At 44.8% G+C, this 60,948-nt stretch overlaps 1 protein-coding gene across 1 annotated transcript; it reads left to right on the top strand.

The window, feature by feature from the left end:
- The first annotated feature begins 623 nt into the window (after nt 1-623).
- SYPL1 (synaptophysin like 1) lies at nt 624-47,690 on the top strand. The gene is made up of 5 exons (XM_033958966.1): nt 624-812; nt 17,456-17,586; nt 32,236-32,437; nt 39,697-39,882; nt 46,141-47,690. The coding sequence occupies exons 1-5, from the start codon at nt 744-746 to the stop codon at nt 46,264-46,266; spliced, it is 714 nt and encodes a 237-aa protein (XP_033814857.1). The 5' UTR covers nt 624-743; the 3' UTR covers nt 46,267-47,690.
- Nucleotides 47,691-60,948: the final 13,258 nt, after the last annotated feature.

Genomic DNA, 60,948 nt, shown 5'->3' with positions numbered 1-60,948 from the left:
AATATCCTTAAAAAACCAAGATAATGGCTAACAGCAAGATCAGCCAAACCGCATAGAACTGAAAGTTAAATAAATACCTTCCACATATCAGTTCTGCATTGCTAAGAAGTTTTCTATCGGGCAAAATAATTTAACAAATGGTTGGGGAACAAGAATTAAAAAGTCAACGCTGGCATCTGTAAGGATTCTAAATATGCTTTTCGTGTGACTGGCTTGGATCTACGATTGCATGTGTATTTTAGCATTTTAAACGTTTTGAGAAAAGCCCTAAATTTACTCTCTCAGGGGGGAGGGGGGGGCTCATGTGCACCTCGGCTGAAGATCGCCGGAGCCCCTCTAAGCGATGGCTCCTCCCCAACACCGCCCCCTTCCGGCAGAGTCTCAGAACGTTGGGGAGGAGTCACCCGAGGTATGACAGTTCAGCCCTCGAGCGGAGGGAGGAGCTAATCGTGGGTCACCGGAGACGTCTCCGGAGGGGCAGGAACTTCCAGAATTAGAGGCGGGGCTTTCCCAGAGGGAGACAGCCCCAGTCCGAGGAAGAGGGGGGGGGAGGAGGAGCTGCGGACCCGGGGGCGGGGTTTTCCCGAGCGACACAGCCTATCCTCGGCGCCGTGGGCGGAGTTTCCCGTGTTTCGCCCTGTTCGCGCAGGTACGGTGGGGAGGGGCTCGTGGAGCGTCGCCACCGCCGCGTTCTGTCAGCCCGCCTCGGCCTTTCGTCGTCGTGTCTCCCTTCAGTGCAGAGAATGACGGGCCTGCAGCTGAACTTCACCCCGCTCAAGGAGCCGCTGGCCTTCATCAAAGTGCTGCAGTGGGTGAGTGAGAGAGAGAGGCGCGCGCTGTCGCCGGGTTTGGTGGCAGGAGGAGGACGAGGGGGCGAGTAGACCTGTGGGAAGGCACCGACGCTCGGGGTGGGGGAGGGGAGGGTGTGAAGACTTTGGTGGGGGGAGGGGGGTAGAGGGCCGCGAGATGCAGCGGGAGGTTTGGTTCCGAGACTGGGGCCTACTCGGAGTGGCTGGGCTGGTGGATCACGAGCTCCGGCGGGCGGAAGGTGGGAGCGGCTCTTGCTGCCGTCGTCACCTCGAGGCCGACCCAGAACGATCCCGGGTGGGAGAGGCTAGTCCGGTCTTCTATTCCTGTCACTGCCGTATCCCTGCTTAGGTGTCGGTAGTCTCGGTTCTGGCTCTTTCGTGGATGAGTTGGAAAGGGGCGTTACTACTCAAGAAGTTTTGTTAATTCAAATATTTATATATATTTTTTAAACTTCTTTTAAGCTGCTGTTTACATGGCTCTCGCTTGCAAGCATATATATATATTTTTAATTCTTTATTGATTTTCCAAACTGCAATAGTGCAACATATAGCTATATAAGGTACAATTAATCAACAAAAGCATATTCAACTTACAAATACTGTATACATAACCAAATCATTTTCTCCCACCCACCCACCGATTACTCAATAAAACACAGAAACATAGATTTTCCCAATAGCCTTACCCTACACAAATTAATAATGCCCTTCCATCCACCCCAAATGTAAATACTCGAAGGTCAAAATTAGGACAAAAATAAACAAAAACTGACTCATAATCAAAGACCTACTATAGTGAAGTAATATATAGAAACATAAAGTATGACGGCAGAAAAGGGCCGTCGGCCCAACAAGTCTGCCCACTCAAATAACCCACCTCCATAAGCACTTCCTCGAAGTGAACCCACATGTTTATCCCATTTATTGTTAAAATCGAGCATGTTGTTGGCCTCTACTACCTGAAGTGGAAGATCATTCCAATGATCGACCACCCTTTCGGTGAAGAAATACTTCCTAGTGTCACCATGAAATATTTTTAGCGAATGCCCTCTTGTCACCGTAGGTCCTGTAAGGAAAAAGATGTTTTCTTCCACCTCCATACGGCCAGCAACATATTTGAACGTCTCTATCATGTCTCCCCTCTCTCTGCGTTCCTCGAGAGAGTATAGCTGTAACTTACCTAGACGTTCTTCATATGGGAGATCCTTGAGTCCTGAGACCATCCTAGTGGTCAATCTCTGAACTGACTATTCTCAGCACATCCTTTTGATAATGTGGTCTCCAAAATTGAACACAGTATTCCAGATGTGGTCTCGCCAAGGACTTGTAAAGCGGCATTACCACTTAGGGCTTTCGGCTGACGAAACTTCTCCGGATGCAACCCAGCATTTGACTAGTCTTTGATGAAGCTTTCTCCACTTGATTGGCAGCCTTCATATCTTCACTAGTGATTACTCCCAGGTCCCGTTCTGTAACAGTTCTAGTTAAGGTCTCACCGTTCAGAGTATAGGATCTGCAAGGGTTTCCGCTACCAAGGTGCATAACTTTACACTTCTTGGCATTAAAGCTCAGCTGCCAAATAGTAGACCATTGCTCCAGTCAACAGGCCCCCAAACCAATTTAAATAAATTACTGTGCCCCAAACTATTGGCATTCATTTTTTCATATCTATAGCTGGAGCACAAATTTGCCCACCAGAATACTCGGTGTGTTATCTGCTTATTCTGTGTTTTCGTTACACGCCCAACAAAGGAATTGTAGAACATCTCATGTTCATGTTTTGTTATTTAGATTTTCTCGGGCAAAATTGAATCGCACTTTTTAAACTCAGAGGTGGGAGAAAACATTGTAAGCTTCTATACCGCTACTGATGACAATTCAGTGCGGTTCACATGTGCTTCTGTAAAGGTGTTGGGTGTTAAAATATAGAGTTAGGGTGTTGCTGTGATGGTTTCCTCACATGATCTTACTTCTAGTTATCTGTACTATATTTATTATATCCTTAACATTTTAACATAAGTTAAAATGTTTAGTAAATGATTCAAAATCTTGATCAACAATGATTCTTCTGCACTAGAAGGATCTATCTTTTATACAACTTGATGATTGTAATCAAGAACCCTAGTTTCTAATAGCATTTTCCTTATTGTTTTCATCAGACCAGTCCAGAACTTGTGGGTATTGTTGTCTCCTTTGCTGGTGGACAGACAAAAAAAATCAACTAGTTCCATGTGGTTTACATTCGGGTACTCAAGCATTTTGCCCTTTCTGGCCCAGTGGGCTCACACTCTGTCTTATGTACTTGGGGCAGTGGAGGATTAAGTGACTTGCCCAGGATCACAGTTTGCCCATTAAGGGCACTCTAGTCAAGAGATTCAGTGGTTTTCTGTCCCCATTAGATGGTGACTGCACTTTGCAGGTACTGGTGTGATTAGACCTTTCAGGCTTCTAAACCAGTTTGCTGCTGTCAAGTTGAGCTAATCTTCCTCTCAGCATTTTCAAAGTAGAAAATGACACAGGAACAAAATTTGTCTCTGCCCCATGCCCCGTCCCCCACATGCTCTGTAAAACTGTTTGTAAATCACAAATAGAGCCTTCCATTTTGATCTGTATTTCTCAAAAAAGTCACTACTTATAAAAAAATATAATAAGCATAGATTTCAACTCAATATTAATCATTTTGCATATCCAAATGGAACTCTGCTCAGAGAGCCATTTTGATCTGGCTTTTGTATAACCTTCCCAAAGATTTGGTTGCCTGTGTTTTTAAATAATTTGGGAAGATAATTGGATTGTCTTTCAGATTTGGGTGTAGAAGAGAACCAATGTTATGTAGTGGAGGAACAGAAAAATAAGTGTCTATTAAATGATGGAAATGCTCTTTGATGCCAGCAATGATGGATGAAGCTGTTGCAGTAACATTAAGATGCTTGAGCAGCTGGGCATGTGATGGAAGGATGTTGCAAGTGGTAAGAGTCTGACCAGATCCTTGTTGCCATATCAAAGGCAGACAAGTCAAAAATAATGTCTTTTAAATCCAAAAGTAGCTTCTGCAGTTTTTCAGCTGCCAGTTCTCTAAGATGTGTTAAGTTTTTACATATTGATACTAGCATTTTATAGATGCTGTTCCATCTAGTTGGAACAGCCTGTTTAAGGCTAGTTTCAAGCTAATGACACGGGGTCACAGTGTGTTCCCGTTCCCATCCTGCGGTTATCCATGGGTACCCATTCCCGTGTCGTTCTCTGTTTCAAAGGCTGAAGCAGAATAATAGTCTGGGAAATGCTTGGATGGAGCCAAAGCCCCTTTTTCATTCTCCCTTTTCCTGTGAGGGGCTACCTGAGGTTGATGTGCATCTTAAGGATGGACATTGGATTATCTGAAGCTGGCTCTTGGTCATTTGTGAAATGGGTCCAGTTAAGCACGGGGGAGTTCTAGCTGAGAAACTTATTAACAGGAATACAGAGCAGTTTGATTTCCTTGCACTTTGAAGCTTCTATAAAATTTACCCACTGCAAAAAATAAATATATCTATGTAAGATTTATTTTCTGCATATAACCTGTGTGGTATAGTTACAAGGGAGACCTTCTCTTCAGACAGCTTCCCCTATGGAGCTCAAAACAATTGCTTCCTGAGTGCCAGAAGAGGCATGCTAGTTTCTTTAGTGGCTACTACTGTTGTTATCCCAGGACAAGCAGGCATGATATTCTCACATGTGGGTGACGTCATCTACGGAGCCCCAGCGCGGACAGCTTTTCAAGCAAACTTGATTGAAGTTTCAAGTTTGCTATGATGCACCACGCATGTGCATGCCTTCTTGCCCACTAGAGGGCGCATCCCCACCTCGTGGTCCTCAGTTCAGTCTTTTCCGCGGAGCCAGAAGCCCTGTGGAATTTGTGCTCTTCTATTTTAGCCTTCTGACACCGCGGCTGAGTGTTTCTTTCTCGGTTGCTGTGCTTACTTTGCTTTTTTCTTTGTTTTTGTTTAAGTTTTCGTCGGGGAAAAAAAAAAAAGGATTTTTTGTTCGGCTCCGGGGGCTCCTGGTAGCCGCGGCCGCGGGACCTCGTTCGTTCCCGGCCGGTTTTTGTGTCCATGTCCCGTCCCTTGACGGGCTTTAAAAAGTGCACCCGGTGCGATCGACTTCTTTCGATCACCGATCCTCACCGGTGGTGCTTACTTTGTCTGGGTCCTGAGCACCCGACCGACTCCTGCGCTCGGTGCTCTACTTTTCAGAAAAGGGCCCTCCGCCGACGTCGCGCTCGTATGGCGGAGCTCTTTGCTGTGGACCCCGTGGCCGGGAAGGCCTCGACGTCGGCCTCGGCTTCGGCCACGGCCTTGACCTCGGCCTTGTCTCCCTCGACCTCGCCCCGACAGCCCGCTTCGTTGAAGCCTGTGTCCTCGACCCCGAAGTCGACGAAGGGTAAGTCCTCACTTCCTTCTTCTGTTCCAGCCTCGAAGAAGCCATCCTCGGGCTCATCGACGGAGGCGGGTGGGTCGTCCTTGGCCCCGCCCCGAGCGTCGAAGTCGGGTGCCCCGCGGGAATACTCGAGACTGAGGTCGCCCTTGAGGGAGCACCCGCCGGCCCCGGATTTACCTGCCATGATGGGGGTGCCGGCCTTTCAGGACTTGCTCCGTGCGCTCATTACCTCGGAGCTGTCCAGTGCCCTCGAGCACCTCCTGCCGCCCTCGGCTGCCCTGACGTCGGCTGCCTCGGTCTCGGTACCCTCGACTTTGGCCCCCGGGGGGGCTTCGGCCTCGGCCCCGACCATGCTCTCGACCTTGGTCGACCAGCCTGAGTGGAGCGTGCGGCCTCGGGACAAGGTGCGGAGGGTTCGGAGGATCTCTTCGTCCTCGTCGAGGTCCTCCCGGGGTTACTCGCCCTCGGGTCGGCCTCGGGCGAAGCGTCGGTCGAGGAAGCCCAAACGTCAACGGGTCTCTCCTCGACGACGCGGTCGCTCCTCGCCGACTGGGGCAGAGACCCTACGGGTCTCCGAGCTCCGCCTCGATAATCCGAGGCTACTCCGTTCCTCCGAGGTTGAGTACTCGAGGGACTCCTCGCCGAGACGGAGGGGGCGTGCCTCGGTGCCCCATACCCCGGGAACTTCCCGCAAGGGTTCCTCGGGGCATGGGCGGTCCCCGACCCCGTCGAGGTCGCTTGGTGCGGCTTCTTGGGGCTCGGGGTCTGGCACGGGTAAGGAACCTCGTTACTCCCGTGAGGCCTCCCCTTCTTTCTTGGCGACGAGGGCTTCTCGGTCTCCCTCTCCACCTTCGAAGCCCTCCTCCTTTTCGAGATTTGTGCTTGATATGGGGAGGGCTTTGGACCTTGATCTGGCGTCTGGGTCGCAATACACGAAAGAATTTTTGGAGGAGCAGGATTTGCCCTCTCCCCCCAGTTAGTCTCCTCGGCTGCCTCTCAACAAGGTTCTCCACCAGACCTTCCTGAAGAACTTGGACTCCCCTCTTACAGTCACAGCGGTTCCATCAAAGATGGAGTCGAAGTACCGCACAGTCCCTTGCAAGGGCTTCGATAAAGCGCAGCTGTCCCACCAGTCATTGCTGGTGGAGTCGGCGTTGAAGAAGTCCCAACCTTCTAGGGTCTTGGCGGCGGTCCCCCCCGGGCGGGAGGGACGGACCCTGGACAAGTTTGGTCGTCGCCTCTATTCAAACTCCATGATGGCGGCCAGGGTCCTTAATTACGCATTCACCTTCTCATCCTATTTAAGGCAGATGGTGAAGGCGTTGCCCAGGTATTATGGGGTCATGCCGGATTCCCATAAGGGGGATTTTGGTACCTTTATGGCCAACTTGTCTCAGCTGCGTCTCTATCTTTTTCACGCAGTTTACGATGCGTTTGAGTTGGCCTCGCGTGTTTCCGCCTTTGCGGTGGCGATGCGCCGTCTTGCATGGCTTCGGACCCTGGATATGGACCCGAACTTGCAAGAACGTCTGGCCAATCTTCCATGTGGCGTCTAAACCGGCTCCGTCTTTTTGACGTGATGCGCGGTTGGGGGCGGGCCCCCTCCGCACTGTCAAAGGACCCCCTTCCTATCGGGGGCCGATTGCAAGCCTTTCTTCCAGCCTGGACCGAGATCACGTCGGACGCTTGGGTGCTCCGGATCATCTCCGAGGGTTACTCATTAAACTTCTTAGCCATGCCGCCAGAACATCCGCTGGGGGCTTCTCTTGGCTGTCGAGCCCAGCTTCCTCTTCTCCTGTCGGAAGCCAGGTCCTTGTTGAGCCTTCAGGCGGTGGAGCCTGTGCCCCCGAACCAAAGGGGACGGGGGTTTTACTCCCGTTACTTTTTGGTCCCGAAGAAGACAGGGGACTTACGCCCCATTCTGGACCTCCGGGGGCTCAACAAGTTCCTTGTCCGGGAGAAGTTTCGTATGTTGTCCCTTCCAGTCCTGTACCCTCTGTTAGACTCGGGGGACTGGATGTGCTCCCTGGACCTGAAGGAAGCATATACTCATGTTCCGGTGCATCCCGCCTTCCGCAAGTTCCTCAGGTTCCAGGTGGGGGAGTTGCACCTCCAGTATCGGGTCCTCCCCTTTGGACTGGCTTCGTCCCCTCGAGTCTTCACGAAGTGTATGGTGGTGGTTGCGGCAGCCCTGAGATCTCAGGGGCTGCAGGTGTTTCCCTACCTGGACGATTGGCTGATCAAGGCGTCCTCCAAGGAAGGGGTTATTTCAGCGACCCGACAGACTATCATCTTCCTTTAACGTCTGGGGTTCGAAGTAAACTTCCCCAAGTCTCAGTTGTGCCCGACTCAATCCCTTCAGTTTATCGGGGCCGTGCTGGACACGGTTCACCTCCGTTCGTTCCTCCCCCACCACGGTTGGAGGTCCTGCTTCGCTTGAGTCGCCAGGTTTCGTTGCTGCCCTCAGTTTCGGCGCAGCACATGATGGTTCTGCTGGGCCACATGGCGTCGACAGTCCATATCACTCCGTTCGCCCGTTTGCATCTGAGGCTTCCTCAGTGGACCTTGGCCTCCCAGTGGCGTCAGGATCGGGACCCTGTCTCCTCCCCTATCACTGTGACTCCTTCTTTGAGACGCTCGCTCCTTTGGTGGACCAACTCGTCCAATCTTTCCGGGGGTTTGCTCTTTCTCATTCCTCCGCATCGCAAGGTCCTGACCACGGACTCTTCGGAGTACGCGTGGGGAGCTCATCTGGACGGTCTGCGGACTCGGGGTATATGGTCGGCAGAGGACCGGAGTTGTCACATCAATGTTTTAGAACTTCGTGCCATTTTTCTGGCGGCTCGAGCGTTCTGCCACCTGCTGTACGATTAGGTGGTCCTTGTGCAGACGGACAACCAGGTGGCCATGTATTATGTGAACAAGCAAGGAGGAATGGGCTCTTGGTCCCTGTGCCGGGAAGCCCTGCGCCTTTGGGAATGGGCGGTCTCCCAGAACATCTTCCTGCGGGCGGTTTACATTCAGGGAGAGAAGAATTGTTTGGCCGACAAACTCAGTCGTCTTCTCCAGCCGCACGAGTGGGCGCTAAACTCCCGAGTTCTCCGCGAGGTCTTCGACCGCTGGGGGACTCCTCAGGTGGATCTGTTTGCCTCCCCGGAGACTCGCAAACTGCCCCTCTATTGTTCTCGGATGTACTCCCCGGACCGTCTTGAGGCCGACGCCTTTCTTCTCGACTGGGGAGGGAGGTTCCTTTATGCGTTTCCTCCTTTCCCTCTGATCTTGAGAACGTTGGTTCATCTCAAGGCGTCCAGAGCCACTATGATTCTCATTGCGCCTCGTTGGCCTCGTCAGCACTGGTTCTCCCTGCTCCTTCAACTCAGTGCCAGGGAGCCTCTACTTCTGCCTGTTTTTCCCTCTCTGCTGTCTCAGAGTCGGGGTTTGCTGTTGCATCCCAATCTTCAGTCATTACATCTGACGGCTTGGTTTCTTTCCCCCTGACTTCGGTTTCTGTTTCTCAGTCGGTCAGGGAGGTGTTGGAAGCCTCGCGCAAGGTCTCGACTCGGCTTTGTTATTCCCAGAAGTGGACCAGATTTTCATCCTGGTGTTCCTCGCACCATCTGGATCCGAGTTCGGTTCCGGTGTCCTCGGTGCTGGAATATTTGTTGCATTTGTCCAAGTCTGGGCTAAAGACGACTTCCATTCGGGTGCATCTCAGTGCTATTGCTGCTTTCCATCGGCATCTCGAGGGATGTTCTCTCTCTCTTCATCCTCTGGTGGTTCGTTTCATGAGGGGTTTAGTGAATGTTAATCCTCCTGTGGTTTGGGATCTTAATGTGGTCTTGGCTCAGCTGATGAAACCTCCTTTTGAGCCTATTGACAAGTCTCTTCTTAAGTTTCTCACTTGGAAGGTGATCTTTTTACTTGCGCTCACGTCTGCTCGTCGGATTAGTGAGCTGCAGGCTTTGGTTGCGGACCCGCCCTTTACTGTGTTCCATCATGACAAGGTGGTTCTTCGCACCCATCCTAAATTTTTGCCAATTGTTCTTCTGGTGTTTTTTCCGAAGCCCCACGCTCATCCTGGGGAGGCGGCGCTTCACACGCTTGACTGTAAGAGGGCGTTGGCTTTTTATCTTCAACGCACCAAGTCTCATCGGAAGGTTCCTCAATTGTTTTTGTCCTTTGATCCTAATCGGTTGGGACGTCCTGTTTCCAAGCGCACCTTGTCCAACTGGTTGGCTGCTTGTATTTCTTTTTGCTACGCTCAGGCTGGTCTCGCGCTTCATGGTCGGGTCACGGGACATAAGGTCCGAGCGATGGCAGCTTCTGTGGCGTTCCTCCGGTCTACTCCGGTGGAGGATATCTGCAAGGCTGCCACTTGGTCTTCGGTTCATACTTTCACCTCCCACTACTGTCTGGATACGTTATCCAGGAGTGACGGCCGGTTTGGCCAGTCAGTTTTGCGAAATCTGTTTTCCTAAATTGCCATCCTCCTACCTGCCCTTTTTTGGTTGGCTTGGAGGTCACCCACATGTGAGAATATCATGCCTGCTTGTCCTGGGATAAAGCACAGTTACTTACCGTAACAGGTGTTATCCAGGGACAGCAGGCATATATTCTCACAACCCGCCCTCCTCCCCGGGGATGGCTTCTTTGCTGGCTATGGAACTGAGGACCACGAGGTGGGGATGCGCCCTCTAGTGGGCAAGAAGGCATGCACATGCGTGGTGCAGCATAGCAAACTTGAAACTTCAATCAAGTTTGCTTGAAAAGCTGTCCGCGCTGGGGCTCCGTAGATGACGTCACCCACATGTGAGAATATATGCCTGCTGTCCCTGGATAACACCTGTTACGGTAAGTAACTGTGCTTTACAGACTGGGCCATTTTTGATAATTTTCTTTCAGAGGAGTTTTGAGAGAAGTGCTCAAACTTTCAGATAAGTTCTCAAGTCAGCACCCAAGAAAAAGATCTGGGTGTCATTGTAGACGCTTAATGAAATTACATGAAAATACTTTTAAAACAAATGGGATGAAATATTTTTTTGCTCATAGAATAGTTAAGCTCTGGAATTCGTTGCCAGTGGATATTGTTACAGCGGTTAGCATAGCTGGGTTTAAGAAAGGTTTGGACAAGTTCCTGGAGGAAAAGTCCATAGTTTGCTATTGAGACAGATATAGGAGAAGCCATTGCTTGCCCTGAATTGGTAGAATGGAAAGTTGCCACTCTGTGTTTCTGCCAGGTACTGTGGCCTGGATTGGCCACTGTTGAAAACAGAAAACTAGGCTAGATGGACCATTGGTCTGACCCAGTATGGCTGTTCTTATATTCTTAGACTATGCAACCTGTTTGACTACAGTGGAAGAGCAGCAGCGCATGCTAATATAATCTTTGGGGGCAGTAGCTCTACCTGTGAAATAAAATACAGTAGAGCCTCAGTTAACCAGGACTCTCACACAACCGGCAAAAAAAAATCACCGGTGTAAAAAAAAAATGTCCCCCAAAGCATCAGCAGCAGCATCCTGAGCCATAAATCCCCCCTCCCTTAAGCCACCAAGCAGCTACAAACCCCCCTCCCTCCTGCCCCGAAGCACCAGCGTGGCAGTGGTCCTGAGCTGCAAAGCCCTCCTTCTTCAAGCCCCGGTGGCAGAAGCACATAGTGGGCCTGAGCCGTGAACTTATGTCTTTCTCTTTGTGTTGAAGGCTGTATGTCTTAGCTATCCCTCAGAAGGGTGGATCAGATGCTTAGTGTTTTTCTGAAAAACCCCCCCATGATTCTTCTGTTATTTTCTGCTATTTCAGTTCTTGGAGCAATAAATTTCTGTCAATCATTTCATGGTTCCTCCCTTGTTCTAAAGTGCTTTGCTATATCTCACAAATTCTGTACTGGTCTAGTAAAGATAAGTTAGGAAAAATAATCTTTACCTACTAATTTTCTTCCCTTTTAGTTTCATCAAATTAGTTCAGAAACCTAACCTTGGCACATCTCCAGATTGTCAACTATTTTAACCTTCTAGCCTTTACCTCTTTCTTTCTTTCTACTGATCTGTTCTTATTCTTTTGGCTAGATACAAATTTGATCTGCCAGGTTGTTCTTCATTCATTTGTTTGTAGAATATTGATTTTTCTACAACAGGGTGACCATTCATTCATTTCACTGTTGTATTCTAGCTTTGCTACATATTTTTAGTCAACAAGTGCACTTCTCCCTCCGTATTCGCGGTTTCAGCAATTGCGGTTTCGATTATTCACGGTTTTTAGCTTGCTGGTTCCCCCCCTCCCCCCCAAATGACGTCAGCTTGCATAGAGAAATTGCTGATCGAAGCGTTTACAGAGAAAATCGCTGATTCCCAGCACTTTCTTCACCGTGGTTTGCCTCTCCTTCAGGAACAGGCCAGGTCTCCCACCATGTTGTTCGCGGTTTCACCATATTCATGATGGTTTGTAATAAAAAACAGCGAATAACATATAAAAAAATTATTTGCGGGTCTATCACAGTGAATACAGAGGGAGAAGTGTATGCCTTAGCCTCCTCTTACTTCACTGTAATATACCAACTTCCTACCTGGCCTTTGGCCAACACTTTAACATTTTTATAATCTTTTTGTCTTAATAGATTAGTTTTGTTAATTTTTTTCAGCTGTTATCTTCTTCAATCCTTTGCTACATTAGACAACAAATGGTCTTTCTGCAGTTTCTTTTACTATATTTAACAACTCAACCAAAAGTAATGATGTACTTTAACAGCTGATATACAATTATCTCTACATGTACAGTGCCCTTAAGGGATGAATTACGTGGAACTATTGTGATTTCTGTCTCCATCAGCAGTGGGTGGACACAACACCCACAAGTTCTAGACCAATCTGGTGAGACTAAAATTAGCAAGAAGGATACACCTTTTCCTTCATAGGTTCTGTAGTAATACAGCAAACTTAAACTGACTGGAGTAACTGAAGAAGAGATTTTGTATATAGGATGAGCCAGAACTAAGTTCCAATCTAAACCACATTGCAATCTTGATGCAAGACTTAAGGTGAGCTATTTATTCAAAAGATGCCCTCAAATGTTGAAGTTGAAATGTGATAGAATAGGTCAAAATTTCTGATGGGCATATTTGACTGAAAAGAAATTATAAGAAATTTGAAGTTGGAAATTTATGGTTGCTCCATTAGGAGGCTACTTGCTTCTGAATAAAGAATTTACATTTTTACATCTCTCTAGCAGTGGGGCCTGTGAGACAGTGAACATTCAGGGTAAATTTCCTATTAAACTAGAAATCAGTACTAAGGTCTATGAGTTCACACTAACTTATTGACTGCTCCCTCTGTAACTGCCATCACCTTTCTGCTTTGAGTAAGGGAGAAGGAAGTAGATTGAGAGAGGGGGCGATGAACTATTTTGTTTTAATCATCTGGGGGCCCTCTGAATTATAGTTACTGAAATGTTAAAGGGTGCTTGTATTCTGGCAACTCTCTAATAAAAGGTTCAAAGCAGATCACAAAAAAAGAAAAAAGGATCACTGTTGAAAATATTATATTAACTTAGATGTTTTCTAAACAAGTACTTCTTAAAAGATTTACAGAAGAATTCAAAGCTCTCAAATAGGTAAAGAGTTCCAAAACTGGATTGACTTATAGTTAGGGAAAGGGAATGGGGATTTGTAAACTGCCTTTTTGTCACTTTGGCATTTCAAAGTAGTGGGCACTGGAGGATTAAGTGACTTGCCCAGGGTCACAAGGAGCAGCACCGAGATTTGATCTCACAGTGAGAATGTGTTGGTATATTCTTACAGCGAACACCATGTACTGAATGGTAATATAAATTATATAATAAATGAGAAATCAAGGTGTGTGAAGACCTACAAACTCCTGGAAATGAGAATTAAACTAATCAGATATTTGGGACAAGAACCATCAAATATTTTAAAAATAATGGAAGCTAATTTAAACAGAATTCAAGAATGAATTGGAAGCTAGTGTAAACGAATCGGAGGTGTGGCATGGTTATACAAAGAGGTTTGAGAAGCTGATGGAAAAGATGCCATGTTTCTGAAAATCTGGTTCACAACATCTGGGTAATCCAGATTGAATGAAAATTTTAGAAACTGGCTTACATTAAATCCCTGATGTAATAGGTGCTACTCAATGCTAAACTTTAGCATAGTTTTGTGTGGAATTTATGTACATCAGAGGAATCATAGTGCTGCTGATTCGTGCGCTAAACCAGATGTAAACATCTGTTAGTCTTAACATAAGAACTACCATACTAGGTTGGACATAACATAAAAATTTATTTGTATACCACAGGACCTCGCAATTCGATGCGGTTAACAAGTTAAAAGAAACTGTACAGGCACAGTAGAATAGAGAGTTGCACGGGGACAGAAATCCCACCCATCCCCGCCCGTCCCCGCCAGGATCCTCTCTGTCCCCACCCGTCCCCGCCAGGATCCTCTCTGTCCCCACCCGTCCCCGCCAGGATCCTCTCTGTCCCCACCCGTCCCCGCCAGGATCCTCTCTGTCCCCACCCGTCCCCGCCAGGATCCTCTCTGTCCCCACCCGTCCCCGCCAGGATCCTCTCTGTCCCCACCCGTCCCCGCCAGGATCCTCTCTGTCCCCACCCGTCCCCGCCAGGATCCTCTCTGTCCCCACCCGTCCCCGCCAGGATCCTCTCTGTCCCCACCCGTCCCCGCCAGGATCCTCTCCATCCCCACCCATCCCCGCAAGGAATCACCTCCATCCCTGCCCGTCCCCATAAAAAGCAGCAATTACTTCTGACAGGATCATCAATTCCACAGTTTCTTTTGTGTTTGCGCTGCTGTTTTCCTTGTGGAATCTTTGGTGGAACCCTTTTTTTGTTTTCTGTTCAGGTAATTAACTTATAAACCCCCCTCTTTTACTAAGGCTGACGTGTCCATTATATTATATGGACGAACCCTGCTTCCAAAGCCTTCCATCCCCATGGGAGTCCTGTTGGCTAGAGGGGGGTCCCTGTGGGAGTCCCGTGGGCCAGACAGGGGTCCCTTTGGGAGTCCCGTGGGTTAGGGGGGATTTCTGCGGGGACTCGCGGGATTCCCGCGATCCTCGTTCCCGTGCAGACCTCTACAGTAGAATGATAAATTCTTGTAAACTTAATTTTGTAAATAAGTTTTTAATAGTTTTCAAAATTTCTGAAATTCTTATCCCATACTCCGGCCTGGAAGGATAGCAACCCATTCAAATATCTTTTATATACACAACCTTTTACTGAAGGGAAGGCAAAAAAGTTAAATTTCTTAATGATCGCCAAGTTTCTGCAAATATAAAATGGTCAACAAGATAGCTAGGTGAAAGACTGTGTGCATTGCTTTATAGCATACACTTCCAAATTTAAATACTGTATCACTCTTGCTTCCAGTAGAAGCTAATGTAATTTCCAGTAATATGGTGACACGTGATCAGCCTTTTTAAAATTGAAAATTAATTGAGCAGCTGTATTTTGAATAATATGCATCGTACTGAGATTCTTTCGAAGACCAGCTAAGTAAATTATATTACAGTAATCTAAAAGAAGTAAAATCAAAGTAAGATTTGATCACAATTTCCACAACATGGAAAAACGTTTAACTAGCCCATTAGTGACAAATTTTGGTCTAAATTTACTCCTAAGATTTTAATAGTTGAATTAATTAGATATAGAATTCCATTCAATGTTAAAGACTCTTTGATCTTCTTGGAAGGAGTAGCTAAGAAGAATTTTGTTTTGTCTGGATTGAGCTTCATCTTAAATTCTGTCATCCATTGCTCTACAGTGGAAATTGCTGAAGATATAAAATGTATAGATTATGATAGTAAAGAAGAAATAGGAATTATAATGGTTGTGTCATCCGCATATCTATAAAGTTTAATTTCCAAGGTAGCTAGGCTGGATCATAAAGATGCTAGGTAGATATTAAACAACAAAAGGGAAAGAGGGGAACCCTGTGGACCACCAAATGGATTATTCCATTTACTTGAATATTTATCTTCAAATCGAATCTGATAAGTACAGTTTTGTAAACCATTGAAATACTGGACCTGATATTCCAATTGCATCCAGACAGCTAAGTAATATTTTGTGGTCTTCAAGATCAAATGCACTGTTTAGATCAAATTGAAGTACTAAGGCCTATATTAAACAGGTTGTACAAATCATCTAGCAATAAGGCAAGTACTGTTTCAGTGCTATAAATTGGACAAAATCCTGATTGAGATGTATGATCCAAATGGTCCATTAACTTTAAATGAACTAAACCTTCCATCAGCTTAACAAAAAAGGAATTGCTGCTATTGGTCTATAGTTGGAGACAACCGATATAGTTAGAATGAAAACAAATTCAGAATACCAGGACTGAGGTTAAGAGTAGGTTTTCTACAGAGGAAGAGCATCTGACATACACACTGGGGAAGGGGGGGGGGGAGGGAAGAGAGATTTGGATCTCTGCTGGCCACTTGCTAACGTCCAGACTCGGAAACAACCTGCAGTCTTAACTTAAGAGATATGGCAACGAGGGCTGAAGCCTGAAACACAAGCAATGGCTGCTGGCAGATGGATTGAGGTGGTTGTGTGCATGTCCAGTGAGGCAGATTGTGACTTTAGGAAGGCTGGGTGCCCAGCAGTCTCTCGATGGCTGTATTGATGTCTCTACCGGTGGCTATCAGGGCCTGCAGGTAGCCTCCTGGTTGATAAAGCCCATGGCGTTCAGATGCTCCAGCTGCTGTTGGAAGCACACTTCTGGATTTTGCACCTGAGAATCACTATTAGCCAGCATCCAAATTATCTGCTGCATGAGTTGCTGCTGCTGCCCCCGAGGTGGAAGATGATGGACTCTCAGGGTTTGTGCTTCCTCCGGTGGAGGGGGCATTCTAGGCAACCCAAATGAACTGAGGCTGGGAACCAGCCCTGGCGCCTCTGTTTGCAGTATCTGAAGTCCCTGCTGTAAAAATTTTCAGTTTTTCAGATTCAAAATATTTTTTGGATGGTTATATCTTCAGCTTCACTTGACTGTAAAAGCTCATATTACAAATCTTGGAAGTTCCTCAAGGTATATGTCTGCTGGTAAAGTTGTACCATTAGCTGACTTGCCAACCAGTAGCAGTATGGAGCCAGACTGTGCCAAAAATTTTAATTTGTGAATTTTTTTGCCTACTTTACTGACCTGTAGAAATGGAAGCACGTTTGCAAAAGATTTCAAACTTGGCACAGAAACTTGCCCCAAGGTGTTGTACCAAACTGCAAAATTTCAGACTCCTAGGTAGTTTCCTTCTGCCGTAGTGCTTAAGCAAAGTTGGCGTTTTAGGTCACACGAGGCATGCAAGTGGATTGATTGCTTTTGTTCAACCACACCTAGCTCCTGACCAAAAATTATGCAGAGTTTCATTTGAGACCCTAGACAACACCCCTGTAAAATTTGGTTGTATTTCAAGGGGGTTGAGTGTGGGCTCCTGGTCCACTTGACATGGAATGACCCATAGACATGTCTAAACAACATCATTAATCATCCCTGTTATAAACGGAGATAGAGCACAAATTCAATCAATTCAGAAATACAAGCAAGCTTTAAATCATACATTGTTGTCAGAAAAATTCTAAAAGGCGATTATCAATTGAAATATACCTTAACATAAGAAGGCATTGGCAAATAATTGAGTTTTTAGCATTTTCTTAAAATTCATCCTCCCCATACAAAACCGCAGGATACCAGGCAAGGCATTCCATAGTTCTATGCCAGCCACGGATATCATTGATGCTCTGATCCTAGCCTGCATAATCGACATTCTACCTGCTAAACTTAATTTCATCCCATTTATATCTCTAAGCTCTCTTCTCGGTTTATAGATCTCAAAGAATTCTTGTAAGATCTTTGGGGAAGCAAGATATAATGTCTGATGTATAATCGCATCAATCTTAAAACTGCATTCTTTGTTGCATAGGTAACCAGTGTGGTTTCTACAGTCAAGATTTGCTGCTATGTATATGTTCATCCTGATACTGTAGTGTCTCATCCAACTTTTGTAGCTCTTTGATTTTTTATGTATTATGGTTCCCATTTTCTTTTGTTGAAAAGGAAATAATTAATTATAATTAGAGGAAAGGGGATGTATGCCTGTAGCTTGGCAATTTAAATTCATTGACAGATCTAAGTTCTACATATTATAAAATGTGTGGTTTTTTTTTTTTTTTTACACTGTATATCTGTGTTGTCTTTTAATAGATTTTTTCCATATTTGCATTTGCCACCTGTGGAGGTTATAGTGGCCACACTACGATATATATTGGATGCCAAAATAGAACAGTGATGAGTAGCAATGTTACTCTTACAGCAACCTTTGGATACCCATTTAGGTGAGTGTTCTCTGCTTTTTATAATGTAAGTATGTGAGTTTCTAGAGGCAGACTAAACCCGAATCTATGGCCAAAATTTTCCATTCAGTTTCAGCTGGGAGCTAAGCTGAAACCAAAATCGTCCTGTCTGCCTGCAGAAAACAGATCTGCTGCTGCTTCTGCCACAGCATCCCCCTCCCTTGGGCTGCCTGACTATCCGTAGGCCTTCCCCAGGCTCACCTTAACATGCATTGATGGTCTGGTGGCCTCTTCAAGGGGCAAGATCGAAGCCCACTCTTTCAGCCACCATTTCCACTGAGCAGAGACACCGGGGCATGGGCTTCATTCCTGCCCCCTGAAGAGACCACTAAACCACCAGGGCTGCTTAAGGTAAGCTTGGGGGGGGGGGGGAGGTGTCTACTTCTGTGGGCAACCTGAGGGGGTTATGGGGGATGTTTTTAGATTGCAAGCTGCCCTGAAGGCAACCCCCTAGGTACGGGATAATAAACTTTTAATAAACTTGGAAACTTAGTTTTCAGCAGAAACCCAAATCGGGGCTGGTCTTGGTGCCAAAACTGAAATTCGGTTGGCCTCTAGTTTCTAGAGTTTATATGATGCCTAAATTGAGAGGTGCCAATTTTGACGCTGTCTTACAAAGACATCTAGGTGCCAATACTAGTCTGATAGAAATCAAGCTTGAATACAGGAGCTGATATTTATGCCTACTTGAGTGGGTGTAAATGTTTGTGTGTAAAGTTGGTAAGTACATGTGCACATCAGTTTATAATAGTCTCCAAATTCATGGAGAAGTATAGGCAAAGTTGGTCTAGGCTGCTGGATATAGCTTTGCAGATAATAATTTATTCTATTTTATGTTCAACCACCCCTATCTGTATTCCCCTCACATGTGGATTAGTGGATAGGCTCCAAACAGGGGAGAGAGGCAACATCTGTCTTGTCCTCGCCCAATCCAAAAAGGGGGCTGTGTAGGACCCTTTTACGTGGATACTAGCCTCAGGGTGCCTCATACATAGCTTTTATACCAGTACAGAACTTCTCCCCCAAGCTGACTGGCTCCAACATCTGCCACAGGAAGACCCAGCACACCCTATTAAAAGCTTTTTCCATGTCTATAGAAAGTAAAATAGTATTCAGCTGGGTGTCCTGAACCTCCCAAAGCAAATGGAAGGTGTTGACGGATGTTATCCCCCACCTGTCTCCTATGTATAAATCCCGATTGATCAGCATGAACAAGTCCTGGTAATACTGTGGACAATCTGTCTGCCAAAATTTTAGCAAAAATGTTAGTCTACATTTAGCAGTGAAATGGGATGATAGGAGCTACAGACTGGAGTCCTTTACTGATTTTGTTAATACTGAAATACTCGCTTCCTGCATAGACAGGGAGAGGGTGCACCCTTCCAAAAATCTATTGCGTACCCGCTGCAATAATTCCCCAGTTCCCCTATAAATTTCTTATGAAAGGACCTGAAAAGCTATCCAAGCTAAGGGCTTTCATAATTTTAAATTCTTAATGGTGTTAGTAATATCCACCAAAGTGATAAGCTCATGTAGCCTCTCTCTATCAGCTTCAGAAAACCGCTGAAGCTATACTGAAGCCAAAAATGCAGGAATATCTTCTGATGTGCTTGTTTGTTCCTGCCTGTACAAAGTAGCATTATACTAAAAAAAAAAAAAAAAAAGCGCTGAACACGGTGTCATCAGTATATAACATCTTATCCCCCACCTCTTTTTAAATTTCTGTATGTGGGAAGTATTACTGCGTGCTTTCAAATAATAGCCTACATAGGGCATGGCTTGTTTTTAAATTCAAAAAAATTTCTGCTGCCACCTTTGCCATGCAGAATCCACCTCCTCTATTTGCAAATGACTTAAAGCCTTCCTTATTTTGTTAAAGCTCCTGTAGTATGTGGGGATCTGGGCTTGTTTTATGGTTTTTTGGGTTGTTGTTTTTTTTTTCCCCTAAACGGATTAGGTGTGCTTGAAGTTGCAAAGAAGCCTGATTCTTCCTTTTCTTTCTGCAGGACCCCACTTAATTAAGGTGCTTCTAACTACCACCTTAAGGGCATCCCAAAGGATACCCTCCCCAGTATGATTAGTTTCTAGATATTGTGGGATCATGAAGCAAATATCATCATAAATTTCCATATCTAAGAGATTCATCGAGACACCAGAATCCCATCTCCTTGGGCCTTCCCAAACTAGAGTAAGCTACCCATACTTGGATATGGTCCGATATGCAAATGGATTATATCTCTGCATCTGCCACCTGTCCCCACAAGTTACGGCGGGACCTGACAGTCTATATGAGTGTAGATCTCATTAGCATGTGAGTAAAAAGTGTGATTTTCTGCGTTCCATGTAGAAGTCTCCAGCTGTCAACCAATTCCAATTGGTGCATAAAGTCTAATAAAGGCCTTTTCTTTTAGTTTTATTATATTCATCATTCCCCTTGAAATGGTCCAACTGATCATCTGGGCTCAAATTAAGTTTACCACCCAAAATACCCCCCTTCTCAAAATTTAGCAGCTGAGCTTACACTGCCCAAAATAACTTATCTTGCCTAGTATTGGGTAAATAGAGATTAACCAATGTCAACTCTTTACCATGTTAAAGACCATATAGAGCCAAGCATCAGCCTTCTGGGTCTATAAATTGAGCTTTGACATCAAACTGCAACCCTCCCTGTATTGGATTTCTTTTTATGGTGATGGGTGAATACCCTTTCAAACATGTTGTATCTCAAGATCTGAGTTCTGAGCTTAGAGATGGATTTCTTATAACAAAATATCATCCCTCTTGAGACTCCTAAGTTCCCAAAATACCCTACTCCGCTTCCCTGCATTAATAAGCCCATTGATATTCTGGGAACCAATAACTAGCTTATAGACATTTTTAGCATTCCCTCTACTACTACTGCTTACTTATATAGTGCTGAAAGGCGTACGCAGCACTATATGTTTTGACATTTATAGACGGTCCCTTCTCAGAAGAGCTTACAATCTAACTTGGATAGACAGACATGACATAAAGGGTTGGGGATGCAGAACCTAAGGTGAGAAGAGTTAGGAATCAAAAGCACTTTCAAAGAGGTGGGCTTTTAACTGAGCCTTGAACACTTCCAGAGACAGAGCCCACTGTAAGGATTCGGGTAGCTTGGGGATCATAGGGGGAGATAAGTGAAGAGAGATTGAGGGGCAGCTGAGTGAGTGCATTTGTAGGTAAGTAAAAGGAATTTGAATTGTATTTGGAAATGGATGGGAAGCCAATGAAGTGACTTTAGGAGAGGGGTAATGTGAGTAAAGTGGCTCTCCTGGAAGATGAGTTGTGCAGCCGAATTCTGGAAGGATTGGAGGGGAGCGAGATGGCTAAGCAGAAGGCCTGAGAGTAATGAGTTGCAGTAGTCTAAGCGTAAAATGATTAGGGCATGGATAAGTGTTTTGGCAGTGTGTTCAGAGAGGAAGGTTCGGATTTTGGTGGTAATATAGAGGAAGAAGTGACAGGTTTTAGCAATATGTTGTATCTGGGCGGTGAAGGAGAGAGAGGGGAGTCAAAGATGACCCTGAGATTACAAGCAGACAAAACAGGAAGGATGAGAGTATTGTCCACAGAGATGGAGAATGAGGGAAGTGGAGAGGTGGGTTTAGGCGGGAAGATGAGCAGCTCTGTTTTAGCTATATTCAATTTTAGATGACAGTGAGACATCCAGGCAGCAATATCGGACAGGTAGGCTGAGACTCTGGACTGGGTTTCAGTAGAGATGTTTAGTGCAGAGAGATAGATCTGGGAGTAGTCAGCATAGAGGTGATACCGAAAGCCGTGGGAGATCAGCACTTCAAGTGAGCAAATGTAGATTGAGAAAAGGAGTGGTCCCAGGACAGAGCCTTGAGGCACACCAATCAATAGCGGGAAGGCTATGGAGGAGGAACTACCATTGCATACACTAAAGGTGCGATGGGATAGGAAGAAAACCAGGAAGGGCAGAACCCTGGAATCTCAACAAGGACAGTGTGTCAAGGAGTAGGCGATGATCAACAGTATCAAAGGCGGCAGACAGATTGAGAAGGATGAGGATAGAGTAGAAGCCCTTACCAATACCCAACCCACCAAAATTGGGAGGAACAGATAAACTGAATGCTCACATCCCTCCCCTCCCCCCAAATCCCATGCATTGAAAAATGCTGATCACCTATCTCCTGGATCAGCAACTCCTGGAGGAGAAAGACATCCTGTCAAAATGGCAGTCAGAAGATATAAAACGAACACACATCCATTACAAACATTCATACCATCCTGAATCATTCTCACATCACACAATACACAAAGATTATCTTATAAAAAGGCCAGCTGATAAAACCAGCATATTATCCCAAAAACGTTTTGCCATACAGAGTCTCTCACTTGTGCAATATGTGGTGAAGGTGACAGGTAAATTATTGCAGCCAAGATCTTTAAGTGCTATCCAATCCTTATCCGCATTCTTGACTTTGGGTGATTTCCCTGCCACCGTGATCATAATGCAGAGGGAAAAAGCCATTTATACTTGTAGCCACCAGCATGCAAAAGTTAAATAACCTCTTGTAGGGGAGTGCCTTTTGAGTAAAGTGGACCATGCTAAGACATAAGAACATAAGAATATCCTTACTGGGTCAGACCAATAGTCCATCAAGCCCAGTAGCCTGTTCTCACAGTGGCCAAAACCCTAATAAACTGCAAATTCAAACTCCTTCTATTGAAGTTCCTTTAACTGACAGTCCCTTCTCAAAACCTGTTCTTTAGTAAGAGTAGTCTGCAAAGCAAACTACTGTGTCTCTTGGGAATCCTTCACACAGTTGGCCAAGATCTCGATGGGCCCGCAAGATAGTAAAATCAGAGTGCAAGTTTAGGTTCTTCCTTCATAATCTCAGCATAAATACCTTTGATGACTGACTCAGTCTTTATATATAACCAATTCTGGGATTCTTTTGAAACGCAGATTGTTTCCGTGAGATCTATGTTCAAAGTCCTCTCTTTGATCTTGCATATAACTTGCAGAAGTCACAGATTCTTTTCCCAAGTCCACTCTAATCCCCTGCAGATCTCTGGTGAGGAGCCGATTTTCTTTTCTGCCTGATCCGCGCAGGTGTGGTGTTCTGCTTTGTCAGATTTAATTTTGGCAAGCACAGTTTGAACATCATGGTGCATCCCCAAAATATCCTGTTAACTTCTGGAACCATTGAAGGATCTTGTGCTTACAAATGTCTTGATCTGCAACCTCCAGGGGTGCTTGTTCCTCTTCATCAGACACAATGTGGTTTGCTTCCATTTTTTTCTGGTTCCTTACACTTGCTGGCAGTTCGGCCTTCATCCAGTCTCCATTGTCCACCACAAACTTAAATTTTTCCGGTTTCTTACTAGTTGATATCTTGGTGGATCAGCCTTCATCAAAATGGGAAGCACAACTAATTAATGTTGGGCTTGTGTAATTTATCACTGGGCCCCGACAGAGCTCCGTCTTCAAGCTGCCATCTCAAGGCATGACATCACTTCTTCCTCTATTTGCATATTTTTTATATATACCTTTTCAACAAGTATCTTATGCATGTCCATTTATTACACATATGTAATTGATTTATTATTTTTGTCAATCTTTTCTTTTATTATCTATTTGATTGTTGTTTGTGCATACTTTATAATTTGCATAGTTCTCGTATAACTTATACAATATCAGCGTTTATACTTCAGCTTGAATCCCTGATACATGCATTCTTAAGGCAAAATAGCCAGATTGGGTGCTGGATTTAAATAAACCTTATACATACCATTCTTCTGCTTTGTGTTTTGCTAATTAGGACAAATAAACCACAATTACTACACTGAGTGAAAGCCATGGAGATAAGTTGAAGTGAGAGTTAGCAGGTGTCCTATGATGAATTTAATCAGCAAAATCACATATTGCTATTGATGGGTAACCTATATAAGAACAGCAAATCTGGGGTTGGGTGAGTGTAGGGGGGAGGGAGGGAAGAAAGGAGGAATACAAGTGTAGGAATCTGAATTTCTAAAACTATAAGCCAGTACTTATAAACATATCAAGAGACTATAATATAGAATGACAGCTATTTCTGAAAAAAACACAATGTTATCGGTTTCTGTATTTAGAGGGAGAACTGAGCGTTGTTTTTTTACACCTGAATTTGAATGACAATTACATCATTGAAAATTTTAAAGGAAAAACATTTTCATAATTGTAATTAAATATCGATGCTTGTCTGGGACCACAATAATGAGAAGCAAAATGGTGGAAAAGAAAAGATAGCCTTCCTTATTTGTTTTTTCTTTTATTTCCTTATAGGAAAAGACTAACTAGTATTCATATAAAGTGAATGTATATTAACCAAAAATGAATTAATCTAAGGGAGAAGAAATAGATATTGGAATTGGAGCAGTTCTAGTTAAAATTTTTAAATGTGATGTTCTGAAAAAACATAAGTAGGCCTTTGAAATTTAACAATACATTTACAAGGAAATTGAAGAAAACGTATCACCCAAAGACCCAACTTGCTGGCGCAGACCCAAAAGTCTTACACCTGCTCTGTGTTGCCTTGGACAAATCAGGAAAATCCAACACATTTGAACCACAAAATTTAACATCCTTATGTTGAAAATACAGTCTCAAAATCCAATTTCTATTGGGTTCTAAGGCGAGAGTCACTAGCAATATTAATTTAGCAGCTATAATCAGAGGCTTAGAGTTTTCTAAAAAAAACAAAAAAAAACCCCAAAACCCTTTCTGATCTAAGCTATATGTCTCATTCTTCATCTTTTTCCTTCTCCAACACACCAGAGGTTAAATAAATACACTTTATCCCAGGACAAGCAGGCAGGTATTCTCACTAGTGGGTGATGTCATCCGACAGAGCCCCGATACGGACATCTTGCAAGCATGTCTTGCTTGAAGAAACTCAGAAGTTTCGAGATGCCCGCACCGCGCATGCGCCAGTGCCTTCCCGCCCGATGGTCCGGGCGTGTCTCCTCGGTTCTTTTTCTTCCGTGGAGCTGAGAAGTCTATCTTCAATTTGCGCCCATTGAATCTCTTTTTTTTTGCCTTCTATTTTGCCGCGGGTTGAGTTCTTTTGGCTCTCCTGTGCATTTATTTCTTTCTTTGATTTCTTTAAAAAAAAAAAAAAAAATTTTTCCTTCCGATACCGGGTCGGCCGTGTGGCTGGGGCCCCGCGCCTTCGACCTTGCGGCGGAGCTTTTCAGGCCTATGTCCCGGCCGATTACCGGTTTCAAAAAGTGTAGCAAGTGCCAGCGCGCGATTTCGCTCACGGACCCTCATCGACGCTGCTTACAGTGTCTGGGACCGGATCACTTCCCGAAATCGTGCCGGCCTTGCTCCACTCTGAGGGCGAGAGCGTTTAAGCGCCGCTGTCTACTGTGGGAGTCCATGTTCAAGATGGAAGCTTCATCGGACCCTGCAGCTTCGACATCGACGGGTGCTTCGACTCCTTCAGCGAAGCCCCCTGCCTCCCCGGCTGCTGCGGGCCTCCTGAAACCGGCATCGTTCACACCGGTTTCGGCCCCGGCTTCGGTGCCGGTGCCTTCCTCCGTCTCCTCGGAGCAGGTATCGACCCCTACAGTTCCACCGGTGGTACTCAAGGTGCCGAAGACTGGCAAGCAGAAGCACGCAGCACCGAAGGAGCGCGGAGACCGTGCAGAAGGGCCCCCTTTTGGTGCGGATCCCTCCATATCGGCTTCGTTGCGGTCCCTTCTGGAGGCTCAGTTCGTGGAGCTCATGCAGACCATGGGGCCTCGACTGATTGCCACCATCCAGGGTGACCTCCCAGCTTCGGCTTCAAGGGGCGGACCGCCCCCTCCTCCTCCTCGCCGCACGACCTCGTTGCTCGGTGAGGAGGAGCGGCGAGCGGTGTCCGGGTCCTCGAGGAGGTCCTCCGTTAGTGCTGTGCCTCCTTTGCAACCGATTCCCTCGAGGAGGGCCTCCCTTAGTGATATGCCTCCCTTGGAGCCCATCCCCTCGAGGAAAGCCTCGTTTAGTGACCTGCCTCCCTTGGAACCGATTACTCCGCCCCATGACTCAGTGTGGCGTCCACCTTCGGGACCACCCAGTCCTGGGCATAGCAGGAAGCAGGACGAGTTCTTCCGAACCCCCTATCAAGCCTGGGCGGCGTCAGGGGAGGCACCGACTCTTCCGCCTCTGCGATCGACGGCATCGAGTCCGATCTGCTCCTTGGAGGCGTCTGACCCAGTTTCTCACAGACGGGCTCGATCCCCTTCCAGGCATCAATCCAGACATTCTTCGAAGCATTCCTCTCGGCACTCGACCGTCTCGCCTCAGAAGAAATTGCCTCAGTTGGGGTATGCTGCTTCGACTGGGTCTCCTCCGGGCCCGGAGTTCGAGGACCCCGAGGTTTTCTACTCGTCCTGTTGCTTGCAGGCCTCTCTGGAGCCTGAAGCCTCTTCTTCTTCTAGTCCATCTCGCAGACCGGCGACGGCGGACCAACTGTCCTTTTCATCGTTCCTCAGGCAGATGGCAGATGACATGGACATTACTCTCGATGCTGGGTCTCGATATTCCAAGGAGTACCTCGATACCATGCACTTGCCTCGTCCTCCGGCAGAGTCCTTGCGGCTTCCCCTGCACAAGCTCCTCGACCAGACCTTCATGCGATGCTTCGAGTCTCCTTACTCTATCCCTGCAGTCCCTGGCAAATTGGATGTGCGGTACCGCACGGTGCATCATAAAGGCTTCGAGGGTCCTCAGCTTTCTCACCAGTCCCTCCTGGTCGAATCCTCGCTCAAGCGGTCTCATCCTGGCCAGGTCTATGCTTCAGTGCCTCCGGGCCGCGAGGGCAGAACCATGGATAAGTTTGGTCGACGCATCTATCAGAATTCGATGATGGCGTCTCGAGTCCTGAATTACAATTTCCACTTTGCAGCCTACTTGGAATTTTTTCTACCTGTGCTTCGGAAGTTCACACCATACATCGAGTCCCAGGCTAGGTTTGAGTTTGAGGAAGTGGTTGCTTCGCTGTCCCAACTTCGGCTTCAGTTAATGCAATCTGCCTATGATGCGTTCGAGCTCTCAGCCCGAGCGGCGGCCTGCTCAGTGGCGATGCGCCGGTTGGCCTGGTTGCGGACCATTGATATGGACCCGAATCTTCAGGACCGCCTGGCGAACGTCCCGTGTGCTGGGGCAGATCTTTTTGATGAATCCATCGAGACTGTCACGAAGAAGTTGTCTGACCACGAAAAGTCCTTCCAATCTATCCTTCGGCTGAAGCCTAAGCCTCAGCAGTCTCGACCTTCTCGTCCGCCGTTGATTTATCAGAGGCGTTATCAGCCGAGGCAAACTCCACCTGCGAGGCAACCGGCGAAGCGTCAGCCTCCCCAGAAGGGTCAGCCTAAGTCTCAGTCGCCTGCTGTCCCTAAGACCACTCAGCCTTTTTGACTGTCTCGTCGAGGGCATAACCAACCTCGTTCTGCCTCCCCCTGTTTTTCCCATCGGAGGGCGCCTCCATCATTTTTATCATCGCTGGGAGGCCATAACAACCGACCTCTGGGTCCTTACTATCATCAAGGAAGGATACTCTCTTCATTTCCATCGGGTCCCTCCGGACCACCCTCCAAGAGAGTATCCTTCCAACTTGACTCAGACTGCCCTTCTTCAGGAAGCTCAGGCTTTGCTCCGGCTTCGTGCCGTGGAGCCGGTTCCGACGGACCAATTGAACCAGGGGTTTTACTCCCGGTACTTCCTTGTTCCGAAGAAGACGGGCGACCTGCGACCCATTTTGGACCTCAGGGTCCTCAACAAATTCCTAGTCAAAGAGAGGTTTCGCATGCTGACTCTTGCTTCTCTCTACCCCCTCCTCGAGCAGAACGACTGGTTATGCTCTCTGGATCTCGCCTACACTCATATTCCCATTCATCCGGCCTCTCGCAAGTTCCTCAGATTTCGGATGGGACATCTCCATCTGCAGTATCGAGTGCTTCCATTTGGCCTGTCTTCGTCCCCCAGAGTCTTCACCAAATGTCTGGTGGTGGTGGCCGCGGCCCTCCGGAACCAAGGTCTTCAGGTATTCCCCTACCTCGACGACTGGCTGATCAAGGCTCCCTCGGCCTCGGGGGTCCTCTCAGCGACCCTGTCAACGATTCTGTTCCTGCAGAGTTTGGGATTCGAGATCAACTTTCCCGAGTCTCATCTGCAGCCGACCCAGTCTCTTCCCTTCATCGAGGCTGTCCTGGATACCGTACGTCTCAGAGCATTCCTTCCTTCTCAGCGCATGGATGCTCTTCTTCATCTCTGCCAGTCTGTGTCTTCTCGCCAGACCATCTCAGCGAGACACATGATGGTCCTCCTGGGCTACATGGCCTCTACAGTTCATGTGACGCCGTTTGCCAGACTCCACCTCAGAATTCCTCAGTGGACCCTGGCATCTCAGTGGACTCAGGTGTCGGATCCGTTGACTCGACACATCACAGTCACTCCTGCTCTTCGGCAGTCTCTGCTCTGGTGGATTACCTCTTCGAATCTATCCAGAGGTTTGCTGTTTCATTCTCCTCCCCACCAGAAGGTTCTCACAACCGATTCCTCGACCTATGCCTGGGGAGCGCATCTGGATGGGCTTCGCACTCAGGGATTCTGGACCTGTGCGGACCGACTCCATCAAATCAATCTTCTGGAGCTCAGAGCCATCTTCAATGCTCTTCAAGCTTTTCAACATCTGCTTCATGACATGGTGGTCCTCATTCGCACCGACAATCAGGTCGCCATGTATTATGTCAACAAGCAAGGGGGCACGGGCTCGGCCTCCCTCTGCCAGGAAGCTCTCAGAGTCTGGGATTGGGCGGTTCGCCACAACACCTTCCTCAAAGCTGTCTACATTCAGGGGAGGGACAATGTCTTGGCGGACAAACTGAGTCGTCTTCTCCAGCCTCACGAATGGACACTCCACTCCAAGCCCCTTCATCAGATCTTTGCTCAGTGGGGAACGCCTCAGATAGACCTCTTTGCGGCTCCCCACAATTTCAAGCTGCCTCAGTTTTGCTCTAGGATCTACGCTCCTCATCACCTCGAGGCAGATGCTTTTCTGCTGGATTGGGGGAATCGCTTTCTGTATGCGTTTCCACCATTCCCTCTCATTCAAAAGACTCTAGTCAAACTGAAGTCCGAACATGTCACCATGATTCTGATAGCTCCTCGGTGGCCCAGGCAGCCTTGGTTCTCCCTTCTACTTCAACTCAGCAGCAGGGAACCGTACCTACTTCCAGTGTTTCCTTCACTGCTTACTCAGCATCAGGGGTCTCTGCTTCATCCCAACCTGCAGTCTCTCCACCTGACAGCTTGGTTCCTCTCAACGTAACTCCGCACCAGTTTTCCCAGGCGGTGAGGGATGTCTTGGAGGCTTCCAGGAAGCCTGCTACTCGTCAATGCTACTCCCAAAAATGGACTAGATTTTCTTCATGGTGTATTTCCAATTCTAAGGAGCCTCAGCGAGCCTCCCTATCCTCTGTTTTGGACTATCTTTTACATCTGTCTCAGTCTGGTCTCAAGTCGACATCTATACGAGTCCACCTGAGTGCTATTGCGGCTTTCCATCAGCCTCTACAAGGGAAACCTCTCTCTTCTCATCCTGTGGTTTCCAGATTTATGAAAGGACTTTTTCATGTCAATCCTCCTCTCAAACCGCCTCCAGTGGTTTGGGATCTAAATGTTGTCCTTTCTCAGCTTATGAAACCTCCTTTTGAGCCTCTGAGCGAGGCTCCACTAAAGTTTCTCACTTGGAAAGTGGTTTTTCTGGTGGCCCTCACATCTGCTCACAGGGTCAGTGAGCTTCAGGCCTTGGTGGCGGACCCACCTTTCACAGTATTCCATCATGACAAGGTGGTCCTCCGCACTCACCCGAAATTCCTGCCTAAAGTGGTCTCTGAATTTCACCTCAACCAATCCATTGTGCTTCCAGTGTTCTTTCCAAAGCCTCATTCTCATCCTGGAGAATCAGCTCTTCACACTCTGGACTGTAAACGTGCTTTGGCTTTCTACTTGGATCGCACCAAACCACACAGAACTGCTCCTCAACTTTTCGTCTCCTTTGATCCAAACAAGTTGGGACGACCTGTATCGAAGCGCACCATCTCCAACTGGATGGCGGCTTGTATCTCTTTCTGCTATGCCCAGGCTGGATTACCCCTTCCCTGTAAGGTCACAGCACATAGGGTCAGAGCAATGGCAGCCTCTGTAGCCTTCCTTAGATCGACACCGATTGAGGAGATTTGTAGGGCTGCCACTTGGTCCTCGGTTCATACGTTCACCTCTCATTATTGTCTGGATACTTTCTCCAGACGGGATGGGCAGTTTGGCCAAACTGTGTTACAAAATTTGTTCTCCTAAGTTGCCAACTCTCCCTCCATCCCATTGAGGTTAGCTTGGAGGTCACCCACTAGTGAGAATACCTGCCTGCTTGTCCTGGGATAAAGCAATGTTACTTACCGTAACAGTTGTTATCCAGGAACAGCAGGCAGCTATTCTCACGTCCCACCCATCTCCCCTGGGTTGGCTTCTCTGCTAGCTACCTGAACTGAGGAGACACGCCCGGACCATCGGGCGGGAAGGCACTGGCGCATGCGCGGTGCGGGCATCTCAAAACTTCTGAGTTTCTTCAAGCAAGACATGCTTACAAGATGTCCGTATCGGGGCTCTGTCGGATGACATCACCCACTAGTGAGAATAGCTGCCTGCTGTCCCTGGATAACAACTGTTACGGTAAGTAACATTGCTTTTTGGAAAGTTTACAAATCTCAAGTTCAACCTTCTATTAAAATTATCTTGTGTCCAACTTTTTTGATGTATCCATAATTTATCTTTAATTCTGGCTGACAATCCAAAATTTTTGCCTGGTCTTTTTCTAATTTCTGTAGACTCCCAGTATGTTTATCCAGTTGCGCTTGATATTTCCCTATCTGGTTTTGGAAAGTGAGCAACCCTTCACCATTTTTATCCAAACATTGAATCACTGAACGCTCCAGTTTTTCAATAGCTCTACAAACTTCCCCTAAAGAGATAGGTTTGAGCAGGATACTATTAGGAATACTAGTTGTTCCATCTGAAACCATATGCTCTGTTATAATACCTTCTCCGATCGGTTCATAGACATAATCGTGGAAGATAAATGCGCGCGCTGACAATTGAGCGCAAGACGGAGGCGGGCGCTGAAGAAAATTACTGTTTTTAGGGGCTCCGACGGGGGTTTTTGTTGGGGAGCCCCCCCCACTTTACTTAATACAGATCGCGGCGGCATTGTGGGGGGTTGTAACCCCCCACATTTTACTGGAAACTTAACTTTTTCCCTAAAAACAGGGAAAAAGTGAAGTTTTCAGTAAAATGTGGGGGGTTACAACCCCCCACAAAGCCCCCACAACACGGCACGATCTGTATTAAGTAAATACAAACCCCCGGCGGAACCCCTAAAAACAGTAATTTTCTTCGGCGTGCGCCTCCGCGCTGTCTCAATTGTCTGCGCGCGCCTTTGTCCCGGCGCGCTTTTGACCTGACACCCCTCCGATCATCTCCATCCGTTACCTCCTCATTGAATGCCAAAGGAGACCTCCATGGCATTGGAGCACTCAGCGGCGATGGGATCCTACCACTACCAACAGCCACTTCACTCATTTCCGTGTCAGGAGTCTGATTATTCGTTCAGCGTGACCGGGAAAGTCGGTCTAAGAGGGATCTCGCATTGTTCTGAACTCTGTGAAATTTCCAACAATGCCAGAATGGCCTCTCCAAGTGCTGCTGTAGAGTCTTCTGAAGTCTCCACACCAGCAACAGATGACAAAAAGCCTTGGCTAGAAGACTGGACCAAGGCTGGACCAGCACTAGTCCTGGGTGGGTGAGTGGTCGCTTTAACCTGGCCCTTCATTTTCTTGCCCATCCTCACAGACCAGAGAGCTCAGTTAACATCTGACCTTTCTGACGCCATCTTCTGGATCACTCTTTTTATTTTATTTTTTTAAAGCAGAGATATACCAGCTATCACAGAAGCAATTGGAACAAATTACACCACAGCTATGCAAATATAAGACAAGAGAAATATTAAATATTAGCCAGCCAAGCAATGAAACCTGTAGAATAAAAAACAGTGAACGCAACCTGAGCCCTCTTCTCTGCTCCTCATTGGAATATTGATCTTCACATATTTTGAGACATTCCACTGTTGGGGGGGGGGGAGAAGAGTCATCACTTCAGAGTTGTTAATCTTTCAGTTGGAGTTGCACAAACTGCAAGATAAAAATGTTAACATTTGTCTAGAGAACAAATGTTAATAATTCCAGCTGAGAGATTCCCATTTGTTTTTAAGGACAGCATCATCAATACTTTTCCAACAGACTCAGCCTTAAATGAATCCAGTACTCATCTAAGATTGCAGCATTTAGTTACCCTGATAACTGGACTTGTTTGGCACATATGCTTGGATTTCAGAACCACTGTATGAATTGCAAGTTCAGACATAAGCATGCATTGATAATATGTCTGCATGCAGTTTAAAGTTCAGTATAGTAAATAACCTTGCAGTTCTAATTTATAGAAAAGCAATTTAAGTAGGAGTTGTGTACTGAAAAACATTTTTTTTTCTCTTCCTCACTTTTCAGGTTAAATGAAGTGACTTTTACCGGAGTTGATAAAGTTTGTGAACAAGAGTGGGGGCCATGGCATTTAATTGGGGATTTCTCTCCTGCATCCCAATTCTTTGTCTGTGTTGCAGTCTTTGCATTTCTTTACTGCATTGGGGCACTTGTGATGTATGTTGGTTACATGCACATGTATCGGGAGTCTCGGAAGCTACCAATGATTGTAAGTTCTGTTAAGGCAATGTTTCCTTTCTAAACTTTTTTTTTTTTTTTTTTTACACTTGGTTTGTTAACCTAGATATATTTTCCAGAAAGTGATGAATATAGAAGAACACTGATTCAATATATATATATTTTTTTTAAATAAGGTTGCCATGTGCTAATCCATCTCAAGTTAACTAAAGTTTTATATCACAAAATAGCTGCAATATATAGGATGTGTTTTCCCCATCACTAACACTAGAAGACACAGGAAGTAGACTTTTGACCAAGAAAGCAGAACTGACTGATCTAGAATTGGCTGGGTCTCCTGGGACTTTCTGGTAGCATCTGGAAGAAGAAACAGGAAGAAGTTCAATGGTTGCTCAAAAGAGCATTGTTCAAAGCAAAAGGTCTCTTTTAAAAGATAGGGCACCCTGATAGCAAGGTTGAAATAGAGACCACAGTAGACCAGGTGTCCTTAAAGACAGAGCAGACTGATTTTTAAAGATTGCAAATTATACCTCATACATATTTACTGCTGAGCAAGTTATAAATAGGAATGACAAACATTGATTAAAATGTCTATGCAAATATCAGAAGCCTAAGAAACAAGCTGGGAGAGTTAGAATATATTGCACTAAATGAAAAGATAGCTATAAAAGGAAGATAACCAATGGGACACTGAGATACAGGGTACAAATTATATTACGGTGATAGGGTGGATCAAATTGGTGGAGGGCCTTGAATCAATTAGACCAGTATGTCTCAAACTAAACTAAACCTTAAGTTTATATACCGCATCATCTCCACGGATGTTGTGGAGCTTGGCACGGTTTACAAGAACTTAAAATATAGGAAGAGAAGGAAATAAAAAAAGGTTTACATGAACTGTATGGTATACCTCCAAGAGATTCCAGAATTTTACTTTATTTTAAAAAAATTCCCTTCATAAGTATACACTAGAATAGAGAGTAGATAACATGTACGTCGCGTATGCAAGAATCTGTCAATGTTAACGTCTGTGTGCATAAGGATATAACCTCCCTGAAGAGCATCATTCTTTGACATGATTGGACCTTGAAAACTAATGGCAAGTATTATTTTTATTGAGCAAAAAAGCAATCAAGGGTTTATTACTGTTTGGATCTTCTTATCTTTGCGAACTTGAATTTTCAGCTCTGATAGAAATTAAATTGAAAGCAAATACAATGTTAGGAATTATCAGGAAATGAATGGAAAACAGATGAGATTATTATAATGCCCTTGTTTCATTCCATGGTGTGGCCATACCATATTAACTGTGCAATTCTGGTTGTTGCATCTCAAAAAAAAAAAGATAACAGAATTTAGAAAAAATACCAAGAAGGGTGATGAAAATGATAAAAGGGAATGAGGGAACTTCTCTGAGAAGAAAGACTAAAAGCAGTTAGGGCTCAGGACATATGATATCTGTAAAATACTGAGTGGAGTGAAATGGGAAGATGTATGAATCATTTGTTCTTTCCAAAAATACTAGAACTAGGGGGCATGCGATGAAGCTACTAAGTAGTAGATTTTTAATTTTATTTTTTTTAATAAATTCTTTATTCATTTTTAAAACTTTCCATAAGCGCAATACAAGATTAAAAAAAGAAACATTTTATGCTTTAAGAACACTTAACAGCTATCAGGAACTAATTCAAATCAAATACCCCACCCCCCCAAACCCCCATCAATTATCTTTGATTATAAAAAACAAAAATTATCCCCACCCCCATCCTGGACATGTATGATTAATAGGGGTTCCCAAACATCCTTAAATTTAAAAAAAAAACTGCCCCTGCTGAATAGCTACAGCACACTCCATTTTAAAAATGTGACATAAAGAATTTCACCAGAAACTATAGCTCAGCTGATCCCAATTTTTCCTTGAGAGACATTCAAAGCTGATCCTAGTATTAATTTTATATTTAATATACAAATATATGATAAACAGGGGCTGCAGGAAGTGAAGCCCCTGTAATGTAGGGTAAGACTTCAAAAGAACTATGTGATTTAGAAAAAGTGATTGTTTGCAAAGGGCATTTATAATAAAAAGGATATGCAAACTTTTGAACAGCTTGTTTTTTTTCTTTAACTGGCTGCGTGGATTTTAAGCAAGTAAATTGTAGAGGTAAGTGTGAAGCAGCTACTTTATTTTGATATGCATGGTAAAAAATATGCTATTATGTAATTTTAATTACTTATTGCTAGTATGTGAGAGAACATGTATTTCCAGATCACTTTATGTACTAGAGCTACTGTATAATGTAAGTAGCGTGCCTGGCCCACATGGGAAGCAACAGTTAATGTATTGGAGGGCAAATACTTACTAGCTTGCAAAACTGGATTTATATGTGTAGTTCTAAGCCTGATATCCAAAACGTCAAGCACTACATAAATGTATGAGTATCAGGCTGATATCTGGATAAAATATAAGCAGAGAGCTTTTTCATTGGCTTGGTCAATAATGTAACAAGTGAGTAGATTTTGGATGGGCCTAAGGTGAAAATAAGTAGGCACTAAGGGCCAGATTCTGTAAAGGACGTCTAAAATTTAGGAGTTGTTTAGACAACCAGCAGCAGAATGAGCGCCATTCTATAATGCATAGATGCACTATAGAGAATTGCGCTCAGCGAATCTAAGCCTACTTACACATTCCTATTCGGGCCTCCCATCATCACTTCCTGCGCTTTGCGATCTTGGGGCAACATTATCAGTTCTGTGCTCTTCCGTTTGGTCTGGCCACAGCTCTGCGGACGTTCACCAAGGTGAAGGTCTTCATGGCAGCGTTCTGCAAAGAGGTCATTCTTCATCCTTTTCTGGATGACTGGTTGATTCGAGCCTAGTCATTCCAGGAGAGCACGCGAGTCCCGACTTGGGTGGTGGAGTTTCTGCAGTTGCTGGGATGGGTAGTCAAACTTGCCAAAAGCCAGTTGTCTCCATCTCAGGACCTGAAATATCTTGGGGTCCTGTTCAATACCTCCTTGGGGAAGGTCTTCCTTCTGGAGGCCCGGGTAAGCAAATTGCAATCTCAAATTCGCCTGCTTATGTTGTCCTGGTGTCCTTGGGCGCAGGATTTCCTCCAAGTCTTAGGGTCGATGGCAGCCTCCCTCAATGTAGTGAAGTGGTCGCGGGTCCACATGCATCCTTTTCAGTATACTCTTCTTCGGAGGTGGTCGCCTCGGAGGCACAATCTGGATCACCCTGTTCCGCTTCCTGGCTTAACTCGGGGCAGTCTTCCCTGGTGGCTTCAGACCCCCACATCTTGTAGAAGGGGCGAGTCTGGATCAGCTGCAGTGGATGGTGCTGCTCAAGGATGCCAGTCTTCTCGGTTGGGGGGCTCAGTGTCTAGGTCACTCAGCTCAGGGCACCTAGTACACGGAGGAGCTTCTTGGTCGATCAATATTTTGGAGACCAGAACCATCCGTCTGGCGTTGATAATCTTCCAGTCCTTTCTGATGGGCAAGTCAGTAGAGGTTCTGTCAGACAATGCCACAGCGGTGGCCTATGTCAATCATCAGGGAGGCACCAGGAGCACTTTGGCGCAGGAAGCGACTCTGCTCATGGTCTGGGCGGAGTTGCACTTCAAGAGATCTTAGCATCCCACATAGCTGGAGTGGAGAATGTTCAGGCGGACTTCTAAGTCATTGCGTGCTAAATCCCGGAGAGTGGTGTCTAAGCCCCGTGGCCTTTCAGTTGATAGTGCATTCTTGGGGTCAGCCCCTCATGGACCTGATGGCCACAAGTGTCAATGCCAAAATGCCCCGCTTCTTCAGTTGTCGCAGAGACGATCAGGCTGAGGGCCTGGATGCTCTTGTTCAACCATGGCCGAGGGGCTGTTGTATGTGTTCCCTCCGTGGCCATTAGTTCTTCTCCGCATAATTCGCCACCTGGGCCTCGTGGTTCTGGTGGCTCCAGATTGGCCTCGACGACCGTGGTACGCGGATCTAGTGAGGCATCTGGTGGCGGATCCTCTTCCTCTGCCTCTCTTGGATGACCATCTAACTCAGGGTCCCATTCCAATGTTCGATCCGGGTCCTTTTTGTCTTATGGCTTGGCTCTTGAAGCGGTCGCCTAGGTAAGAAGGGGTATTCAGATAAAGTGATCGCAAAGCTCTTGGGGTCCCGGAGGCTTTCCACCTCTCGGGCTTATGTGAGGGTTTGGCATCTATTTGAGGAGTGGTGTGATGCGCATTAGGTGGTCTCTTTTCATGCTTCCCTGCCTAACATCTTAGAGTTCTTGCAGGATGGCCTGGATAGGGGACTGGCTTGGTCTTCTCTCTGGGTTTAGCTTGCGGCCTTGTCAGCCTTTCGGGGGTTCTTGAAAGGTCTGACTGCCATTCCTGATGTGATTCGCTTCTTGCGGGCGGCCAAGTTGCTCAGGCTTCCCGTATGACCCTCTGTTCCATCTTGGGATCTGAATCTGGTTCTGTCCGTTCTGGTGCGCCCTCCTTTTGAATCGTTGGGCGACTACTCTTTGAAGGACCTTAACTCTTACGGCGGTCTTCTTGGTGGCCACTACTTCAGCTAGATGTGTTTCTGAGCTGCAGGCTCTCTTCTTGGAGTTTTCTAGGGAGCGGGTTGTCGAGGCCTATTCTTTCCTTTCTGCCAAAAGCGGTTTCTCCTTTTCATGTCAATCAATCTGTAGTCCTACCCGGTATTGGGTTGGGAGGAATCTTCTGAGCAGAGACAGCTGCGCAAGTTGAATGTCAGTCAGGTCCTTTGTTCTTATTTGCAGAGGACCCAGGAAATCAGATCATCTCTTTGTCCTTCTAGCGAGTCCTTGTAAGGGGGACGGTGCTTCTAAGGCTACTATTGCGCACTGGATCAAAGACTATTGCTTCAGCTTATCTTCTGAAGAAGAAGCCTGTTCCAGACTTTCTCAAGGCTCATTCTATTAGGGAGTCAGGCAGCTTCTTGGGCTGAGTCTTCTCCAGTGCTTCCAGTGGATATTTGCAAGGCTGAAGTTTAGTCCTTTCTGCATTCCTATACCAGTCTACCAAGCGATACAGAAGGAGATATTAGGTTCTTACCTGCTAATTTTCTTTCTGTTAGCTTGTAGACTAGTATAGTCCCCCATCCTGTCTGTCTTTGTGCGGTGTTTGTGGGTTTTTACTCATGTGCAGATTTTGAATTTTTCTGTGGGTTCTAGTATTTTTCTAGGGCCAGGGAGAATTAAGAACAGCGGTGATGTCTCAGCTAGCTTAGCTGGTGAGCTGTGGGGATGTTTTACTTCCAAGATCAAGTTCTGTACATGTTCCAACAGTTGTTTACAGATGTTTGTTGTTTTCTTGCACTCCCGTTTGGAGTGTCATTTACTTTTTCAGTTAAGAAATTTCCTAGGTTCTGCTTGGCTATTCGGCAAACTGGAGTAGCAAGAGGGGATCCTATACTGATATACAAGTTTGATCTCAGTCTCCACCTGCTGGTAGCAGTGAGGCATATTACCCATTCGTAAGGACTACAGTATAATCTCGTTATAAAGGACTTCAAGGGACCTGGAAAAACAGTCTGTTATATTCAGAGTTGCATTTTTAAAAAACTTTATTTTGGTCAACTTGAAATAACATTCAATCAGTGAACAACAGTCAGTGCACAACCATATCAGCAACATCAAGAACAAAACTCAGCAAAACATTGGTATGGCACGAAATGATTGCAAAACCAGAACACTAAAAGATGTACTGTGCTGGAAAGAAAAATAATCTGTCATTTTCTTCTGGGCTGCATTTTGATACTATATCACCGGCATGCCACGTGCCTTGTAGGCGGAGCCTGCATTTCCATTATAGCTGAAGAAAATTACAGCTAAAAGTAGCTCTCGGGACCAAAATAGTTTTCTGTTATATCCGAAAGTCCGTTATATGTGAGTTCGCTATATCCAATGATTTTCTGTATGTTTATAATAGCGCTCAGCTGGGACCAGCGGACCTCATCCACTATAGGCGAGGTTCCATTATAAGCGAGTCCGTTATAACGAGATTATACTGTATACCAGTCTACAAGCTAACAGAAAGAAAATTAGGAGGTAAGAACCTAATTTCTCCTTCTCTGGAGACCTGCTTAGAATAAAATTGTCATGATTTTAATTGCTGTCATTTTTTAATGATATTCCTGAAATTATAGTTCTAGAATATACTCTAGGATTCAGTATTGAAAAGCCAGCTGCTATGCAAATTGATATTCCCAGCACTCCTGGTAACCTAGACTCTCAAATGTGCTCAAAGCTGCATACTTAATTTTTGATCAGGTATACTAGCCGTCAGATATTCAGCCACACGATTAGCCAGTTAAGTTGGCTATTATCTGTCCAAAGACAACTGGTTACATTTTGAATAGCAAGAAAGATAAAAGGCAAGGGTTGTGGGGGTTTTTGTTGTTGGTTTTTTTTTTTTTTCCTTTTTTCAAATGGACACCAAAGAAAACAAGATTAGCCAATATGTTTTTTTTTTTTAACTGAACTTCACCCAGAGAGTGGTAGAGAACTGGAACGCTCTTCTGGAGTCTGTCATAGGGGAAAACACCCTCCAGGGATTCAAGACAAAGTTAGACAAGTTCCTGCTGAACCAGAACGTACGCAGGTAGGGCTAGTCTTAGATAGGGCGCTGGTCTTTGACCAGAGGGCCGCCGCTTGAGTGGACTGCTGGGCACGATGGACCAGGGGTATGATCCAGCAGCGGCAATTCTTATGTTCTTAATATATTTTAGGAAGTATACTAGTAGGTATTCATTTTATTAGAAGCGTGCAAGATGATGCCTATTGAAAGTCCAGTTAAACTGTAGGGCAGAGTACAAAATCATTCCAGTGAAAACAATTCTCATTCTTTTCCCTTGACAATTCCTTAGAACTTGAAAAGTAAATGTCTGTGTATAATCACAGAAGTAGACATATGATATGTAGAAAAATGGCTGAAACAGGGTGTTTGACATTTCTTAGAAGTTTCAGTCATGAATGCTTAAGCTTTCGCTACTGACCATTGCCTGTCTTCATAAACATTAAAAATTCAGTTACCTGTAGCAAGAAATACATGAACTAGTTTTCCACATACTTCCAACCTTTCATTCCCTTGATCCTATTGGTAAACTCCATTTCCATATTAATATTTCAATCCCCCTATACCCATGTAGGGAAAATGAGTGAATTACAGGATCTAATTTCAAACTTGAGCCAAATATGCCATTATCTGTATATATTCTCTTAGCATGTCTTTTAAACTGTTGAATTTTACATTGTCATTACTTGTTACATATGTTGTTTTAGGACTTCATTATTACAGTCATTTTTGCCTTTCTATGGTTGGTCAGCGCCTCAGCGTGGGCTAAAGGACTTATGGATGTGAAAACTTCTGTAAACCCAGATTACTATACTGAACTTTGTAAATTGAATACTGCTTTTGTTTGCTCAGCTGGTGAGTTAACCAGCATGGGTAAGCTGAATGTTTCTGTGGTAAGTAGTTCACTTAATTGATTATCTGATGTACAGTATTGTATGTGTATGCCTACTGTGTAATCACACTTTCACTTCAATATCACTTGTGAAACACACTATTCCCTTTCAAAAGAGACTGATAAGCCTAAAAAAGTTATTTCTTCATACACTTCATAAAATTCAAATTGAATATATTATGTGAAATAGGATCTCAAGCGCTCGCAGTCACCTGCTAACAGAACAAGTCTTGGTGGGTGACTATTTCGTGAGCTATCATCGGTCCTAATATCTTATTTATTCAATTTATAGTGTATGACTTATTTAATATCCTTGATATCCGGTGAAATTAGTCCGGAAATGACATCAGACGCCATGAAATGTGCTTCGGCAGAATTCCTCGATGTGTTTGTGAGAAATAGAAATTATAACATTTCACAAAGACTAAAGAGGACAGTGCTAATTTATCTACCACTCTGGTCCTAATGAAGCTCTTGTAATACAAATTGAGAGCGAAACGGAGATCTTCCGTCATCATTGTGATTGTGGTCAGAGGGCCAGGTCTGAATGTTCACACCCGAGCTAAGTATTACACTATTCATATTATAAAATTGAAATAAGGAAGAATTAACCTTTATCAAGGATATTAAATAAGTCATACACTATAAATTGAATAAATAAGATATTAGGACCGATGATAGCTCGTGAAATAGTCACCCGCCAAGACTTGTTCTGTTAGCAGGTGACTGCGAGTGCTTGAGATCCTATTTCACATAATATATTCAATTTAAATTTTATGAAGTGTATGAAGAAATAACTTTTTTAGGCTTAACATCAGTCTCTTTTGAAAGAGAATAGTATGCCTACTGTGTGACATTTTTGCGAGCACTTTAATATAAAGCTGTGTATGTTACTTAGAAGTTCTTTTACTAAGGTGTACTAACAGACTTAGCATGCGCTAAATGCTGCACAGCCCATTGTATTCTTATGGCCTGTGCAGTACTTAACTGTATACTAATTTGTAAGTGTGCGCTAAATCTGTTAACACACTTTGGTAAAGTATGTTAACAGTGAAGAACTGCATTTCTATAATATTTTGTTTAAATGACCCTTTATCACCAAAATATGAAAAGAAAGAGGCCTTCAAGGTGCTGGTGACTTTGATAATGTTTCTTAAATAAAATATAGCATGCATCTTGAGGGAAAAGTTATGAATCCTAAAATCGATCATAGTAACAGTGTTCTCCCCAGACATTTTTTCCAGCCGGGTGGCATGAAAAAGTAGCCGGGTGGGGTGCGATGGGAAAATTTGGTGGTGGGGAAAATTAACCCCCTCTTTTACTAAGGTGCGCTAACATTTTTAGCACGCGCAAACTCCTGCGCTACACGGGAAAACTAACTCCAGCTCAATGCTGGCATTAGCGTCTAGCGCGTGTGGTAATTCTGTGTGCACTAAGCACACGCTAAAACCATTTTCGCAACTTAGTAAAAGAAGCCCTAAATGTGTACTATTTTTATTAGTTAATTATTATTATTTTTCAATGCTCAATATGACTTCCTTTTTTAAGGTTTGACACTTGTGCCAGAATATTTTTACTTAATTTAAGAAGCATCCAATGCTAGAAGGGAATAATTAGATATTTGCCCTCTTTCAAATGGTATAGAGCAGGGATCTCAAAGTCCCTCCTTGAGGGCCGCAATCCAGTTGGGTTTTCAGGATTTCCCCAATGAATATGCATTGAAAGCAGTGCATGCACATAGATCTCATGCATATTCATTGGGGGAAATCCTGAAAACCCGACTGGATTGCAGCCCTCAAGGAGGGACTTTGAGACCCCTGGTATAGAGGTTTAAAAAAGGGAAAGGCGTTAATGAAATCATTAGGTTCAGTTTAGCCATTTATTTCTGCATGAATTTAAACAACTAAAAAAAAAAGTTAAATATAGCTCATCCAGTCATACAAGAATGACTCTACAGCAGGAGTGCCCACACTTTTTGGGCTTGCGAGCTACTTTTAAAATAACCAAGTCAAAATGATCTACCAACAATAAAATTTTAAAAAAACAAAGCACACTGTACGCAGAGAAAATGTTAATTATCATTTATATTCCGCGAGTTTTCAAAGAGGTCAAGGCAGATGACTTTATGCAATGTCACCTCAGGAACAACTGTACAAAAATAAACAAATATACCCCCTGCCCCTCCCTTTTTACTAAACCACAATAGCGGTTTTTAGCGCAGGGAGATGTGTTGAATGCCCTGCACTGCTTTCGATGCTCATAGGCTCCCTGCGCTAAAAACCGCTATTGCGGTTTAGAATAAGTGGGCCATAGTGCAAAATATAGACAGCAGATATAAATTCTCAAAATGGACACATTTTGATCACTAAATTGAAAATAAAATCATTTTTCCTACCTTTTTGTCTGGTGATTTCATGAGTCTCTGGTTGCACTTCCTTCTTCTGACTGTAAATCCAATATTTCTTTCTTTCTGCCACTTCCCTTTTCTTTCTGTCTCTCTTTCTTTCTCTCTCCCCCCTGACTGTCTGTTTCTCTCTCCCCCTGCCCCCTCTTTATTTCTGCCTTTCTTTCTCTCTCCCCCTGTCCCCCCAAGCCATCACACCGATTTATCCACTTCCCCCATTCTTTCCCTACCCCCTAAGCCACCACGCCGATTTCTCCCTGCTGCTTCCCTGAGCTAGGCCAAGCATGTACAAGCGCCGGACTCACAAGACTTTACCTCTGACGTCAATTCTAACATCGGAGAGGAAGTTCCAGGCCAGCCAGGCAGCGATTGGCTGGCCCAGAACTACCTCACTGACGTCAGAGGTAAAGTCTTGTGAGTCTGGCGCCTGGCCTGGCTCGGGGAGGCATGAAGAAAAAGATTGCAAAGGCAAAGCAATCGACTCGCATTGTCTTTGTGATCTACTGGTTGATCACGATCGACCATTTGGGCACCCCTGCTGTTATGGTATCCTGTCTTGACCTGAGGAAAGGGGTTTAGTCCCAAAAAAACTGCCTTATTTCAATTTCCTATTTATAAACTTTAATTAATACAGTTACAATACTACTTGATTCTACGTAAAGCAACAAAAAAAAATTTTTTTCTACCTTTTGTCGTTTCTGCTTTAATTATCTTCTCTTCAGCGTTTATCCTCGCTCCCTTCCATGCAACATCTGTCCTCTCTTTGCCCCTTCCACCCAGCCTCTACCCTCTCTCTCTCTACCTCTTCCATCTACTGTCCACCCTCTTTCTGCCCCTTGCATTCTCTGTCCACCCTCTCTGCCCTTTCCATCCAGTGTCCGCCCTTTTTCTGTTCTATATGGCATCTTCCCTCTTTCTATGTCCCTTCAATAAACTGTATATCCTGTGCCCTTTCTCTCCTTTGTACACGATTCATTTCAGTTTCACCCCTCCCCTATGCTCTGGCATCTCTCTCTTCTCCTTTCCTTCCTTTCTTCCCACTCCACCCCATGCCCTGGCATCTCTATCTCCTTCCCTTCTCTTCCCCATGCCCTAGCATCTCCCTCCTCCCCCATATGCGCTGACATCTCTTCCCCCCCCCCCATGGTCTGGTAGCTCCTTTCCTTTCCCTCCCTCCCATGGTCTTGGCATCTCTTGCCTCTCCTCTCCCTTCTCTAATCTTCCTTCTCCCCAATTAGGTGCTGCTGCAGCAGCACTTCTCAACCCCTCCCCCTCCTCAATTGGGTGCTGCTGCAGCACTTCTCTTCCCCTCCCCCTCCCCAATTGGGTGCTGCTGCTGCACTTTTCTTCCCCTCCCCAATTGGGTGCTGCTGCTGCACTTTTCTTCCCCTCCCCAATTGAGTGCAGCAGCAGCTTTTCTCTTCCCCCCCCCCCCAAATTGGGTGCACCAGCTTTTCTCTTCCCCTCCCCTATTCGGTGCAGCAACAGCATTTCTTTTCCCATCCTTCCCAGCTCACAAACCTGGTAGACGCTAGGCAAGTTGTAAGCTTCCCTCCGGGGCTCTGTGTGCGTGCCGGCTTCCCTTCTCTCCGAAACCGGAAGTTGCATCCCGTGGGGGGGAGGGAAGCCGGCATGCACACAGAGCCCCAGAGGGAAGCTTACAACTTACTGCTTTTACTTGTTTCGGGCCTTCCTCGCTGCCGGGTCCTGCCTTCACAGAAACAGAAATTAGGCAGGACCCGGCAACAGGAAGGCCCGAAGCAAGTAAAAGCATGCTGGCAAAAAAAAAATAAAAAGGCAGGCGTCAAACAAAATTTTCGGCGGCGAGTCAGCCTGGAAAAGAGCATTGGCGGTAGCAGCAGCAGGATTAGCTGGGCGGTCATCTAAATCAGCCGGGCGCAGCGCCCGGCTGTAAGGCCCTGGGGAGAACACTGTAGTAAGCAAACTGTATGGGCTATATCCAGCTTATGGGAGACTTTCCTGTAGCCCAGGGGGGTGAGAAGGCAATATCCAACCGACATGCAGTAGTTTTCAACTGGAATTCCATCAGGGCTCCTTAGCACAGCCAGTTGGATTTTCAGAATATCCAAATGAATATGCATGAGAGAAGTTTGCATGAAATGGAGACTCAGCATATGCTAATTTATCCAAATGACTAAGCATGAGATCCTGAAAAACCACGGCTGCAGAGTCTATAGGACAGATTTAGAAAGCCCTGCATTAGAAGCAGAAATCAGCCCCGGTGGTATAGGCATGTTTTAGCTATGTAGTCACATATTAAGAACTGCATGCAAAGCTTAGCCTGTAAAAATCCCAAACTATGGGGATTATTATGCACTAAAATGGGGGTTCAACTTGCTTCAAGTGTTCTGTTAGTTGTTGGAGCAAGTAGCTAGTTTATCAACTTCATATTTTAATTTTCTGAGGATGTAGACATGATTAAGTTGATGCAAGGGGTCTATTCTCCTTTTAATATAAAGATTTTAACAAATTACAAAAAATAATAATGTCACCAATCTAGTCTCAAATAGCTAGTCAAGCTATTCCTGTGCCCAACATCGGTCAATTGGATAATTCCATTGTCAACTAGATATGCAAGATAATTCTAGAGCTAAACTACTTAAACAAACAAACAAAAAACTTTACAAGAATAAAGTTTTACTCTCTCTGTATGAATGAATTTCTTCTATGGTCATTTTATAAAATTGGATGTTTCTGGTATCGGTTAAAGGGGTACAGACTTGATGGGTTTTTGGATGTAGTGGCTTGTCTTGATAGTTCCGGGATTTTGCAGCCTTTCTGGAGGTGTTTGATGTGATGTCCACTAGAGCTACACTATAGTTTCTCCCTTGATTCAGACAAAAATTTACCAGTATTGAAGGGGAAGAGGTTATACAGTGTGGTTTGTGAGCATAATTTGTTCTAGAAGCATGCTCGTATATCAAAGCAAGATTCCCCATAGGAAATAAGGGAAACTCGCTTAATTGGTTCCCCCCCTCGAGGCCAATGGTGTGCTTCTACCACCCCCCACCCAAGAACTGGCATCGCCCCCCCCTTCCTGGTGAATCGGCATCGCCCACGAAAGCCCCCCGCGAGAACCAGCATCTTGGAGAGAGCGAGAGCCAGAAGGCCTTGAGCATGTGCAGATGCTCAAGGCCCAGCCCAACGGCAAGAGGCAGGATCTTCGGGCACCGGCACATCCTGTGGGTTGGTGCTGCATGCTGGTGCCAGATCGAGGTGCGGGCGGGCAATGCCGGTTCTCACGGGCATGGGGGGGGTCTCACAAATTGAATCAATGCTCGGTTTGCGAGGCACAATTTGCTTGAGTGTTTTGCTCGTCTTGCAGAACACTCGCAAACCGCGTTACTCACAAACCGAGATAAAATAACCTTTTATGGAGCCAACTCAGCATTTTCTGTAGGGGAAAGAGTGCTTATGTTTAATGGTTTGTTTTGCCTTATCTGAATTTTTATATTGCTTTATGACTCCCATTTTGTATATCATTCTCTAACTTGACTCATGTTAGTAATAGTCTCTTGATAAACAGTTGAAATAGTTGACATGTGTTAGTTTTGTTAGTGTTACCAGTTGGACACTGAAGATGGAAATATTTGGTCTAAATCAGACTGGATATATGGTGAAATAACCTGGGTATTTGACAGTTAATTATTAGTTCTACTTTCTGAAGATCCATTGAAAAAAATAAGAGATGAACTATTTGTTTTTGAGACTTTGAGGTTTTCCTCCTACATTGGAATATTTTATGCCCCTCCTTTTAGTGTGTGATATTTATATTTGAATGCATACATTTATTGAATTCTTATAAAACCAATTTGTGTTTTTTATGAAATTTAGGTTTTTGGATTCCTTAATTTGATTCTGTGGGGAGGAAATGCTTGGTTTGCATACAAAGAAACCACTTTACATACACCACCTCCGGGGGCATCTGATCAAGGCCCAAATCCAACAGGAACGGCATAGTGAAATATGTATGAAACGCGTCTGGGTGCAGCTTATTGCCAACTGATTATCATCACTTTGGTTTATATATATTTAATAAAAGTATCCATGACTTGTCAAAGGGTTGGTCTCACATTTTGTGTTTGTATTTTATTTTACATTCAGTGGAATCTGAAATTCATATCTCTTCCCCCAAAATCCCAGGTACGGCTGCTTTTTGCAGTTTGGTATAGATTTATCTCCTAAATTGTTCTTGACTTCAATATTAGTACAACTCATGCTAATCTGTGTGAGGATGGTAATTTAATCTGCTTGATGCTGCATTCAGATTAGACAGGTGATTTTTTTTTTTCCCCCCCAAATGTCTACCAAGCCATTCATTCCTATCTCTGCTAGAAAGTAGAAAAAAAAATCTTCTGCATTGCAGCTTTTCTCATAGTTGCAAAGTTTTTTTTATCAAACACCTGTTATCAAAGATTTCAGCCTTTCTAGCGCAACCTAAGCACATGACAGCACACCCCCTTTTTTCTGCCTGGCATTTGGTTTTGTCTGCCAGCAGTGTATATGATTTGGTGAAACCAAGATGGCCATCGTCTTCTCTATTGTATTTTTTTTTTTTTTTAATTAAAATGTCAATCTATCAGAAACTATAGTATTTGAGACCTAAACTGAACAAAGCAAAATATTAAGCAATTTGTGAGGCCTTTCCTTTAGTGATGAATAAAACAATGTTCTGCCTTTGTAAGAATGTATCTTAAATTTAAGAATGTGAGTATTCCAACTGTTAATTTGATCAAAAAATAGTGTAAAATATACTTTCAAGTGAAAATACTATTTTTTGTAACTATTGAGGCAAATGAATTTTTTTACAGCCTTTTGCATATAAAGCACTTTTGTTTTAAAGGGTTGTATTTCTGGGTTACCATACTACTGTCACTTTTACTATTTGAATCTTGCGTGTATATCTTTTAAATAAGAGCTTTGTTTAAATTACAGTATGCAGCACCACTTGTGCCTTTCAGTGTTTAGTGCTTTAGACTATTGCAAACCACAGCTTAGCAAAAATAAAAATAATGCTTGAAATTCAAAATTTTGACATCTCTAGGATTTAACATTTTTTCTTTTTTTAAAAATGAAAACATAGCTTTTCTTTATTATAATGTTCAATAGTGATAGTTGTGTAAAAATATTTCTGAAAGGGGAATTAAGGATTCCTGGTGCAGTTTAATACTTCCATGGTATAAAAACCTGGGGGCTTTATTCACTGAAAGCTTTTTCCAAGGTCTGTATTGGGTATTGCATCCTTGCTGAATAGTTGCCCATGTTCTGTGATTGTATCAAAAAAAAAAAATTTAAGACGCTGTTAATTTTTATGTTCAATAGCATTGCTTTTCAATTAGTTCTAAAGTGCCTGTAGAACACTATTAAAATATATTGTTTTTTTATTGGTTCTTCATATGTATGTTTTTCTGTGCAGTTAAAGGCATGTGTAACGTAGAGTTCCTTTTACTAAGCTGCGGTAAGTGCGCGTTGAAGATTAGCGTGTGCTAACCTCCGTGCTACGCGGAAAAACTAGCGCCAGCTGTATGGAGGCATCGGCGTCTAGCGTGCGTGGCATTGTACCGCACGCTAAGCGTGGGCTAAAACTGCTAGCGCAGCTTAGTAAAAGGAACCTATAGTAAATGATGGCAGATAAAAGACCTGTGCAGTTCATCCAGTCTGTCCAGCAGTCTCGCACTTGTCTAGTAATTATTAACTTTACTTGCTAAGTTCCTATATATATGATGTCCCCCCTCCCCCCCAACAATAAGCAAGAACTGCACATGGATGATATGAATGTGGTATAAAATACATATACTGTGCGGTCAAACCTCGGTTTGTGAGTAACACGGTTTGTGAGTGTTTTGCAAGACGAGCAAAACATTCTCGCAAATCGTGACTCGCAAACCGAGTGTTGACTCGATTTGCGAGCACCCCCCCTGCAAACAACCCCCTGCTCGAACCGGCATCACTCCCGCCTGCACAAGCCCCTTATCCCATCTGGCACCGGCACGCAGCACCAACCCACAGGACGTGCTGGTGCCAGTAAACGAAGATCCCGCCTCTTGCCTGGGCTGGGCCTTGAGCATCTGCGCATGCACAAGGCTTTCTGGCTCTCGTTCTCTCTGAGATTCTTAAGGCCCAGCCCAGGCAAGAGGCGGGATCTTCGTTCACTGGCACCTGCACGTCCTGTGGGTTAGTGCTGTGTTCCGGTGCCAGATGGGGTAAGGGGTTTGTTTGAGCGGGTGGGGGATGCCGGTTCTCAGGGGGGTGTTCGCGGACAGGAGCGATGCCAGTTCGGGTGGGGGGAGGTAGATCAAGGCCGGTGGCCTCAAAGGGGGGGGAGGAGGTGGAACCAATCAAGTGAGTTTCCCTTACTTCCTATGGGGAAACACGCTTTGATATATGAGCAATTTGGTTTACGAGCATGCTTCTGGAACAAATTATGCTCGTAAACCAAGGTTCCACTATACTTTATTCTGTATATGTCAAGATGGATCAGGAGCCAGACTAGAAATCTGTCTGGCATCAGCCACATTGCCCCAGTGCCGAAGTCGCTGTCAAAGCTAACTCTAGTCTGTCATGTGTGTTCATATACAGGACAAAGACCATAAAAGTTGGTCCGGCATCAGCTTCATTTTCCTACTGCTGGGGCTGCATTTAAACATCTTGAACAAAATTTGTAATTAATCTGATGATCTCTTGAGTTTTGTGTCAATTCTATCCCCTTTCTATTTAGGGATCTTTTGAGTCTATCCCATGCATTTTTGAACTGTCAGTTTTTGCCTTCACCACCTTCGCATAGAGGGCATTCCAGGCATCCGCCACCTTCTTCATGAAAAAATATTTCCTGGCATTACTCCTAAGTCTACCACCCCGCAACCTCATATTATGTCATCTTGTTTTACTTCTTCTTGTCTGTCTCTGGAAAAGATTTGTTTGTAGACTAATACCATTCAAGTATTTAAATGTCTGTATAATAAGAACATAAGAATTTCTGCTGCTGGGTCAGACTAGTGGTCCATTGTGCCTAGCAGTCCACTCATGCGGTGGCCCCTAGGTCAAAGACCAGTGCTCTAAATGAGTCCAGCCTCACCTGTGTGCGTTCCGGTTCAGCAAGAACTTGTCTAACTTTGTCTTGAATCCCTTCTAACCTTCTAGGATATACATATTCAGGCATTTGAGACTCTTCTCATACATCTCTGCTACGATCCCAATATCATTTTCGTCACCTTCCTCCAGACTGCTTCAAGATACAGTCTCTAGAACTGAACACAATATTCCAAGTGGGGCCTTACCAATGACTTGTTCAAGGACACTAGAACCTCCTTTTTTCTGCTGGCAAATCCTCTCTATGCAGCCTTGCATCCTTCTGGCTATGGCCACTGTTTTTGTCGCATTGTTTCACAGCCTTGAAGTCTTCAGACACTATCATGCCAATCAGTTTCTCACCCCTTAACATATATAGCTCCTTTGGATTTTTACTTCCCAAGTGCATCAGTCTGCACTTTTTTGCATTAAATTTTTAACTGCCAAACCTTAGACCATTTTTCTAGCTTTTGCAGATCTCATGTTCTCTATTTCCTCTTGGGTGTCGGCTTTAGAACATAAGCAATGCCTCTGCTAGGTCAGACCTGAGGTTCATCGTGCCCAGCAGTCCGCTCACGCAGCTGCCCAACAGGTCCAAGACCTGTGTAGTAATCCGCTATCTATACCCCTCTATCCCCTTTTCCAGCAGAATATTGTCCAATCCTTTCTTGAACCCCAGTACCATACTCTGCCCTATTACGCCCTCTCATATTAAGACTCATATTAAGACAAAACAGGCACCAGGACCAATCGCTGAGACACCACTACTACTTGCTTTTCTTTCCTTCAAGCAAATTCCATTCACTCCTACTCGGTCATCTGTCAGTCAACCAGTTTCTCATTCAGATTACCATCTCGGGTCCTAACTTCAATCCACTAAGTTTGTTGATGAACCTCCTATATGAAACTGTGCCAAAGGCTTTGCTGAAATACATGTAGACTATATCTAGCTCACATCCTCTATCCAAATCTCTGGTCATTCAGTCAAAAAAATCAATCTGATTCATTTGGCACAATTTCCCCTTGGAAGAAACCATGTTGTCTCATCTTGTAACCCATTTTGATTTCTGATAGTCCACTATTCTTTCAGCAGAGCTTCCATTAGCTTTCCAACCACTGGAGTGTAATTATAAATCACTGTGCACAGAAGTGCAGCTTTTCTATGTAGAGCAACATCCAATTTAATGTAGCAAAATCATCTTTAAAGATATTTATTTAGAGTGATTTCAGTATACATTTCTGAATCCCTTTTTGACACAGGATTAATTCTAGTGGTTTAAATATTCCTATTTACTAAAGCAGATTTTTTTTTAAAACTGAGATGTCATGATTTTAACAAATCACAATCAAAGGCAACTCCACTAATTGCCAAAAGTAGTGTACAACATTACTAAAGAAAATAGGTGTCGGCCCACATCTAGGAGTACATATGAACAATACTCTGAACAATTATCAAAGAACAGTTTTAAGGATGAACCTCAGGTAGAGATATTCAGGTCCTGGAGTTTGATTCGCTGCCCGGAGCTGCAGTGATAGTTCCACTGCCCAAGATTATCCGGGATGCACAGATGAAGAATTGGGAGACCCCTCTTTGTGCAAGTTGCACTGAAGAAGGTAGATTCTGTGAATCCGAGCCAGAAGATCCAGTTACCACACCACTCTTTGGTGGTTGAATCTGCTTTCAAAAGGGCTGGGAGTTCTAGCGCTTATGCTTTAAGACCCCCCAGCTAGAGAGGCCTAGAGAAAATATGGATTCTTTGGGGAGAAATGTTTATCAGGCTTTTATTTGAAAGGTTTATTGGGCTCCTTCATTCAGAACTACAGTTCTACATGAGCATTTATTTGCAATCTTTGGTTCATAATGTGCTGGACTTTGCAGACACTCTCCCACAGGCGCAGGTTGCTGAGCTTTTCCAGTTGACCAAAAGGCAGAAGGAGTCAGAAGTATTTGGCCATGGGTGCATGCAACACTTACGACATTGTGACCACGCTTTCATGTAGACTCTCATGTCTGTATGTCTTTGATTTTGAATCTGTGACTCTGGAGAGGTTAGCAGATTCTCCTTGCTGGAGTGACTATCTTTTCGGGGACAAGGGGCTACCTTCATTTTTAAAAAAACACACACAAAAAAAGATACCAGTGGCCTAGAAGATTTTGTGGTGATAAGTTCCTACCACTGAAAGGTATAAGTTTACTACTGGACCTCCCCAGCAGAAATTTTAGGCCTACCAGACCCACCCATAGAAATCACAACCTGCTACTCTGGCAAAAGCAGGGGTCAGCTTTTGACTGGCTCCAGGTGTGTATTTGTTCTAGATGACCTGCTGGTACGGGGGAGGCTGAAGTTTTACCAGGAAAGGTGGTCCTTTATAACCTCTAACTAGTAGGTACTTCAGCCAGACCGGTATGCTCTCAATTGGCAAACACCATCTCCAAATTCCCTGCTGTGAGCATCTCCTCTCAATGCTTGGCCCATGTGGTAAAGCCTACCCTATTAGGGCAGGGATTCTATTCCAAGTACTTCATCACCAAGAAAGTGGGGTTGGAGGAGGAGGTGGGGGGGAATTTCACATCCTAGAGCTGTGTGCTTTCATATAATATTTGGTCATAGAAAAGTTCAGTATGGTTTCCCTGGGCATCCTTCTCTTCCTCCCCCCCCCTCGATTCAGGAAAATGATTGGCTATGCTCTCAGGACTTGAAAGATGCATATACAGTACCCATATGCAGATGCTTCCCAGTCAGCGGTGGTCTCTCAGATTTCTAGTAGGGAAGTACCACTTTCAGTGCTGCATTATGCCATTTAGTGTTGCGGCCATGCCTAGGATATTTACCATATATCTTAAAGTAGTCTCTGTGTTGTGTAGACTGGGAGTGCATGTGTTTCCCTATCTGGATGATTGACTGGTCAAGAGTACATCATAGAAGGGTGCTAAAGAATCAATGTAGAGAACTACCCAAGTGTTGGAATGGGTAGTGCAGGTAATCAACTACTCAAAAGTCCCATCTCCAATCAGTACAACAATTAGGGTACATAGGAACTCTGCTAGATACCGCAAGCTTGAGCCTTCCTCTCTGGCTCAAGTGACTGCTTTGATGCACATTACTGACCAGGTTTGCAGCAGGTATCAGCTTAGCAAATGTTGAGAGTACTTGACCACCTGGTTTTCAGTGTGTGTCACACCCTTGGCATGTCTCTATTTCAGGAGAGCTCAATGGACTCTAGCTTCTCAGTGGCTTCAGGCTACTGGGAATCTAGCAGATGTCATCCAGGTTAGGCTGCAGCTCAGGCAAGCACTCTGCTGGTGGCAAATTTGATCTAAGTTGACCCTGGGACTTTGATTCTAAATTCTACCACCCAAAAAGATCTTGACCATGGATGCATCTTACCTGGCCCGAGGGGGTAGGGGATATACCCTGTGCACCTTATTCTATGAAATGCATTCCTAAATTTTATCTTTAATACCACTGGCTATTCATAGACCGGTCTCTAATCACAACATCAATATAAACACTCCAGTCTTCTTATTTTATTTTGTCTTTTTATCTGATCCTCAGAGGGCTAAAGAACCCTTATTGGTTTATGTGAAACAGATCACAATAACCCGATTGTCATGGGATCATTATTTTATCTTTTTTTAAAATATATATATATAAATATTTAACAACTTTTTTCATGTTTTATAGATATTATAAGTACTTAACTTAGTATATAGTTGATTTTTGGGAGCGCCATGGGAGGGGCATGAGTGGGTCAAGGATGGTCCTAGAATTTAGACAAATTGCTATAGAATAGAGTTGTGCCCCGTATTTATACCAGGTTTCTGCAGGTGTAAAGCACTCATGCCCAAAGTGAGGTACAAGAGCCATACTAAGTGTTTTGCAAAGGGTGCTTTGCGCAGTGTGCTCTTTGCAGGATACTAGTTTAGTGTTGATCTTCCTGGTGCCTAACTTAGGGGGCAATTGAATAAATGGTGCCCAACGTGTGCTGAGAGATGTGCGAGTCAATTAAAAATACAAGCATATCTCAGCCACAGCTAAGATTAGTTCCCGAGACAGGCTGTAGGCGTCCAGTACTCCAGCATTCCAGTTGCATTGCTGAACTAGCCTTACAAGACACCAGAGCCTGAGACATGCTGTACAAATGAAGTAGATACGGCTGCTCAGGAGCCAGCTATGAGTCATCGACATGTATTCCAGGAGACCTGCCAAACAGAGAGCCAAGGAACCATCCATGTGCATCCCATAAGTCAAGTGAGGGTAGTGGTTTCTTTCTTACGCTCCAGGATCAGAGAGAAAGTTATTGCTAAGTTTCCAAGTGTGATTCAAGACCTTTGCGTTACTGTTGTTAGGAAATCCTAATGTACTAGGAACAAATTGTACTTGTGCTGCTCATTGATATTTCTCACTGACTGTGATTAGTACTGTGTATTAATCTTTGCTGTTACAAATTGTCAGGTTGTTTGGTTTGGCTTTTTTTTTTTGCCATACCATGTACATTTATTTTTATACCATCAATAAATTGTTACATATAAACTAGTGGTCAAAACTGTTGGAAACACTTTGGGGCAAATTGTATAAAGGACAACTAAAGTTAGATGTTCACAATGTGGACGTCCAGCAACTTAGGCATCCAAATTGATTGATTAATAAGCACAATTAATGACTTTACCAAACCATAATTGAAAGTTAGACATCCAATTGTAGGCGAAATTGTAGGCATGATTCACAGAATAGGCGCCTACAATTTCATAGATGCACATCGGAAAAAGCGGCACCTAACAATTGAAAGCAAGAACATAAACACTACCATACTCAGAACTGTGGATGTAGCGGGCTATAAAATAAAAAAAAATAAAAAATTCTGTGATAGACCAAAGATCCAACAAGCCCCTGCCCCAATATCGCTCCAGGCCGCGACCTCATCTGGAGTATTGTGTTCAATTCTGGTCTCCTTATCTTAAGAAAGATATAGTGGCGCTAGAAAAGGTTCAAAAAAGAGCGACCAACATGATAAAGGGGATGGAACTCCTCTCGTATGAGGAAAGACTAAAAAGGTCAGGGCTCTTCAGCTCAGAAAAGAGACGGCTGAGGGGAGTAGAACGGGAACAAATGGATCGAGTTTTCACTGTCAAAAATTACAAAGACTAGAGGACACTCGATGAAGTTACAGGGAAATACTTTTAAAAGCAATTGGAGGAAATTTTTTTTTCACTCGAAAAATAGTTAAGCTCTGGAACGCGTTGCCAGAGGATGTGGTAAGAGCGGATAGCGTAGCTGGTTTTAAGAAAGGTTTGGACAAGTTCCTGGAGGAAAAGTCCATAGTCTGTTATTGAGAAAGACATGGGGAAAGCCACTGCTTGCCCTGGATCGGTAGCATGGAATATTGCTACACCTTGGGTTTTGGTCAGGTACTAGTGACCTGGATTGGCCACCGTGAGAATGGGCTACTGGGCTGACCCAGTAAGGCTATTATGTTCTTATCCTGTTTACAACAGTGGTCAATCAAGGTCATAAGAAAAGATGTCAACAGAGAATGGGACAGGCAGAGAGGATCCCTATGTGAGAGGAACAGATAGTAGAGATTAATATTTGGTATGGATAGGCAGACAGCATAGACCATATTGTTAATGATAAAATTACCATTGTCCCAGTAACTCTATACCTTAAGATGTATGTGTGTGTGTTCTTTCACTATGTTTTACACCAGAGGTCAAGTTTTTTGCAGAGCTAATATCAGGAAGCTCACCCAAACATGACAGTGGAAACCAGAAATGAGCTTAAATAATCAACTTGGTTTATTAAGGAACTAGTCTTTAAGCCCGTTACATTAACGGGTGCTAGAATAGATGTGTCTGTCTGTCTTTCTTTACCTCTCTCTCCTTGGCCGCTGTCTGTATCCTTCTGTCTCCCACTCCCCCCCCCCAAGCAAAGCTGTCTGTCCCCAGCACACCTCCCCCCAAAGCAGCCCCCTTTCCTTATCTCTCCATGGCCCCTTCTGTCTCCCCCAACACACCCCTCCCCCCAAAACAGCCCCCTTTCCCTCTCCCTGTCTCTCCATGGCCCCTTCTGTCTTCCCCCCCAGAGCATAGTTGTTTGCCCCAAGCACACCCCTCCCCCCAAAGCAGCCCCCTTTCCCTCTCCCACTGACTCTCTGGCCCCCTTTCTCTGTCTGTCTGTCCTTCTCCCTGCCCCTGTGTCTTTCTTTCTTTCTGTCTCCCTCCCTCCCGCTGTCTGTCTGTCATTTTTCCCCATTTCCCTGTGCAGCAGCATTTCCATCCCACTTCCCTAAGCAGCAGCAACAGCATTTCCCTCCTATCCCCCCCCCTTTCCTGTGCAGAAGCAGTAGCAGCATTTTCCCCCACCCCCTTTCCCTTCTCTTACCTTTTCTTCCCTGCTCCGTTCGGCCGCTCCCCCTTCTTTTACTGCCGTCCTGCTTGATCTGGCCTGCTCCTGACCCACCGCTGACAAACCTCGGGGCTCCAGCCGCGTAGGCAGCACTTTAAACACGCTACTTCACGGCCTTCTACTGCCGATTTCCTCTGCTGCGTCTGTCTCCGATGATGTCATCAGAGATGCGGCAGAGGAACTCGGCAGAGAAGGGCACGAAGCAGCGTGTTTATTGTGCTGCCTACGCCGCTGGAGCCGGGAGGTTTGTGGAGGGTCAACGGCCGGAGCGGGGTTGCTGTCCACCACTCGTTTGCTGCTACTGGTGCTGCCTACTCCGCTGGAGCCGGGAGGTTTGTAGAGAGCACAGTCGCGCATATGCGCCTCCAGCCCCTGCAAGCGCTGTGAGGTGTCAATTAGAATGTTGCCACAGAAGCACACCTCACGGCTCCAGGACTCACAAATTTTTGAGAACGCATGCGCGCTCTAGCGTTTTATTATTATTGATTAATGTGATAATTACAGGAAAAATTGAATACAATGAATCTGTATACAACCGGGGGCTTCACAAGTAAGTCACAGCTTGTGATTACAGTGAAACTCTTCTAAGATAACTACCTCTTATTCTATGTATATCTAATCTACAAATAAACTAGTTTCTTTCTATAAATGTAACCAAAACCATTAAATCAAAGAAAACCCATACATTACCCAATTCTCTTTCTATGAAACAGCTCCGGATCCCTGTCGAAGAAGGGGATCAAAGCAGGAACTGGCCCCTTTTGAGCAGCCTCCTCCCTTCTCTGCATAGTCTTACATACATCCATTTCAGACCATGTGATGAGTGGAAAATCCCAAAATCTTGCATATGAGGCTTCTTGGGCACATGTCCTTTCTGTACAACCTCTCCAAGGGTGGGGAATAGAATACATAACACCAACCAGACTCCACTAGCCAGCATGTGTAACACCCCTACACCTCAACTTGCTGGGTTAACCCATGCGGAGTCCCGCAGGGCTCCCCTTATCCCCCACTCTGTTTAACATTTACCTAGCCCCTTTGGGAAATCTGCTGCAAAGCTTAAAAGTCAAATTCTATATCTATGCTGACGATATCACCATAGTTATTCCCCTAACAAGCCTGACTGAGACCAAGAATCACCTGGCATCAACTTTAAAGCAAATTGAATCTTGGATGGCTGAATTCAAACTCAAACTCAACTCAGAAAAAGCCAAATTCTTCCCTGCGAGTCCGAATGACAAAATAAAAGACACCTCAATTTCCTTGAACGGTCAGATCTTTCCTATTGCTGACACCATAAAAATTCTGGGAGTGACGCTGGACCGCAACCTCACTCTAGATGTTCACACTGAGTTACTGGTCAGAAAAGGCTTCTCGACATTGTGGAAACTAAGAACCATCAGAAAGTGCTTTGATGCAGCATCATTCCGCTTACTGGTGCAATCTTCCATTTTAAGCCTGCTTGACTATTGCAACATTTATCTAGGGTCCTTCAAGAAAACCATCCAAAGAATCCGAATCATACAAAATTTGGCAGTTCGACTGATTTTTTGTATAAAAAAAATGGGAACATATAACTCCCTACTACCAAAAACTTCACTGGCTGCCCCTGGAAGCAAGAGTACTGTTCAAATTTGCCTGTCTATGTTTCAAATCCATTCAAGGTTTGGTCCCCATTTATCTGGCTTCCCACTTCAACTTGGACTGTTCCACCAGGCCTACTCGCAGGGTACACATGTTTAGCCACCCAACACTAAAGACCTGCCGATTCAAGAGATATCTGGGCAGAACTCTTGCCTTCCAGGCAGGCCAACAGAACGGTTACTGGGTAACATCATTAAGCATGCCTTATCCTACCTTAACTTTAGAAAACTAGTTAAAACAAACCTGTTCAACCGATTTGTAACCAAGAACTCTTAATGCCTTATCATGTACGCTTCCTACATTTACGCGACACCTCTACTCTGTGTCTGTCACTCTGACTTACTCCCACTCAACTTGTATCTGCCCTCTCCCCTTGTACTTGACGATGTCACTGTAATTATTTTTGCTGATTGTCCAGCTCTTCTTGATGTAAACCGCCTCGAACTACCATGGCTTTGGCGGTATATAAGAATAAAATTATTATTATTATTATTATTATTATACGATATCATGTCAACTCCTCTGTCCCTAGAACTCGCAGTTCCAGGTAGAGAATGACACGGGGACAAATTTTTCCCCATCCCCACGAGTTCTTTTTCTGCCCCTGGCCCATTCCTGCAACTTCTGTCCTCATCTGCACAAGCCTCAAACACTTTAAAATCATAAGTGTTCAAGGCTTGTGCAGATTACAGGAATGAGGCAGGGACAGGAATAGAGACAAAATTCGCGGGGATGGGGAAACTGAGTTCCTGAGGGGACAGGGACAAATTTGTCCCCGGGTCATTCACTAGTTCCAGGTCATCTTGCCCCAACATCTGGGGGTTGGGGGGTGGGATATGGATATGACACAGATAATCTTCAGCCCACTAAATATTCTGTATGACGCCATATTCAAGTCCGAACCAAACATATGGTTATATTGCCAAATTATCAGATAGCTGGTCTGACAAATCTAATTATCAGGGTCCAGCCGTTTTACAGAGAGAGGAAGAAAATAATCTGTCTGTCCTCCATTTTAAGTCGGCCATCCCCACTAAATCTGTCGTCCTGCTATCCCCAGCCATGTTAATAAAATAATATGCTTAGTTCCTTACAATATAGTCTTTATCTGCCACCATTTGTATGCATCTGTTTCTTCAAATGAATGGCAGATAAAGACTATATACCAAATATTAATCTCTACTATCTGTTCCTCTCACGTAGGGATCCTCTTTGACTGTCTCATTCTCTATTGAATTTAGATCTAGTCATCGTCTCCATCACCTTGGCTGGGAGGCCATTTCCTATATCCACCTTCTTTCCATTAAAAAGTATTTCCTTAAGTTATTCCCGAGTCTGTCCTCTTTCACCTTCATTCCAGAGCATAGGTATAAAGTTAAGAGTCCTTTTACTAAGCTATATTAGGTGATAACGTGCTCCTAAAGCAGCCAACCCCCCCCCCCCCACCAAAACCTGAATATGTATTCATTTTGGACAACCGGTTAGTGCATGGGCATTTTGGACAACCATAGAAACATAGAAATAGACGGCAGATAAGGGCCCACGGCCCATCTAGTCTGCCCACCTTAATGTCCCTCCCCTACCTTTGCCCTGTGAATAGATCCCATGTGCCGATCCCATTTGGCCTTAAAATCAGGCACGCTGCTGGCCTCAATCACCTGTAGTGGAAGACTATTCCAGCGATCAACCACTCTTTCAGTGAAAAAGAATTTCCTGGTGTCACCTCGTAGTTTCCCGCCCCTGATTTTCAACGGATGCCCTCTTGTTGTCGTGGGACCCTTGAAAAAGAAGATATCTTCCTCCGCCTCGATGCGGCCCGTAAGATACTTGAACGTCTCGATCATGTCTCCCCTCTCTCTGCGCTCCTCGAGCGAGTATAGCTGTAATTTGTCAAGCCGTTTTTCGTATGGTAGATCCTTGAGTCCCGAGACCATCCGGGTGGCCATTCTTTGCACCGACTCCAGTCTCAGCACATCCTTGCGATAATGCGGCCTCCAGAATTGCACACAGTATTCCAGGTGGGGCCTCACCATGGATCTATACAATGGCATAATGACTTCCGCCTTACGACTGACGAAACCCCTTCGTATGCAGCCCATGATTTGTCTTGCCTTGGACGAAGCCTGCTCCACTTGATTGGCAGACTTCATGTCCTCACTGACGATTACCCCCAAGTCTCGTTCTGCTACCGTTTTTGCTAGGATCTCACCATTAAGGGTATAAGACTTGCATGGATTCTGGCTGCCCAGGTGAATAACTTTGCATTTTTTGGCATTGAAGTTGAGTTGCCATGTCCTAGACCATCGCTCCAGTAGGAGCATCTACATTATTGCATGGCAGCTAGTTAGAGCACAGAAAATGTGGGAGCCCTTATAGCCTACAAAATAGGTGGCAGAAAGTGCTACTGTGCAGTGGTGTAACGAAGGTGAGAGGTGGGTAAGGGAGGGTGGCGGCTTTTCCCGCAATCATCTCCATCCCAGCTCCACACATGCCCCTCGCTGCTTCCCCATTCCTGCCTGGCATGCGCTTCCCCCATTCCCTTCTCTTTCCCCGCAGCTCTAGTTGAAGTTGTTGCTCATGGCAGTCAACAGCATGCTCCTCGTGACCCTGTCGGCTCTCCCTCTGACATCACTTCCTGTGCATAGCACCTGGAAGTGTCATCAACGGGAGAGCCGAAAAGCACGTTGTTGATTGCTGTGAACAACTTCAACTAGAGGTAGGGGGAAGGGGAGGAATGGGAAGAGGTTGGGGGGGGGGATGGAGGGCAGAGAGGAAGAGGTGTGCTGGCATCCCCACTAACATGGCGCCCAGGGCGGACCCCCCTTCCTACTTCACTGCTTCCGCGATGTTTTTAAAAATGGCAACATGCTAATGGATGTATAATCACTCAAAAAAGTGAAGGCAATATTGTGCTCAAAAAAGTTATACAATAAACATGAACACAAAAAATGGAAATAGATATCAACTATGGAAGGGAAAGGCCTCAAATATCCCCATGCCCAAAGCTCATGGCTTGGTTCAAGGGCACTTATGCCTTTTTAGAGCACAGCAATTTTGAATTATATATCTGTTAGGCTAATGCAAGGGTGGGCAACTCCGGTCCTCGAGGGCCAGAATCCAGTCAGGTTTTCAGGATTTCCCCAATGAATATGCATTGAAAGCAGTGCATGCAAATACATCTCATGCATATTCATTGCGGAAATCTTGAAAACCTGACTGGATGCTGGCCCTCGAGGACCGGAGTTGTCCACCCCTGGGCTAATACCTTTGTGCATTGGGTGAATATTTGCTGATTGATTTCAATTATAAAAATATATTTGTCACTTTTTGCACATTTTGATATTTAAAAAAGGAAGGTTTTTTGACCCATGATAATACCCTTACCCCCATCAGTGCCCTTGAACCAAGCCGTGAGCTTTGGGCATGGGGTATTTGAGGTCTTTCCCCTCCATAATTGATATCTATGCACATGCTAATGGAAACATTAGTGCATCCCCATTAATAAAATAAATAGAAAATTGAG

This window comes from Geotrypetes seraphini, chromosome 9 (genome assembly GCF_902459505.1).
Source record: "Geotrypetes seraphini chromosome 9, aGeoSer1.1, whole genome shotgun sequence".
Lineage (NCBI taxonomy): Eukaryota > Metazoa > Chordata > Amphibia > Gymnophiona > Dermophiidae > Geotrypetes > Geotrypetes seraphini.
This window is presented reverse-complemented; position numbering and strand designations above follow the sequence as displayed.

Bases quoted from the DNA above. Each gene is read 5' to 3' on its own strand.
- SYPL1 (XM_033958966.1), top strand. From the start codon at position 744: ATGACGGGCCTGCAGCTGAACTTCACCCCGCTCAAGGAGCCGCTGGCC. The intron at 17,587-32,235 runs GTGAGTGTTCTC...CTCACTTTTCAG, and splicing joins ACCTTTGGATACCCATTTAG to GTTAAATGAAGTGACTTTTA. The intron at 32,438-39,696 runs GTAAGTTCTGTT...ATGTTGTTTTAG, and splicing joins CTCGGAAGCTACCAATGATT to GACTTCATTATTACAGTCAT.